At 38.9% G+C, this 72,089-nt stretch overlaps 1 protein-coding gene across 1 annotated transcript; it reads right to left on the bottom strand.

The window, feature by feature from the left end:
- Positions 1–8,897: 8,897 nt before the first annotated feature.
- Positions 8,898–58,273, bottom strand: MLIP (muscular LMNA interacting protein). Its single transcript, XM_086625326.1, is given in 17 exon segments — positions 8,898–8,951; positions 10,971–11,159; positions 16,088–16,213; positions 25,103–25,147; positions 29,343–29,387; positions 31,025–31,084; positions 31,180–31,263; positions 31,346–31,411; positions 40,583–40,654; positions 46,102–47,475; positions 47,478–47,702; positions 47,704–47,733; positions 53,715–53,779; positions 53,782–54,082; positions 56,087–56,124; positions 56,127–56,244; positions 58,208–58,273. Coding segments are annotated over 17 exon segments (2,958 nt in total).
- Positions 58,274–72,089: the final 13,816 nt, after the last annotated feature.

A 72,089-nucleotide genomic window follows, 5' to 3' on the forward strand; every position in this document is an offset into this window, starting at 1 on the left:
TTCTTGAATGCACACCATGCCAGTTCCACAAGCAGGATGGAACTTACTGTCCTAATGCTCTTGCTTTCTGCAGCTTCATGGGTAATGACTGCACTCTTTTGGAAGAGAGAGAAGTTTGAATCTCTGCAGGGTGAGATGAGCACTGTAATCAGGTCTCCCACTGTCTGAGCAAGTACTAAAGAAGGGCATTGGCATCTTCGTGTTATCTTCTCTGTATGGTGGTCAGCCCACGGTGTTCATAGGACACTTAACAGGAGAGAGAGTCTACCTGATTAAACTCAGCCTTGTACCTGAAGCATACAGCCCTAAGCACAGCGGAAAGACCCTCAGAGTACGGTCATCTCTCTGCAAAGACGAGCTGTCAACATCAGAGTACCAGACAGTCAACTTAAAAGTACCAGAATGCAAAGCAGGCAGAATGAGGTGGGATTAACCCTTCCTTACTAGACGTTGTGTGACTATCATCCCTTAGAGTCATATAGGAATGTGTCCATGTCCACAAGATCTGAATGTGAATGCAACTTGAACTATGTACTTTTTATGGGTGTGTTGTCTTAGTGAGACCTCATCAAGTTCTGTCACCGGCAGTCTTTCATCTCCAGGTCAAAGCAGCTGGCAAGAAGCCCTATTTTCTTCTACAAATGTAGAATGATTGTGTTTGTTGATAGTGGAAGACGAAAATACGGCTGTTATAATTTTTATTCATGTTTCTTTTGTCAGCTACAAAATTCCACATTACTCTTACAAGGTTAATTAATAATTTTTAACTTTTCCAGATGTCACTCAGTTTTCTGGTAATGTGACATTTTCTTTATTATTTCTAAGAACAGTGAAAGAGCAAAATTGTCAAAGCTGCATTTGTGACTGCAAAAATTGTACTGAGGAGAGCAGAATATCCTGACAATATATAAGTATTTGCAGCATGTAAGTTCAAAGGGAAGTTATATACCTGGCCAAAATAACTTCATACAGACTCAATCAAGACTTAGAAAACACATAGTTATGTAACATCTTAGTTAGACCTTTGTTCATTTAGCTCTGTACAGTAATCAGCAAGACATATTTGCCTTTAAAAGGTCAGTTTTTCTTCATTGTGCTATGAATCACAGCTGCCTCTGAACTAATGTAAAGCTTTCTGAGGTGTTCTCAATGTGAGACCTTTTTCATAAATCTAAGTCACTCTCTAGAGGGTCTGCAACCTTTGTTAAATGAGACACAAGCTTAAAACACTTTTGAACCAGTGAGAGATGATGTACATAAGAAATAAGAATGTTTCAACTACAGTAACTAGAGAACATTCATGTATATGCTATGCTTTCAAATTACTCCCTTAAGTCTTTAATTCACTTTGAAAATAAATTAGGTACTCTAGATTCTTTTGAAACATAAAGGGATTCCTTCACAATATTCTCAGAGACTAAAAATGTTTATTTATACACGCATAACAAGAAAACTTTTTTAATAAAACAATTTTATAGATAAACACTTTCTGAGTACAATAAGAAATCTAGAGTACCAATAAACGGTAAAACATCCACAGCAGCAGAGCAATGACTACCTTCAACTAAGGGGGGAGAAAATATAAAATGTAAAGGGACAATTTATAACTATGATGTCAATAGTCTCTCTGAAATAACACAGTATAAAATCAATTTCAAAGATTCAGTCAGTTAAGCACCCGATTCTTTTGTACCATTCACCTCTCTACAAAAGAAAATGTAAAGTAGAAATTGTGATCACAACAAAGGTGTATATACGTGCCTTCAGACCCATATGCAACAGAACAGCCTGACTGACTTGTGAATCATCATTATACACTACTGCACCTGTGCATTTTTAACTTGAATATTTCAAAGCTCTCTCCAGGTACTGACAAGTAACTGCACAAGAGGGACAACTCGCACACAGACGTGGTTCTCTAACAGGTCCTCACAGGACACAGAGCTCAAGGGCACCAGATTGGGGAGAGACTGAAAGATTTGTATCTGAACACCAGAGGCTGGAGGAGTTACAGAGCTTTGCAGTAGGGATTCCTTATTTCTAACTGGAGCTGAAGGGAGGGAGAAGCACACAAGCCCAGCAGTGCATTCATTTTCTTTGGGCTGCCGTTTCCCAGGCCAAGGTCAACTTCTCATGCAGGGCTAGTCTACGACAGAATTCGCTAGGGATTTTCTGCCAAAATTATTTTTTAATGAAAAATACTAGCAACAGAAAAACGAAGCTTTCTGCAAAACATTTTGGTCTCTCTTGCAGACGCTAACTAATCATTCAGAAAATTAAAATGAAGTGTTTAATCATAAGAAATCCTGTCCTTAAATGGAATATTTTGTTTTCTGACCTGGATGTTTCATTTTGGATTACTTCCATGAAATATTAAAATGTATTTCACTATCAGTGCGCTTTGTGGCACTCATGGTAAGAGCCTCTATCTTCTGCTGTGGACTAATCAAGCTCTGCAGTTCCTCACAGGGCTAATTTCACTATAGGTTCTTACAGGAGCTGGTGGCCAGCAAGGGTACCAGGCCCCTAATGAAGGCTTGAGGCATGAGAACCACAATCTACACACCTATAAAGTAAGATAGCAGAGGAGACAAACATCTTCTAATCACATGGATTAGAACTATTTGCTTTGAGTTAGTTCATGTAAACCAAATGATGCATATTAGTTTCTGAAGTATTTAAATGTTTTCAAATTTTCATCTGTATTGGAAAGAAAATTTCAGAATTTCCAACAACAGATGTTTTTTTACTTCCCCTCAGCATACTGATTGTGAATTATTTATGGACTCATAGAAATTGAGGCATTGCTTAGAAGAGACGATGCTTCTCTGCCTCAGGAAGGAACTTATTGCTCATTGACCGATAACAGCCGAAGAACTTTAACTGCTTTCCAGGTGAGAGTGTGAAATTAAATGGATTTAATTATCAGAGATGACCTTCCCCCCACATATTTTCTTCCCAGATTAGCTGCAAAACTGAATAAGTCCTATTTTCTGAGTAAGCATCTCATGCAACAGAGGCCTTAACTACTTTAAATCCAAATCACAAACTTCGAATGAATTTTCAAGAGTATACATGTGTAACTGTCACCTACCATATTAAATTTGTGTTAAGATAATATTCAGCCTATCATATAACTGCTAAAATGATAGCCAGAAAAAGAGAAAGCTAGTTCTATAATTTACAGTATATCACACACGACCTCTTTATCAAAGTTCAGAACACCTTGCCAAAAAGGAAAATACCCACTAATGTCTTGAAGTTCATAACATCTCTGTAACATAGGTAAATACTGGCTTCTTCGATTCAAGCTCTAAGTACATACTTGGAATTTCACCAGAACTAATTCTGGTTTATGTATTTTTTAACATAAATGTAAATGAAGTTAATTAAGACCAAATTTCAGAGTACACATTATATCAATACTCGCAATAAAAGTTAAGTGAATTCTAATGGTGCCGGTCTGTGCTTTAAAATGTAGAGTTTGCAAAGGTTCATCAGCTCATGGTTTACTTTTCCTTGATACCTTGGAAGAGTTTTTTACAATCTAAAAAAGCAGCGGGAAATTGTCTAGAAACATCTGTGTTCAGTGAGGTCTAAGATACAAATTTCTCTACAGCTCTGAGTGTTTTGGTATAGTTTCCAATAATTTTTTTTTTCCTTCAGACTTTGATTTCTCACTGCCTTCAATAAAAAGCATGCAAGTATCATTTTTGTTTCTCATACAGGTTACATGCCCACTGAAACTTGTTTGATATTTTTCACTCAATGATATATTTCTGCTTTTGCTGTTAATAACAGCGTTTACCTCTGAGTGGCTTATGTTCTTCGTAATTTTATCTTTTGGTTTTATTACTATATTACAAGCAAAGACAGGTCCCCAGGTTGCAGTTCTCTTTTGCCAAATCATTAAAGAGATTATTTTTTAACATTCTTATTTTCTATGGTTTCAGATTCCCCTAGAAATGGAGTTGCATCCAGTCCAAATCCAGACACGGATCAGTATCCTAGCATCAGAAGCAGCCTCTGAGCTATGACAAGCTTGCCCTCATCACCATGGGGCATGTCATAGTGTCCCCTTCACAAACCAAGAGAGACATAAGAAGCAGATACTAGGAGCGTTGTAGCATTTGGACTGTTATGTTTCCTTTGGTCATTCTCCTATACATGTGTTCACATATTAATCTGAAGACGCAGAAGGCTAAGATGAAGACAGATTAGAAATTAGTTGTTAGCAAGGGACAAAATTTCTATTATATTTGATATTGTTGATCCGCTATGTAGACTAGATGCAATCATCCTAGAAACTCAGGCACAAGACTGAACTCAAGTCTTGTATTATGTAGACACTTCTAAGAATGAATACAAAGCATTTTAAAGCACTTTTTGGTGCTTGCGACTGGTTTAAGCTATCCCAGCAGAGACAGTCTGTATAAATAACAAGGCAGTAAGCAACAGAAGTGGCTGGAAGTATGCTCCAAGAGGAAACCTGAACACTTCTGTGCACAGTGTTCACCTCAAAGTACATTTCAATTTCTAAGTATGGAAAGTGCCTGCTGGAGTTTTGATCCTACGGCGTTCAAGAAAACAACTTTTTGTGTGCATGTTTTCTAAATGAATAGAAGTAGATCAAAGAAATAGTATCATCCTACCATCAGCAGCTTCTCCTAGTGGAAATAAGACAGTGAGGGTCTAAAAGTTGCCTAACTACTCAGGCCAAAAAGAGCCACACAGTAATCAATTCCTTTTTTAGCTTTGGAAGAGCTGCCTCTGCAGGAGTGTGCAGCAGAGCTCTTTCCCGGCAGTGCCAGACTTAATACATTTTGGCATTATGTGAATGCTGCTGTGTCTCCTGTTGAGCCTAAGCTACCTTCATGTTCTGCTGCTAATTTGATAGCTTTGAAGAAGCAATTGATTACCAAGTTATGATCCTTCTAAAGTGTTTTAGGATAAATGCCTTTCTTTAAGGCATTTCATAAGCTCATGAGCTGAGCAAGAAATCTAGAGGCATTTTGTGCAGGCATTATCAAACCAAGTCTAAAGTGATGGAAATGTATTCTAAGTATTATATGATTAAAATAGTTCACTAAGCCCGAGCAATGCCATAAAAGTATATATAAAGGAGACTCTACAATATTAAGTATTAATATTTTCCCAATGAGGATGTCTAATTTGTAGCACAGCACTAATGAACTGGCTTGTTTGCCTCTAATTTCTTTTTTTTACACTAAAGCAATTATTCTGGATCACAGATAGTAGGTTGATCAACCACAATACACCTGCACAAGTACAGCATTTAAATATCAAAGTTCAAAAGAGAGAAAGAAACTCTCTTCTAGAAATAAAAGCAGCTGGGATGATGTCTGGGAGAAAAGTGCTTTTCCATGGCAACCTTGAAAGGCTGCCGCGTTCACAGAATGTCAATTCCCACTATGCTACTATTAGTCAAATACAAATTCCAATGAGTAAGAGATTGGATGGTGAGGTAAACACCACTGATTTAATTTCAAAAATAGTAAAGATTCCCTCTAAATATTCTGCTTACCTATGAGCCTGCAGACCTGCAAGTGATTATAGAAAGCTGACACTTCCAACACAACAACTTTTAGTGATTTCAAGAAAACTCCATTTAGGTTCAGGAAAAAGATTAAATTGGCTTGAGCCCAAAGTTGGACATTAAAGAAAACTTGTATTCTGCAAGCTTGGACCTTTACTCTTATAAGTAATGTCTGATCAGTAACAGAAATGGTAATTTTTTAACATTTCTCATATCTCTTGCAAAAAGCCAGTTCCTTCCAATTCATTTTCAAGGCTGTGTTGCTAAATTTTTAACAGACAGGGAGATTTTCACAGGGATGTACACAGATCATGTGCTCAGCCCTTGCTGACAGAAAGAAAAGGCAGTTTGAAAGTCAATAGGGACCGAGAGGCAGTCCTCAACTGAGGGACCTGCACTCTCATCCCCTGCCTCTTCTCTTGAGCACATTGTTCCTTTCTCCTTCAAAATGACAGCCGGTTTCCCAAAATCTAATGCTCTCTGTCTTGACACATATTAGCATTGATTGTGCCTTCATATGAATCATAGAATCATAAAACAGCCCAGATGGGAAGGGTCCAATCTTTTGCGGGAAAGGGAGCCTAGATTAGATTATCTAGCACCCTGTCCAAACACATCTCGAAAAGCCCTGGTGATGGGGACTCCACCATGTCCCTAAGCAGGTTGTTCCAGTGATTGATTGATCTCACTGTAAAAAAATTCTTTCGTATAACAAGGTAAAACCTCTCCCAGCAAAGGTTGTACTTGTCTTCTCCACATGGCTCCCTCTGAAGAGAGAACCTACATCCTCTTTGTAGCCACCCTTTAAGTACTGGAATACTGTGATGAGGTACCCCTGAGCCTTCTCTTCTCCAGGGAGAAAAGACTTAACTCCTTCAATCTTTCCTAATAGGGCAGGTTCTCCAGCCCTTTGATCATGGCCCTCCTTTGGACTCTCTCCAGTCTGTCTGCATCTTTTTTGAATTGCAGGGACCAGAACTGGACACAGTACTCCAATTGCACAATTGTGCTCTTCCACCCTACACAGTCCTCCATTAAAGACTGTAGGGATTGTCAGCAGAAGCACGCTTTGGAGTTAACCACAGAGCTAAATGTTACCTCAAGCTCTCCAACACTGCTATAGTTGTGCTCAAGTCCACCTTCCTGAGCTGCTTTTTTCTAATCAAAAGGAAAGGAACATTTTTATATTAAAATGTTCAACTCATATTCAAGACCAAGGAGTGTAAAAATAAAAGCAGCAGTGTCTGGTGCCTGGGGAGCAGAGTGGGGAAGGAGAGGACAAGGGAGATGACAAGGCCCATGAGAATATAATCAGCTCATTTGAATGGGTGACATTTTAATTTCAGAAGCAGCCTGTGACAGATGAGCAGAGAGAGCCTTCTCTGCTCTTCAAGCAGAAGGACAGACACAACACCTTGGTTCCCGCTGACTCCTCCCATCAAAGCTAAAACCACATTGTGAAATGATTTGGGGCACAGCTTATGGATTTCATCACTCTGAACAGTTATAATCTACAAAACCTGACAGGTCTATCTTTCAACTTCATCTGTGTAATTCCGTCAGCTATGAGCTTCAAACAATAACAGCCTGGCACTGGGTCCAGTCTGCCTAAGCACCACCACAGTGTCCTTTCAATAAAGCATTTCAGATAGAGAGAGGTCTTACTTTCTTATGCCCTGAGCCAATAAATGAACTGATACTGGTTTTAGAAGCTCACCATATCTAGCCTCTCTAATATAAGACACAGGTGATCATTCTGTTTTTTTCCCCGTATCCCATTTCGCATTTCTGAGGGAACTCTCGTTTAAGGTAATTTTTTAATGAAAGTGCAGGTGATGAGTAGCAATTCCATTCACTGCAAGTCCTGTCCATTCTCAATAGTGTCTTTACAACATATTTTAAAGGATTGTAAGAATTTATGGCAGCGGGTTTTGCCCTCTAGTGGAAGATGAAGCAAAATGCAACATATAGTTAGAAAAGTAAGGCGTATAGATCAACCATGTGAACACTGACCATGTGTTTACTGAATGGCTGGAGAGACAGCAAGCGAGTCACTATGTGTGTTGTCCCTATCCTAAGGATGAGGAGTGGAGGGGGGGAACTCCAGGAAATTTACAGAGATGATAGTCCAGGTTTAGTAGAGAATGGAAAGAAATTCCCATGATGTCAGATATTATTTACGGAATAGGTCTAACAGTTTGAAATTTCAACACCTTATACTGTACCTAGAGTACAATGTTTTCTGTTACTTTAATTATTTATGACAATAAATTAAATCATCTCTTTTTAAAAACTTTAATAGTTCAGACTGCAGTTGGATGGCACAGAAGACAAGGTTATTTCAAGAAATAATAGGCAAATATTGTCAGAGTTTTTATCAACATATATTGACTCAAATGTTAAATATTGATCATGTGAACAAGACCAAAACTAATCTTCCTTTGGTTGCCAAAGAATGTTAATACTATAGATCAAAACAGAAACATTAAAAAAATATTTTAAGTGGTGACTATTTACTTCTTCTGTAAATAAACCTCTGTTTGCATAAAACTAGCCCAGTATTGACATCTGATTATTCTGTTTGCCAAAGTATTGGGTCACACCTACCTAGAGAGTTACATCAGTTCAGAAATACAATAAGTTTTACTAAAGGTATTTACTAGCCTTACCAGTAATGCTTAAAAAAAACTCGTCTACTTCTGACAATTGAATTGTCTCATTTTATATCAATTAGCCTTATCTTCATTGACTGAGACTTTAAAATTATTGCAAATAATTACATAATCAAAATTATTTTAAACACTAGGAAACAATCAATGGTAAATCGAGTTATGCTGAAAATTCTTCAAAGAAGTCTCAAAACCATATTAATTTCAAAAATCTTTCTCATTCTCACCAATCCTGCTTCAGAAGACCTAATTGTTGAGTTTTTTATACTAATCATGGTTAACATCATGGTTAGCATCATAGATTCCAATGGATTTTCACTAAGTTTTTTGGGATGGAAGAAAGAACTTGCTACATTAACCAAACTAAGGAATGCATTTTGAGAAACAGAAGCAATATCATTGCGTGTGCTCTTGACCAAAAATTCAAGGTATTTCACTTACGCGATGAAAGGGATGGCAGTGGGAAGTCAACTAGAAGCCCAAATGTGTGATATTTTTTGCTCAAATTGTCACAGCAGGTCAGTACTAGGGCCTCATCTAAAACACAGCCCTCCCGATTAACTCTCTGATGACATAACCACTCAAAATGCTGCTGCAGAAGTATTTGAAGTAAAATTAAATGATCTGAGATTTTCTTTGACAGAAGAGAGCACTCTTCAGTAACTTCTGGGCTATGGTTGGTGCTGCTCAACCTTGGAAAGCTGCGGACTTAAATAGTCGGAGTTCTAGACGGAAATAAGAGTGTAAAAAACATATAATATATGAAAAACATATAAAATATAAAATTAAAAGAAAAGATGTTTACGGATGTGTGAAGCTTACAGGAAAAGCATGTGAAACACCTTTGCTAACAGCAGGCAGTAAAAAATGACCCAAGAGAGTAAATTTATGTTATGCAGGGAAATGGAAGAAATCAAAGAGATGATGCAGCTCTCTTATTTACATTGTACAGGAAGAACCTGTTAACATCAGAGAGGTGTGGCTGCATTTATCAGTTTGCAAAGCTCACAAAGGTTGCTTGGAATGACAAAAGTTCCTTGAGATAAAAAATTGTGGATGAAGAGATCTCATAATCATCACCATGTGGGTGGAATGCAAATACACAGGCTGAGCTGTCCTTTTGACCTCCGCATTTAAGAGAGGAGTTTCGTTTGCACAGTGCTATGGGAAATCAGAGCAGCTGCAAAATTACCTTATTTCAGCATATCCCTGTTTGAGAAAACAGCTAACGTGATATACCAAAAAATTACACTAGCTTATCTTCAGACTTTTCCCTGCCTTATTTGCCTTCCTTTACAAATTTCTGATTTTCTAGCAGTGTTTTCATTAGTAACAGCAAATACTCATTTTCTTTATGAAAACTAGCTTCAGTGGCCATGTGAACTCTTTGTTTGTTGATGTGAATGTCCTGCAATGAACCAGGAAACTTGTCAAAATATGCTTGATCATAAAATCATTACTGCCTAAATAAACATGTCAACTCAGTTTAATAAAAATTGAAATAGAACAAAACCCAGCCTAGCAGATATGAAAAGACTCTTTTGTTCAGGATTCCTCAAAGACAGAATGGAAGGCTGTTTTTTCTTTTTAGTTTTAGTCCATCCTAATAAGTGGGTAAAATGATAAATTCTGTAAATCCTACAGGATGGAGAGGCCAACTTCAGACGCTATTGACATTGCCTATTAACCTAAATTATGTTTCTAGTCAAAGAGGAGAGAAAGGCATTTCCAGGCATTTCTTCAGAGTCTGATGGTTGACCAACCTACATTGTCTGCAGGGTTGATACTTCTCTCCAAAGCAATCTCGGTTCCCAGCGTGCCTGAAACTAGTAATGTGTATTTTCCCTGGTGCTTCCCCTGATGAGGAAACCATGACACAGACTAAAGAAGCAGCACCTAATGCCTATGTTTTAACCTCTTGCATCCCAAATAAAGCACACTGCACATCTTGGAGCGAGATTATGTCTCCTGGCACCAAGGTTTAAGCATTTGCAGCCAGGTTCTGTGTTAGATAAAGAGGACATGGGAGGGATCAGTCTGAGGGGTCCAAACAGCGTCTTCGATGGACTTCCACCGCTGATGCTTTTCTAACACCAGACAGGGGCTCTCTGGAGGTATTGTAAATACCTTGAGTCGGCTGTTTTTCAAAAAGACTTCAGCTAAGACATAGGGCCCAGTTTTCACCTTACAAAGCTCATTAAGCCACCGCTGTCATCTACACATCTTGGACTAGAGAGATTTTGTCTAACTTCGTCACTGCTATTTCAAAGAAGACACAAATGTCAGCAAGAGTGCGATACCCTTTGCATTAGCAAAGAGACATCTGCTTGTCAGGATGACAGATAAAGCCAGTGGAAAAGCCTGTATTTCTCTCAGGTTAGCCTCCCTTCCCTCAGTCCCCCCCAAAAAAAGAAACAGCCCATTACTTTAGTGTGGGTAACTGTTAAAAGTAATCTGAGCATGAGGCATGATATAGATTATTCCTCCTTTAGAGAACAAATAGCTTGAAAGAAGAGTGGTGGGAGCCCTGTCCTAGCAGATGTGGAGGAAGCAAGCCCCATGATGTGTCGAGGGAAGGAAAAGCAGTAATATCTCCAGGGACGCTGGAGACTCAGGCTTGTCTGAGATGCATCTCCCAGAGCACCTGCCAGCACTGAATCATAATGGCTCAGCTGAATTCTGTCTGGAATTGAAAGGGTAAAAGTCTGACAAAGTTCTCAAATCACACCACACTTGACGCTCACCTTATTGTACAAAGAGTTGTGACTGTAGGGGCTATAAGGATTCTCATGAACATCACACGTGATGGAACACAAGTGGCTGAAAGGTCCAGGGTTTAGACAGTCAGCAAGGGAGACGGATGGAGGACACAAAGGGGATTTAGTTGGAGGGATCAGTTTAGTTGGATACAGAGGGTGTAGGAGAGCAGCCTCCTATGAAAACAAGAAGAGTAAACAGAAACAGATTAATGGATGCAAAAAAGAAGGTTTGGACAGAAAGCAAAGTGCTTGTCTTGCACCTTTTTTACATTTCATAGGGCTTGATGATTAGCTAGGAAAGATACTCTACCTTCATGCCAATACAATTGCTCTACACTAAGCACTTTCATTAGCATGAAAGTACACACAGAAAAACCTGCAGTAGATGTCCCATTAAACCAGTTACGCTTCAGCTGGGGTCTAGTGCACCTCCTTCCAACAGCTCAACTGATGCTCGAGTGACAAAAAAAGGAAAGCCCAGAAGGATCTTGTGCCAAGATAAAATGGCCACGTTTTGGGACATTTTCTGAGAGGGTAAATTGGAAGCAAAACCAATCTGAAAAAGGAGTCTGAGGTACAAAAGAAAGTCTACTTTATCTGTGTACTAGCAGGAGCACTTCAGGCTTTTTAATAAGACTCTGACAAGCCTTTTCGGCCATTTAAGAGTTAAACCATTGAAGGTGCACATACAATATCTTTCACTACTGCAAGTTGTCAGCATTTAATAGTGTTTCTGTTTAAAAAAACCCAATACATATGTGCTTTTGCACCTAAAAGATAAAATCTTTTTAAAAACCTGAGTTTTAAAAGATTTGGGATAGAGTCAAGGCGGCATACTCAGGTTTTGGCTCAAATATTGTGCTTAGGTTTTGTCGAGGCCATGGACACAATACATCCTGAATTCTCACCCGCTTGTCTGGCTGAGTCTAGACAAGAAACTCTCCTGCATGCTGTGCCTTTGAGCTCAAGACCCAGCAAATTTGTGACAAGAGCTGCAATTAGCTCCAGCAGAAGCTGATGTATCGCCTGTTGAAAGAGTGAGCATGAGCAAACGAGCGGATCAGAGCCCAGTGGCGGTGAGAGCAGCTGGAAGGGGACCAGGCAGCAGGAAGGGGACCAGGCAGCAGTTGCTTCACAACGACCTTGTCTCCTGCCGCTCCTCCTCAGAGGCACCAGCCCTGCTTCCATTAATGATAAACCTTGCAAACTGGCCTCATGGCTTCCTGCCAAGTGTAACTAATATCTCTTTAGTTCATCCTTATCTTGCTCTTCCATTGCCCAAAGTGGTTTATTTTTTTTTAATGACAAAGAAGCCTGTGTACCTTCTCGTTAATAAATATTGGCAAGCGTCTGAATTCTCTGACATTGATTATGAGTTGTTTTCATATCACTATGTTACAAAATGCTCTATTTTTTCCTAAAAGAAATTCCGTTTCCCCAGTTTCAAATGAAAATGTTCATGAAACCGTCACATCAACGCTGCTCACAAGTTACTTATAGTTCCGGTACATTTTATGGTGCTTTTTTGAACAAATTGGAGAGTACTTGTAAAATTCCTGAAATATTATTGAAATGTGCTAAGCAAGAGGAAAAAAAAATATTTCTCATGATGGGGAAATTGTCATCTCCAGTGAGGCACCTAAGCTTAATACTGTCAGGTTGGAACCTCAGAAATACAACACTCTGTCTGTAACAAGTGTTTGATGGGGGGATATCCACTGAATAGCCAGTGCTGCAAGTTGTGTACATCCTTGGGGGGGAAGGCAATATCACCTAACATGAGAAAAAGCCGAAATAAAATGGGATTTTTCCCTGGTTTGTAAATTTCACTGAAACACCAGTGTCAATCTATATACTGCTTAGCCAGAACACAGACAAAAAGAGCTATCTGTGAGCTGAGCTACATTCTTTCCAGATGATCCTTACTAATTTAGAAATCTCTTTTTGTCTCCATCCATTACTTTGGATTATCTGCATGAGAACAGCTGCCTGTTAAAGCAAAATTACTATTTTTTTTGTGCAAGGGAAATGACCTTTTCCATATGGGGACATTTTTTAACAAAGTGAAAAGCAAACAAGCTACTTTGTTGTGCAAAAAAAAATGTGTTCCACAGAGAGATGTGAAGATGAAGGTCAGCTGTTATGGCTGGCTGCATCATTATGTCTCAAGCTGAATGTCACCCACATAGTCACCAGTGCTCAGTGTCACACTGGGAGGTTTGGCAGGGAGGGGAGGAACTGCAGAGGCCTAAGAAAAATCAAACCAGAGAAGTTAATAAAGCTGGTGCCATCTGGAACCTCATCTAGTCTGTACCACCCTCGAAGATGCAGCCTGAAAGGGTCTGTCTTTTCAAGATGGGCCAGGTGAAGGAGGGACAGCAACGTCACCCAGAGAGGGTGAATAGAAATGTAAGGGCCAAACATCCCAGCAGGACTGGGAAAATCTCCAAAGAAAACCAGGGAAAATCAGTAAAAATATGAGCAGTTTTGCCCTCAGCCCACAATAGATGCTTGCTCAGTTCTTATTTGAGGACAAGGGGACAAGCACTGACTCTTCAGCAGAAAGCCTAGCTGCTAGTCTCCTAGTTTTAATTCACAGTTCTTATATCCCATGAAAGCAGTCAATTTACTTAATTTTGGGGTAATATTGGTGGGAACACCTCCTACTCTTTGGAAGCCAGCTGCTTTGCAGCCAAAAACGCTAACTACTGAGAGCAGGTGAAGAGCAAGAATGAGTGTCCTTGTAGGCTGATAACCCTGTGGCTAGGGACAACCACTGCAATTTTCAAGCTGTTGCCTGGGCACCGAGCCCAGTCCCAGAGGCAGTACTGCAGCCCTCCTACAGGCACTGAAGCCCTTCAGGAGAGTTTCATAGTTCATCCTCACATCAGAACTCAAGTCTCCTCTACTCACAAGGGACTTACATCAGCACCATGAACCTACTCTGAGAGGCAAGAGCTGAAATCATAAGCATATGCTGTGCTGTTCAGCACTTTAGTGTTTTCCTCAGATCTGGCTGATATGGTACTATTAATTGTTGTATTAGACCACCACTAGAATCACGTAGCCATTTCTCACACAACCAAAACCAGTTCCTGTTAAGTCAGTGAATCTATCTGAATACAGCTCTAAGTACTTCCTTTTCAAAAGAAAGACATCTTAATAGAGATCTCCCAAAATAACAGGTATTTTACAGCAACCTGTGGTATTTCTTAGGTTAGGATAAAAATACTAATTTATCAGTACTTTAAAGCATATGACATTGTTCTTTTAAATAAAGGAAGGAAAACTGAAAATATTCATTGTGAAATTAACTTTTCCATCTATCCAAGTCAGTGCACTGTTTGTTTAGTTCTTTTAATACATAGCTTTCATATAAAAAAATTTTGGCTTTTGTTATGGCAACCACATTTATTCATGGACTTATTATATCCCCAGTACTTCAGTAATATGTACCATATGTAATTTACAAAGTGTAAGTTGATTGGTTTTCACAATTAGCTTCAAATATCAGAAAGCTTCTGACTATGGCAATAACCTCAGGTTTGTATTTGCCTGAAAATATAAAGTTTGGTGATTGCATCATTCCTCCTCAGCAAAACTACAGCCAGCAGAATCAGTGCCCAGCCCTTACAAAAGGGTGATATGAGCTGCCCCTGCCTTTGTAGAGATGCCTCGTTGAGGTGGCCTGGACCAGAAAGTCTCTAGCAGCAGCTTTAGGTCAGCTCTCCTCCTCTTTCATTCCAAGTGAGTGGCAGCACAGTGCCTTGGCATCAGAAGGTTTCCAGTAAGCAAAAGCGTGAAAAATTCACTATGAACTCACCTGTAGTCTCTGAAGTCAAATATTCACTGTCAACCTCAAAAGTTTGGAGACAAATTGTAAAACATTTTTATGCATATTTTCTTGTATTTTACAAAAACTCTACATTCTATAGAAACTTACAGAATGAGACACCTTCTGATGCCACCCATACATGTTGCTGAAACCCACTAATATTATATAAAAGTCTGTCTTTGTTTGTAATGCTGCAGTATGAACTGAGAAGTTGCCAGGATTGTCCTACAGCAAGTCAGAGCTATGGGGAGGGATGGAAAGAACTAAAATGAAAATCTTTTAAAAATTTAGTTATAAAAGGAAGAAGAGAGGACTGCTATTGCTAAAGTCTCTCTCTAATGTGACTAGAGAGGCATAGGAGTAAGAGAAATTCAATTAGTAACGTATTTTATTCACATCATGTCTGGCAAGAGGGCTATTGGCTTCACTTTACTAAATGGAAGATTCCAAACATACTGGATAGGTTAATAATAAGCTCCTACCAAGGACATTCAGATTATGTATCGCAGTTAGGGTTTAATTCACACTAATGCACACAAACGCAAGAGAAAAGGCTGACAGAACCATTTCCCTGGAGTTTCTCTGACATGATGCCTCATACAGGTCAACAAAGTTCAAGATGTGTTTTTGCCAAGTGATGCTGTGGCTTTATGCAGAGGTCTGTGGGAGAAGACAGGATTTTTCTTGCTCCATGGGTTGCCCATTAATGCTCCTCACAGCTGGTAGAAGAGCTGTACCCTCAAGCTGTGGTGGGACATGAATGTGGACCTGGGGAGCTACACACCAGGGAATGACAAGGAAACTCACTGGGGCTCCTCCCATCTCCCTTGGAGAGGGAAGAGTGAACCTTGCCCAGTCCTTTCTGTCCTCATTTCTCTTTAGAGAGGATTCAGGTCTGGAATCCTCCTCAGGTTCCTCCTCCCAAATGGAGGAAGCACTTTCTGGTAGATCTGATCCCAGACACCTGCTAGAGAGGGGAGCACAAGATTTCCGCTTTCTTTTGTACAGTATTTCCCACAGATATCATAAAAAGGTCCTTTCCTCAACATACAGGTTTTTAGATCACCAACAAATAAGTCCCTGTAGAAAGCCCAGCTGCCCATCTCCAGCCTGGAGACTTTGCTCCAGGATCCAGGTGCCCCTTGGCGAATCATCTAACTTTGCAAAAAAAGAAGAGACCAGGACAAGGCACGGATCTAAGAGTACTCCGTCATCTTTAAGGAAACTAGCTGAGGCTACAAAATCCTTCAGAGTGAGAGTTACTCACCTGCTCAATATCTTGATCACTGATTTCTTCAAGGTACTTTTTAAAAGGATTGGGCTGATAGGGCTCCTCCTTTTGCTGTGTACTCTTTCCTTTCACCAGCACGGGACGAATGACGCCAGGTTTTGTCTTGACCCATACCACATCCAGGAGAAAAGAGATGGAAGAAAAATAAAATAAAATGCTTTACAATTTACAGAATATTTTTTAGACAAGGCAACTTCAGTGGGGCTGAACAGACTAGATTTTTTTAAATTTCATTAATAACATATTTCACCATCGAAATCATTCAAGTGTCGTGCTGCCTGGCCTACTTTTAATACAGATTGTGGACAAAAATGGCAAGAGCTGTTTTTATGCCCAGAATCTCATGACTGACATCTGTTGGTTACCAACACAAAGATAGATGCTGGGCTGTCAGATTATGGTTTGTGGGCTTTGTTGGCTAGTTTTGTTAGCTGTTCAGGTGCTTCTTGATAAGGTCATCAAGTCAGACTTTATGCACAACCACACATCTGCTTTCACTCTGGCTCCTCAAAACAGTAACTGTGAAATAAGGAAGGGCAACCTGATGCTGTTAAGCTACACTCAGGCAGCAACATATTAGGGGAAAGTCTTTCTGGAGAATAATACCAGTGACTGCATGCTGGATTTTGACAGCATCTTTAAGAGTTCACTTGGAAAAGTACAATTTTAGAGATTTTAATCAGGGTTGATGTATGATACCCCTCATTTCAGACAAATCAGGTTATTTAATCAAGAAAAAGTCTCTTGGTTAGCTACCAGCCAACCAAAAAATTGACTATTAACTTGTCAATTTAGTACATCTGTGATTTTCAGAATTCTTACAGTAAAGTCTGACATGATGGATTGTGGCATAAACTAAACAGAGGCTAGGGTATAATTTTAAAATAGATAACTTGTTTGGTAAGCAAAGAAAAGGAAGAAAAAAGTGTACATTCTCACTGGAATTTGGTAAGTACTGAAGTCCTGGAGGGGTCTGTGATTGAATTTAAACTTTCAAATAAGTTGATTATATTCTTCTCTGTTATGGATAAACCGTAGAAAATGGCCAGTCTTTGTCACAACTGATATAGGCAACAACAGGACTGCTGCTGAGTAGCTTCTATGGTTGCAGCCCAGAGGGGCAGCTTGTTCATCTGGGACTGAGAAATAGGTACTGTCATAGTTCCCCATCCTCAGTACCCAGTGGGGTATAAAAATGCAGAAAAGAAACTCGATTCACAATTAGATTTATTTATAAGGTTTAGGCTATGTACATTTAACAACTCCATGCTGCCCATTTATAAGAGCAATACACTTAAGCGGTCTGTCTGGAAAAAAAAAGAAACTTAGCGTGGCTACCAGGTCAAGGGAGGTGATTCTGCCCCTCTGCTCTGCTCTCGTGAGACCACCTGCAGTACTGTGTTCAGCTCTGGAGTCCCCAACACAAGAAGGATACAGAGCTATAGGAGCTAGTCCAAGGGAGGGCCACAAAGATGATTCGAAGGCTGGAGCACCTCTGCTATGAAGACAGGCTGAGAGAGTTGGGGCTCTGAGGTGAAGGCAGCAGAGGTAGTAAGGAGCTCAACACACATAAGAAAAGCAAGGCCTAGGCAGCAAAAAAATCTTCCCTTAGCTTTGTGTTTTATCCCCTCCCTCCTTTCCACAGGTTGGGGCCCTTTCATCTGCCTTTTCGAATAAGAAGATACATATTCAACTGAAAGCAAAAAATCAGCCATGAGGTGATACTATTTTTTTTTAAAAGAATGATAACTGCCAAGTTACATTAAAAACTTTTTAATTAAGAAGGTCAACTTAGTGAAAGATGCAGTGCTCATTTAATGGATTATAGTCCATAGATCACGACTATTTCTTTGTAGGATTAACTGTAAAGTACTTATTGTCCTCTCCAAGATTTCTGAGAAGAGTTTGTAAAAGTAAGACTCCTGGCTTTCAACAGAAAGCTAAACATAAAAATAAAAAAAGCAGCTACAGTTGTTATGAAGTCATCATTACACAGACAAAAGACCTGTGGCCTTCTCACACTCCTCCACACCTTGTAACCATGCAAATAAAAGCCCATCGAGGTACCTGAACTCACCAAGGATAAGCTATTCTCCTTAGGTAGGAAACCTCTTCCAAAAGTACGCTATAGAAATGCTTTTAAGGAAGCATTTTCTAAACAACATCATGCACTCAAGTGCTGATTGAGTCATATGTTTATGTCTGACTCTGCTAACAGAGTCACAGATATCAGCCAGCAACCAGAATTTGAAATACTCTATTAGCTCCCAGACAAGTTATATAAAATCTTTGATACAAAACTAAAAATTCGACTTCTTTCTTTGATAGCAGAAGACACAATTGACACTGCTGAGAAACAAGCTAAAACTTAGTCTTGCCATGGAAAGTGTTGGTCTTCCTACAACAGCTCTGAGAAATGGTAAAGGCTGTTATGGCAACAATGAGCTGCCATCATACGGCTACAGCCCAATTAGCGAATTACACAGGACCAAGACACAAGCTCCAGAGCTGACCCATAATCAGTTGTACTGATTCGGTGCCAGGATGCTCCCTGGCATGGTTTTGGCCCAGATCAGCAAACGCAGAGTCAGAAATAGGAGGACAGGCTGGGCCAGGGCACCTGTCGATAGACAGTATGGTCATGGCCACCCTTCTTCAGCAACAAAAGATATTTTGGCTGTACTCAAATGAGCCTTGCATGATATTTAACTCAAAAGTCAGAAGACTGAACTTCTCGTTGGTAGGTGTGTGGGCTTGTTCACCTCTAATTTTTTCCTCTGTTATTATGACACTGGTTGTCCCTGAGATCTTGCTGAAACTGGTAAGGTCCCAGTTGCAATCCTGTTCCTCTCAGCAGAGGCCTAAACTCCTGTGAGCCCCATGTTTCTCCTAGACAAGTCACTGTCACTTCCCCTTATCCAGAGCATACAGACATCCCCAAAGTATATAGGGCCAAACCCTTCTTTGGTAGTTAGCAATGACTGCAGTCACACATTGCAGTGCTCTGTGTCACTACACAGATACGAAGTCTTTCTGGATACCTGAACAGCTTTCCTGTAAACAAGAAAGTTGCTTCTTAAAGTTTAACAAGGAATTGGCTTTTTAAAATGTTTTCGATGCAGGGCTGTTTTGAAGCAGCCAGGCTCTGAGACAACCAGATAAATGATTAATGAAAATATGACATGATCAGATAGAAATGTATAACAAAACAGGAGAGCTAGCCTTGGGATAAAAGAGTTAGCTGCCCTCTCTCTCTCTTCCTTTCTGCACCGAGTCCTTCAGACCTCACTTAACACCTAGCAAGCACCAAGTCTGTTTGTCTGCAGAGCTTTTATATCCAACTTTTCTGTACAAATAGTCACTTGTAGTCTTTGAAGCCTTCTGTTTCAAATGGGATAACCAAAAAGTTCCCTCATGGAGAGGAACCATTCACAGTTCTTTCCAACAAACTTATCGTTTTTGGGGGGAAAGAGACCCTGAGGCAGATGGGGCAAGTATGCAATGCAGCAAACGCAGCAAATACTGTCATCTTCTGTCAGCACTGAGAAGAGTCATCTGAGGAGCCTATAAACTATTGAGAGCACCTGCTTTCAGATGGTGAGGAACTGGCTCCCTTGTCAAGAAGGAGCATTGCCACTTCCACTGTCAACAAAAGGATGCTTTTGTCCTAACAATACAGACACAGACACTTTGTCTAGTTGAACTGTGGAGCACATTAAAATATTCCTCTTCTGTTTCTTTTCTGCCACAGATTAGTCTTCACAAGGGGAAATACATTATTGAACATATTATTTTATTTTTATTTCCCTTCTAAGAGGCCTTACACTTGCAAAAATGCAATAAAACATTCCAGGCATTGTATCAGTCTACAATGAAGTTCTCCTTTAGTATATTTGAAGATGTGAAGTCATATAACTGTGGTTAAAAGGACTTCCTCTTCCTCCTCATTCACATCACTGAAAAGCCTAGAAAGAAAGGATAGTTATTTTCTCCAACTTCATGCTGAAGCAGCAACAGGTCTTGCACCAGACCACAGACAACAAGGACAGTCGCCTGTTTGAAATTCATGTTTTCTTTATTTTTGTTCATACTGAAATATTGCCTTTCAAGAAACAGATGAATTTTCAACAAGATGTCGGATACCATACTGTATTATGATTCCCACTGACTCTGTGCTAAACTAAGCTGAAACTAAAATCAAGAGATTTAGCCCTTTTCCATTCTACTCACAGTACAGGGATGAGTCTTCTCTTCAACAGCTGGAGAAAAGGGATAGACTCACAGTAAGAATTATTTGAAAGAGGCAATAACCTCTGCTACCATTCTGGGACCAGCAGAGGAGCAAGTCTGAGATCAGAAAAGGGAGCAGGTTTGCCCAGGCACTGCTCGCTGCCAAGGCTGGTGGCAGGGAAGAGAATAAGGGCAAGCCCTTAACACTGATGCTGCTCTCTGCTTCCCTCTCTGCTTCCTTCCCTTTCTTCAGGAAACTCTTTTAGCATATTTTCCTTTGATATGTCATGAATCTCTTTTGTTTCCTACTTTGTTATGTGGTGACTCTGTATGGACCACTCCTTAGTATAACTGACACATTTCACTTCAGTGATGCCTGCCATTTGGTGCTTCAGAAAGTATGGATATAGACCCATGTCAAGGACTGCCTTCCAGAAGTCACTCATCAGTGCTCAAAGGTCATTAAATCATTTGTAGCTGGACAGATGCACCCAAAACCCCTGATTTTATGCTACATCTGACAACTATCATAGAATAATAGAATCATAGAATCATAATCACAGAATTGTAAAATGGTTTGGGTTGGAAGGGAAGATCTCCTAGTTCCAACCCTTCTGCCATGGGCAGGGACACCTGCCTCTAGATCAGGTTGCTCAAAGTCTCATCCAACCTGGCCTTGAACAATTCCAGGGATGGGGCATCCACAGCTCCTCTGGGCAACCTATTCCTGTGCTTCACCACCCTCAGATTGAAGAATTTCTGCCTTATATCTAATCTAAAGTTTAAAGCCATTGCCCCTTATCCTGTCACTCCATGCCCTTGCAAAAAGTCCCTCTTCAGCTTTCTTGCAGACCCCCTTTAGGTACTGGAAGGCTGATAGTAGGTCTTCCTGGAGCTTTCTCTTCTATGCTATATTTGATGTAATTTTGAACTGAAATAGGTCTTAAAAGATGTTGAATTTAGTACTGTTTCACTTGAAAGCGATCACACCATAGTTCTTGAGATGTCATATTCTCAACCATGGTTTAATTAATTTCATGAAGCTTTGGGCTCAACAGCTTTAAATGTAGGAAATACAGAAACCTCACTAATACATGTGTTTCGAAATGAATTAAGTAGAGAAAAAATACTTCAAGCTGCCAAATTATATCTAAAATACCTCAGAACAAAAATACACTATAGAAATATGTCTAGATATTAAATGAAACACTCCAGCTTTAACTCCATGACCAGACCATGAGGATTGTTATCCATTTTTCTCTAATGCTCTTCTTCCTTCAAATGCTTGAACTCATCTTCTTCTACTTAGCCTTGAGTCCCTGCAACACTAACCACAATTCTTTTCATGCAAGAAACTGCACTGTGTTTTCTGTTACTATCTTTTAAACCTTCTTACAAAATAGAGAAATACCACTCTGTATTTGCTCTAAATATATATGCCTCCTCTCCTACTATTTTTGTGTATAAATACATTTTGATAAATCCTTCCATTACACACTCAAACATGTGAATGACTGTTGCAGCATTAACATTTCTGAACCAAAAAAATCTAGGAAAATGCTACCAAGGTATGCAAGACTGATCGCACACGAATTTTGTCTTAATTGCTTAATATATAAAGAAAAAAAGTTATAGTTAATGATAACAGTAATATTGTGTGTAGTGTTGGTGTTCTGGGTATGGCTCTGCACTTTGTTATCATGAGTCATTCATAGTCATCTTTTAAAAGAGTAGAAAATCTGTTGATGAGAGTCATAGTGACATGCCCAATGCTTTGTCTGTCCATTGGACAAAAGTCAAATAGTTGAGCAGTATAGATAAGACATTTCTGGTCACCATAAATAATTGGTCTATGGTATAGTCAGTCAGAGACTGAGGAGAAGTAATTACCTGAATCATAAATCTTGCAAAATTTCTAAGTCAAAGTGAGAAGAATCATTCATGAATAGAGATCACAATGTGCTCAGAGACAGCATTACTCTCTGAACAAAAGACACATACAAGAATTCCACTGTAGTGATTTCAATTTAAAACAAGTGAAATAAAATATATAGTTAAATAATTAAACTAGTTATTAAAAAAGAGTAAAAAAAAAATCAAAGGAGCTGTCAAAAGAACGAAATGGTTGTAAGTGACCAGAACACTGTTTAAGAGAGTAATGTTTCAGAGAAGCTGTGCATCAACTTATAAGAAGACTTTAAAAGATCAAAGAGTAGTGTAAAGGAGTGAAAAAGGGAATAAGGAGGAAAAAGCTCCAAAGATAGAAAGTTGTATTCAAATACAGTTTAGAGGAAAAAAGAAAGAAGAGAAAAAAAAAAAAAAAACCAAACCACACTTGCTAAATTTCATTACAACTGAAAGTTTATGGGGCCAGTAGATATAATCAAGACATAAGAAAGAGGTATGAAGAAGAGGATACTAAGGCTGAAAATTAATTCCTCACTTCAGCTCTTCTTACAGAAAAACTTAGGGAGCTTCTCACACTGGCAACTAAACAATTTGGAGGAACTCTCTCAAGTACAATGTCAATAAGACAGATTTGAGAACAAATCAATAAAATGAGCAAATAAAGTGCAAGGAATAAATAAAGTTCTAAAGAAACTCCAGTGTGAAATTGCCATGCTATGAATCATGATATTTAACTTACTCCTTCAGATATAATCAGCTCCAGAAGAATGAGAAGTGACAACTGTGGGGCAGGTTTTCCTACAGGATCCTGAAGGGGACCAGGACCCATGACATTTCAAGCTGTGCAAAGCAGTAGGAACAAACGATACTAAAGAACAGAACTAGTATACATTTGGACAAAAAATAGGGAAAGGCTTTTGAAAGGGCACTCATGCCTGACAAATCTTTTACAGTTATTTTAGAGTCAGTGATGCAAGAAAGCTGGCTAATATGGCAGATGTAGGTTATGTTTAAACTAGCGATACGAGAATTTTTCAGCATCTAGGAACACACATTAGGTGAAATCAAGTGAAAATCAACAGACCATCTTAAGTGAGGCTCAGTGTTTGGATTTTTTCCCACCAGGTCCCTAAATGCATGACTAGGGATAATAAAATGAGGTTGCATCACAGATTATAAAGTTCAGTGGATGTGCAGCCATGCTGCACTTGGATTTCCAAAGGCTTTGGTGAAGGTCTTTCAGCAGGGTCTACTAAAGAAACAAAACTATTATGGAGTAAAAGATAATATTTCCTGTGAACTAGTTAAAAGATAGGACAGAAAAGGTTGGAATAAACTTCAGAGTGGAAGGAAGACAGAAGTAGAGTTCCTCAGAGGCATGCTCTGGAATCCGAGCTTTGAATCGTGGATGTAGATCAGCTAGAAAAGAGTGGCTACTAAGGTGACAAAGTTTACTGGTAATACTGAATCATTCCACGGAGTAAAAACAAAATATCAGTGCAAAGAGTTGCAGATAGATCTTATAATACTGAATGAATGAATGATAAAAAGGCAGGTGAAACTTAACCGAATTCAACACTGATACATTTCACAGGGAAAAACTAAACTACATCCTAAATTTACACATGCAGTGATGAACTGGTTAGCTCAGAAACTAACTCTCACTACTCAGGAAACATAACTTGAATTTATCGCATACAGTTCTATGTAATGCTCAATATAAGTAAGAATAACTAAATAAATTACTGGAATTGATAAGAAAGGAATAGAAATAACAATGAAGAACCTTATCACATCATCATGTAAACAGGAAGTGCTGTGTTCAGAGCTAGACAAGAGCAGTTTATGGTTTTAGTCTCCCAAACTCAAACACAAAAACCTGAAAAAGATATAGAAAAGAGCAACAAGGATCATCAAAGATATGGGACACTATCCATACTTCCTGAAGAGTGATAAAGCAATTTTGACTTTCCTGTATGAAAAAGAGATGACTGATAGGGTATTATGGTTAATATCCAGAAAATCATTAATATTATTTAGAAAGTGAAGAAAGAGCTATTATTTGCCATTTCAGTACAAGAACTGAGGTCAAGCGGTAGGTTTAAAACAGAGAAATAAAGCACTATTTCACATGATGCATAATTAAAAAGTAAACTCTATTGCTACAGAATGTTGTAGAGACCAAAGTACAACAGGATTCAAAAAGTAACTGGAAAAAGTCATGAAAGAGGTGGTCAAAGATTACCAAAAAGAAGAAATTGATTCAGGAAGTCCCTAAAGTTCCATTAGTTGAAATACAATGGAGAAATTCTCTCATTCACATCTCATTTTTTCCCCAAGTATTCATTAGAGGTCACTATCACTTGAACAGGCTCCATGACTACTCTTCTTCAGAAAGTTTGACTCCAACAGCACTAGATTGTGATCTGATGCATCATCTTCCTTTCTTTATTCGATTTTATCCTTGCATTTCACTAGTTAAGCCAGCTTTGATTTAAACCAATATGTAAGAAAAAAATATATGCCAGAATGGTGTTGCATAAAAATAAAATTTTAGAATTGGAATATTAAGAGTACAAGAACAGCAGTAGACTCTATAGTTGTCATAGACCTCAAGATTCAGCAAGGCTCTGTTTTGTCGTTTGGATTTACAAGTGGCACCAGGATTTACAGTTACTTGAAACAGGTGTATATTCAGTACAGAAGAAAGCAATGCAGCTTTGTAGAAGCAATGCAGCTTTGTAGGAGAATGACTGCAGCTTCTTTCAAAGTCTAAGAAAGTAAATAATAATTACTTTAGATTTTGATTACTTCAAATTTTGAAAAAAAGCGTAACAGCTGTGCTTTACATACCAGCTGACTGTCTGTCATCATAGGTGTCGATTTGTAAAGGTTGGCCTGCAAAAAAGGTAAATATATACAGTATCACAGACATTATCATAGTTTTTATTGCAATGACAGAAGAAAAATCCAAAAGGATAAGGTTTTTCACTGATGATGGTTCACTGTTTCACTGTTAGTGGTTCCTGAATAGCAAAGTAATGCGTTAGCATTTGCCATTTCACTTGTATTTTTCTGAGGCCTCTTTTAAGAGGAGGAAATATATATGGACAGCAGTATGCTTAGGTACCGAAGCTTTTACCACTGATGCAGTGATGCACAATTGACAAGAGAAGCTAAAATATTGTCATTTCCATTTTATCTCTAGGTATAATCAAAAAAGAATGCCTGTCGTTAAAATTTTAGGGATACTCTAAGTGCAACAAAATTTCACTTTTTCATCTTGATCTAATCTTGAAAAATATATCTTAATATTTCTGAATCTGCCTTTGTCTGTTAATTTGCAGCATCAATGTTATTAACACTATCAGTTGTGTAGGAAGCTCAGTCTAACCTTCTTATCCTTCTGACTTTGCATTATGAAATCCAGAACAGTCCTACTCGAGCGTTATGTTTTCTATGAATATATATTGAGGAGCAGAAGCCCTGTTTCAAGGATCAAGGGTAAATGTGCTAAATGCAAAGCATCTGTGTTTGTATGTGATATAGTCATGTGCCACGTGCTGCGGCAAGAGTCAGGACTTCTGGTGATCAGCTCCTTCAAACTCTGTAGCAGTTCCTCTGGATAACACCGTGTTTCTGCACAGATAACATGCCTATCCTTGATGTGGGCGTGATTTGCAGGCCTTGAGACTCTAAAATGTGAGAATTCTTCAGTGTAGTGGTAAAAAAGTACTAGATACAATGGTTAGATGTTATGGCTGTAGCATAAGACAAGTCAGTGTCACTACTGCACCTTCTGTAGAATCATAGAATCATAGAAGGATCACTACAGTTGGCTTTTTGTTGACTCAACCACATCTTCTCACCGTTCAAGCAGAAAAGCAATTCTAGCACGTTTGGAGAGAAAAAAAACCATGGTTTTCCTTTGCTCCCCCATGACAAAGACTTTGCAGAGATTTGGCCACAGAACTCTAGCTGTGGTCTCCTAAGTGCTAAACAGAGATGTTGAATCACTCCCTGGACCTGCTGGCTCGGTTCCTTCATTGGTGGTGAGAATAGTGTCACCACGAGTCATGGTGGAAGACTGTGCTCCTCACTGAGAGCGCACTCACGTCTCTGAACACAGCATCTGGCGGAGGAAGCCTTCCCACTCACACAGGGACAGCAGTGATTTAGCACTAAATCTGCAAGTACATCTTCTGCCCTTAACAGAGTAAAATAGAATTTTTACTAGTGGTTACTTACGTACTAAAGATTCATGTTATTAATCAAGTGTGACGACCAACCTCATTGTGAGCTTAAAGACATCAAAACACTTCAGAATGATCTACAGATATAAGTAGCTGGCACTAAATTATCTCACTTTGGTGGTGCAAATTAAGAGCAAACTTCATTTCAAAGGGGTTACTTGAAATGTATATAAGCACAGCAGACCACAGATGAAGAAAAATGCTACTTATTTCTGCACATCTGTGCATTTGTAGCTGCTTTATGTACTCTCATTTTTTCACTTCTCAGTTTGAAGTTTGTAACACTTAAAAAGGAATTTCTGTAGAATAGAACTGTAAAGAAGAACAAAATTGTCAATAATATGCAAAGTAATTATTCCAATTAATCATGAGAAACTATTTTTAAAATACTTGTAAGTGGGGCTAAATGACAAAATCATAAATTTGATAGAATTTGGAATTAAAGTTAAGAAAGCTTTCCTAGGTGACAGTAATTATATGGAAACAAAATAACTAAGTACATGTATTAGAGCACTCAATAGCAATAAAAGTCATTTACTTAGTGAATTATTACGTTTACATTATTAAAAATCAGCAATATCATCCCTAAAGCCAACAGAAATACACTATCATAAAATGGTGAATAGGATCATATAAAATACCACACAGTTTAAAAAGCTATTAAATGACAACTGTAGTGGTTAGTTGGTACAAACTGCTGTAATTTAACTGAAGTCAGACCTTTCTCAGTACTTTTTATACACTCCCTTACTGTTTCTGCAATCATTTACAGCCTTAAAAGGTTCTGAAGTGCATGAGAAGACAAAGAGTAATTGAGGCCAAGACAAACCTATGCCATTTTAATTGTTAAGTGGCAGGATATTTCAACATATTTGTGCAGTCTACTACTGCATATAACCTATTGAATTAATTAGTAATATTATCATGTGTGTATACATATATATGTGCTTGTGTGTTTATAAATAATGCTTTCATATGATGACAGATGTTCCTATCCCTGACTCATAAACAAATTAAAGCTTTTCTTTTAACTGAAAACACCCTCAAAGCAACATTTTGACAAATTTCTCAATATCAGACATCATGCATACAAAAGAATTAAGAAAATTATATTGCTAAATTACCATTTTAATTCTTTCTAGTAAAACTAATTCAATTGCATAAAAGAAGAGCTTACTTCTAAAGGAAAAAAGATTTGCTAAAAGAGATGTTAAAAGAGATTGGCTGAATCATTACTCCAAGATAGCTCACATGAGACACCACAGATCTCCTGAGAGAACTCATAATTTGATATTGTAATAACAAATATCCTTATAACACTTACTTTTCAGTCTCTACCGGAGACACTGTTTGACTGGCTCAAAATAGGCATCTTGTTTCAAAACAGACATCTTGTATTAAGAAATGTTGCCCCCTGGACTACATCTCCTCTAGTCAACGAAATTCAGCACACACACAGGCTCAGGAACAGGTCCTTTGCAGTTAATGGTTAGCACACTCTTTTGCCTGCTTTGGTCCGCACCAACTATCACTCTTCCCGAGAATACTCCATCATGGTCCAGAGGGTAGCACAGAGCGTGCTACTCCCTGTAGGCTGAAGAGATGAGAGCACCTTGGTCCTTGTTCTGGGCTGGGAGGCTTGCTTTGAGAAGGGAGAAGCAAAATGGGAGGAGGAGAAGATAACTCTATGGAAAACCACTTCACTGTGACCTTGCCCCAAGGGGCAGAGAACAAGCTCCTATCTGGTTTATGAGCTGGGACAAAAATATCCTTTGTTTGTCTTACCTAACTGTATCCCTAGGCATATTAGTTGGATGCCTGAGTTTATGGTATATGTCAGCCACAGTTTTGGGACCTGGAAATCTGCACTGAAGAGGTATTAAATATACTCTGTTTTCACAGACTACCTCTGAAACGCACTCTTTTATTTAATTAAAAAGCTCTCTTCCAATATTCTTTCTAATTAGTATGAGCCAGCACAATCTGTCAAGTAAAAATCACAGTATGCAATAAAATATGCATACCACCACATTCAAGAAGTAAAATTGAATTGATCAGTCAAGCATTGTGCTAGCATAAAACTGGAAGGCCTCTATTGCTTTGCCAGCAGTGCTTTGATTTGAGGTTCAATAGAAATGACGAATGATGAATAATAAGCAGAGATTTCTCACCACATGACTAGACGAATTGTAAGTAAAATATGGAACCTGCAGTAACTGTGTGTGCTAGTGAGAATTAAAATGTTAATTGGGTCTAATATTTCAATAATTGTACAGATGACTCAATATAGAGATTTTCTTTCTATGTTGGAACATGTGTATAAGTGTTCATCTAAGGCTAAACTGTGGGTTTTCAGCCAGCTCTATAGCATGGAAGGAAAAGATTGAGTCAACTCCAAATTCTGATGGATAGGCAAGAATCAAAGGACTTCTACCAAAGCAAGTCCCCTACAGTGCAGGTTGAGTTTGAACAAATACATCCTTCAACACCTGTAACAGTTTATTTGCCAAATAGCTGAGCTCTTGCTCCATGCTTGAACCAAACAACAACAAAGAAGTGTGTGAATAAATTAATTTCTACATCATAGTCACACAGGTAAAATTGTCAGTAGACACCACACTGAAGAGATTCCAGCCATGATGGATTTACAGCAGTGGGAAGATATCTCAAGTCTCAATTGCTAGTGCTCTAACATGCTCACTTCTCTGTACTAGAGTCAACACCTCATATTATGAGCAGATGCCTGTGTCTGCTGTGTGCAGACTCACCCAGTATCGCAGCAAAAGTAGATAAACAAGACATTTCTGCAAGTAACATAGAGTAATTATAAAAGTACTTACATATCTGGTTTCACGCCCAGCTGCTCTTTGCAGCGTTGTTGACACCTTGTACAAAACAAACAGATATATTAAGAGCAAAGGGTTACTCAAAGAGATTTTCATCATTGTGACAAGTTGTTAATTGCTCAAATTCAAGACAACTTCAGTTTTCAAGAAAGATTCATGAGATACATGAGAATAAGGTGTATTAAAGTTTTGCTTGAGATGCTTACTGTGGAAAATACTGTATTTCATTTTTACTTCTCAAAAACATTGATCACATTCTATTGAGGATGGTCTTTAAATTATCTCTCAGAACTCTCACAACAAAATGCTTATTAGTAGACAGCCGTAGATGTGGTTGTCCCATGAAATTTAAGTTACATTTGCTCACAAAATAACCTGAAATTGCACCTTTCCATGTTCTCATTTGCTTATAAATTATACTCCTTTTTCATTTTTATCTATGACTCTCTTCCACCCTCAGTTTAAGCACTTTGCTCTCTCATTCTAAAGTTTTCACAATCTTTAGCTTTGTCCCTATGCTGCATCCTGTTAAACTCACCTTTTGCCCCCTTTATTTGGTTTTAGCACTGCTAACTGATGTCTTCCATTTGGTCACGGCTCAATTCTCAATTGCCCAAGGAAGTAAGTTTTGGATGGTATAGATCAAAAGTCCAACTTAACAGTAGCATTTCAGTGCGGGCGCTGGAAAACATTTCCTCAATAACAGTCTCTGTCTGTTTTTTCTGCTACTATCCTGTTCCGTCTTTCAGCTGCCTGAAGCCTGATTCACCACTGCGTGCTGGTTGACAGAAGTAATTTCAAAAAGGAAAATTAAATTTGAAGTGTGTATTGAACATACCCACTCAGGAATGCTGGTTCTGTGCCCTATTTTTGCATGGAGGACTGGACATTGTGCAGGATATTTTGAATGCATTAACTTTTTGATGTGTTCCTCTGCCAAAAATGCCTTTCCCCCTGTTTCCAGTTGGATTTCTGCCATTCTCACTTTCCTATAGCTAGTAACTTAAATTTACCTGGGGCAAACTGAATATAGGATCCTCCTCTCTTGGTTGTTCATCTTTCTGAACCCAGAAGGCACACAAATATAATATAGTGAAACCAGAAGTTTATAAAAAGTTATTCCTGCCTCTCACTAACTGTTTCTGAGTTATCCAGGACAAATGGCTGTAGCAGACATCCCCCTCCTGTGAGGGGCCAGAGTTGAAAGGAAATCAGCGCTTAAGTCTACGTACTAATTTAATTAACCCATTATTTGAAAATTAATAATGAATATAAAAAAATATTTGTTCTGAAAGATGTTTCCAATCACTGGAGCCAGAAACATTGGCTCCTCTCTAGTAAGGACCCATAGATGGGATGAAATCTGGGAGATGGCCAGAGACCCTGAAACATGGAACGCAAGGTATGAAGGATTTCTTTCTTGCAGATCCTAGCCTCTGAAACCTTAATAAACAGTTTCTCTTTCAGAACATAACTCCTTCTTACTTCAGGAAAGCATCCTGCAACGAAAACTGCATTGACTCCAGGGCTACAGTTCTGTCCTTCCATTTCCAGACATTCCAATTACCAGACAATACTACTGGTGTTGGATCTCTTAACTGAAGCTTTCTTTTGCCATAGGCTTTAAAGTTTGCTTTATGTCTACCTGGAAAGAGCATTTGGACTTATTCACCTACCTTGTTGACATCTGCCTCTGTGCTCATCTGCAGGAAACTTGGAGAAGATTCACATCGACGCTGGAAAATGATTTGCAACAGAGAATAGACTTATTAGTGACAAGTGACAAAAGGAAAGGGAGAGAAAAAGTCGATCCCCCATACAGATGGGTTACCATAGTCAATGGGTCCTGCAGGACTTGATCAATGACAGCACACAGCTCTTCTGTTTGTTGTCTGAGCTGGGCAGGAGAGCACATCTGAAAAAGGAGGACGCATCACTCAGTTAACCTTTGCTTTTTGAATTCAAATAGAGATTTGAAAGAGATATAACAGCACTACCTCTGAATGGGTGTCCAAAGCAGTGCCTTCAGCCCCACTAGCCATCTTGGCTGGCTCTTCTAATGCCTGCAATTCAAAAGATTTCGGTGTGATACTGAGTTCAAAATTTTAAAAACCAAGCAAACATACACTTTGCAATACTATGTTTCCAAATGTGGTACTTTTTGTTTCACCGTAGAAAGATGGAAAAAGAAGAAATTACAGGTCTAGTAAGGATCTTTGGGTTGCCAACTTTTGATTCTGAATTGAGAGGGGCGGTTTGCAGAGAGGGAGAGAGCTACGTGAACCGTCTCTTCTTTTAGAGATCAGAAACTACCAATTTGAATTGTCTTCTCCTTCAACAATGCCCCCCTCCTTCACAGTAAATGTAAGGCGGCGAACGTGCACCATGTGCCCCAGAGGTGATGGATGGCTGCCTGCTGTGTGCCATCGGAGGAAAGCCTCCGGCTGTAAGCAGGCAGACAAGGTGGGGGTCTAAGAACACAGGAGGCACTTTCTTTTCCTTCAGTAGATGTTTTCTTTAAAAAGTGCCTCCTGTTTAAATGATTCCACATTGCAACAAAAACAGTGCTCAACGTTTTTGGATTTTAGCTTGAAATCAAAATTGTATAGAGTAAAATATGAGCTATACATATGCGATACCACACTAGAACATAACTGCTCTATGGAGGTATGCAATTTCTCCAAAATGAAACACAAGCTTCTTGGGCTTGGATATACCTCCTGCTTTCCTACACCTGTACTTGGAGCAGGTTTCAGAACAGTGGGAATCAGTTTGCTGATCCCTCTGCTTTATCAAGAAACTCACAAAACACTCTCAAAAGCCAAACTCCAGTGCTCAGTTCCCTTTTCATCTTCATCCAGAGTCTGAGAGGCACATTCTCACCACTATCACCCATTTTTACTTTGAAGCGATTTTCAAACAGACTCCGTGCCGAGACCAGAAATTGCTCTGGAAGCCTGCTGATGTGATGCCGGACTACAGCAGAGGGACCTGCAGGGTTTGTGGACTTTTTTGTTTAACACATTATTTTTTCTGAAGTTTCTTTTTGCTAGTTATTTGCAAAAAATAATTATAATAAGAGAAAAAAAGAGCATTCACGTAAAGAAATTTTTCATGCATGTGGGATTCTGTGGGAACAGACTGATCCCAGTGCAGAGGATATCAGAGCTGACAGTCACAGAAGGCATCCATGGAGCTGAAGGAAAATGGCAGAATATTTAAAAAAAATTAGAAAATAAGAGAAGTAATTATTTCTGAGTTTAATTTTACTGAATATATATTTTTTTCTCTCCTTGCCCAGCTACTGGCAGAATACATCTATCTATGTGTAATTGAAAAGTTAATGACAATTTACTTTTGATGTTATTTTAATACCATCCACAAATGAACTTGCACAGAAGCACATTTATGGAACACTGTGTCTGCTATCAGAGAGTACAGTAAGAAAGAATGAAGAATAGTTTCTTTCCAGACACATTTCTTCCCTCTTTTCCAGCTTTAGACAAACCTGTTGGTCTTAGAGTAGTTAGAGTTCAAATAGAAAAAAGTAAAGGAATTATTATTTTTGACATACAGAAATTAATATAATCTTATCCCAAGACCAAAAATGAAAAGTTAAATAGTCTTTCTCATCTCTGCTGTCTTATCACTGTTTTCCAGCTAAATTCTCAAATCAACAGCCAGTCCTGTAGAAGAGAAAGGCTCAGCTAGAGAGTGCTCAGCACTACACTGCAGTACCATGTCCCCTGTTCAGCTTCACTCAAGATTACATACTCCTGGTAAACATAAAATGAAGTGATAAAATGAAGTAGAAGAGTCATTCCAGTACTTATTAAGGCCAGGATTGACAAAGCAGCCTGTTATAGAGAGACAATGAATCTGAATGTGAGTTAGGAAAAACAACCTGTTTCACTAAAATAAGTTCAGTGCGTTCAGTCACGTATTCAGAATGGAGAAGTTGCTAAGCTTTTCAAAACCCCCAAGAAATAAGTAAAGTAATTAACATAATAAAGTAATTGTTAAGAAAAATATGTTTCTGTTTCAAATTCACTTCACCAGAGCAGTGGGAGACGGTGAACACAAAGGTAAGAAACAACTACCCAGAAGCTACTGAGGAGTCTTTCTAGAGGAACTACAGCTCATTCACAAGTCTGTGTTCAGAACCAAGATTCTGAATAATTTAAGTACCAAACATCCATCAGTTTCAGTAGAAATTGAGAATCCAATATATTTCCATTTTGAAGCCTTCCCTGACTAAAGCACTCAGACGAGTGCAGCACGAAGACCTATGTGGTCCATAGTCCCCCTGAGATATGGCCATCACTTGGGAGCCATGCTAGAGATAGCTGCAGTGTTCTTTTCGCCTTTTGAATCTTTGGAGAAGGAAAAATCAGTCTTCCAAGTGGTCTATCTAGTTTCTTTACCTGTTTTTTTATCTCTCTTTTTTTTTTTCTATTTGGTCAGTCCAAGTCCACGAAACAGAAGAAACCAAAATAACTGGATTTTAGGAATCCCTATCATCTTTGCAAGGAAAAATGTTTCTGTTTAATCTGTTGTTAGCTTTTCAAAACCAACTAAATTCTTTTGCCAGCAGTCTTTTTTTTATATATATATTTCTCCATAGAGAAAACTGTGAGATTAAAAACTACAATGTTTGAGAATTCATTACTGGAGTTATCATGCATTAATGTTATGATTAATTTAAAGCATTAGTGTTATCAACAGTACTGTTGATTAGTGCTATCAACAGTATTCAGGCTTCACTTCCTACTCTGATGGTCTAACAGTATCAAAAGCGGAACATTCCTATTCAGGCATTCAATTTTTTTTATTATATATCAAAAACAACAACGGGACCACAATTTAAAAGAAGAGTGCAATTTAGATAATGTGAATGTATTTGTGGCAGAATTTAAATATTCAGATGAAACAGCCAGTTGCTGAATGGTTATTTTTTTCCTTGCAAAAGGCAACTTTGAGGATATGATGCATATATGTCATTGATGTCAGTGATGACTACAACCCTTCCCTCCTCTTTCTTCCAAGCCAAAAAGCTGTATCAGAGCAGAAAGGATATTGGTAAATGGTCCAAACAGGATCTCCAATATTTTCTTAGAAGAATAGAAGCTCTTGGCAACATATAGAAAATACAGAACATAGTTTCATCCACCAATGAGTCACTTCAATAGTAGGTAAAAAAACGCGAATACCGTAACCTGGATCTGACACAGCTTCCTTCTTACTGTGAAAATCCTGGGCTGAGCAAAACCCAAGAAGTTTCCTCTTCTTTTATTTCTTTTGCATATTTTTCCCATTAGTATCTTTTCTAAGCCTTCGGCATATGCAAAAAAAGAAAAAATCTCTCTATGTAATGGAACTTCACTTACCATGAGTTCTTTTAAATCATTCATTCAAGATCCTGGGAGATGATACTGAAAAGACCTGACTACTTTTCCTCTTATAAAACAATTAATATTAAAAGCTTCAAGGTCTTTGAAAGAAAGAGGGGAGCTCATAGCCTTCTCTTACACTGGCATGCTTGGTTATTACAGATTAACTAAGCCCTTTATCACTCTACGACTGCACAAATTATTTTCTTTCTTTCTTACCAGTAGGTATTGATCTCTAGTCTTGAGAAGCATTTTGACATGAACGTATAATCTGGATGCAAGAAATTCATTTAGTAAGTCCACACCAGAAGTACTTGGGGAAAAAATAGAATCTTTCTTGATCAAGACATTCTCAACAAAGTGTTGTCAGAAACACTTTCCAGAAATGCTATTATTCCAGAAACAATAGCCAATTGTCGAGCAGTTAGATCTACCACCAGGAAAAACTGGCCTCCAACTTCCTGCTGCATGATTTCAAGGAGTGACTTGAATCTGCATTTGCCATGATCAGTTCCTATACCAAAGGATGTTTGATAAACCGCGTCCTGGGCTGCATCAAGAGGAGCATGGCCAGCAGGTCGAGGGAGGTGATTCTCCCCCTCTACTCTGCCCTCGTGAGACCTCACTTGGAGTACTGCGTCCAGTTCTGGAGTCCCCAACATAAGAAGGACATGGACCAGTTGGAGAGGGTCCAGAGGAGGGCCACGAAGATGATAAGAGGGCTGGAGCACCTTTCCTATGAGGACAGGCTGAAAGAGTTGGGGCTGTTCAGCCTGGAGAAGAGGAGGCTCCGGGGTGACCTTATAGCGGTCTTCCAGTACCTCAAGGGGGCCTACAGGAAAGATGGGGAGAGGCTGTTCAGGAGGGCCAGTTATGATAGGACAAGGGGTAATGGTTTTAAAATAGAGGGAGGTAGGTTCAGGTTGGATATTAGGAAAAAATTTTTTACTATGAGAGTGGTAGAACACTGGAACAGGTTGCCCAGAGAGGTGGTGGATGCTCCATCCCTGGAGACGTTCAAGGCCCGGTTGGACAAGGCCCTGAGCAACCTGATCTAGTTGGAGATATCCCTGTTCCTTGCAGGGGGGTTGGACTAGATGACCTTTGAAGGTCCCTTCCAGCCCTAACCATTCTATGATTCTATGATTCTATGATAATACAATAGGTAAGAGTTCCCTCAAGGCAAGAACATATAGCTGGGTCTCTGATGTAGCAGATCACTGCCATATTTGTTAAATTGCATTTCTTTTTTTTTTTTATGAAAAGAAAAAACACCCTCATTTTCCTTCTGCATGAGGAGGAAAATGCCTTTTTTTTTCCCCTTTTTCCTTTTTTTTTCTCTGCAAAGAGAATATACTACACTGCTGGCTGTCTTCTCTGTAGGTGACAAGATGAAATTACCAGGTCTTTGGAGTTTTCCTAAAAGTGTAACATCATCTGGAAAGACTGTTTTAGATTCTGTTGAAGTTAGCCAAATTGCATATCCATAACCTAAAATATTTGTTCTTTAAAATAGAAGATTTTTTCTACATTTCTTTAAAATTGAAATTGTTATTCTTTACTTGTAGTTAGTTGATAAATGCAAGCCAGATAATTCCATAGTGCTTTCATTTGCATCTCTTCCATCCATAGTCAGTTATACTTAGTGCTTTTCAGAAGACTTGGTAAGCATAGGATAAACCTTGACTGTGAAGCAGGTGTGCTTCATGGCATACCTCATCATCCCGGTTTCACCACAGTTCAAACTGGGGGAAGTTTGAGCAGAACATTTGCAGCGCCTCTCCCCTCCCCCAAGTCTATATGCTCAAGTTTCCCTCTCATGAGAATGATGCCCAGATAAGAGGAGTTCACTCTAATCAGCATGCAGAGGGGGTGTATATCTGAACAAATACAGAAAACCTAATTCCACTGCATAGACCTTTCTGTAGATCAAAGACCACTGAATTGTTAAGAGAAGACATTTTTGGTTTGCAGCTCCAAGGTGCCCAACAGTTTTGGGGTTACATCTCAAATTTGACTTAATTCTGAAGATGAAGTAGGATCTGGTTTAAGAGACTGTCTACTTAAAGTTAAGAATTTTGCTGTAGCTCCCTGAAATAAACTCTTTATCACTGTCTATTCTGACTGAAAGCTGTTTTTATAGATATTTGATAAATACAATCTCTAAATAATAGATGCATTACTTTTTAAATACTATCTGATTAGGAATGGAATTTTGAATTAGATGGTGATCACTTCTTCGTAATTGTGGAAGCTATACAAGAGCGAATGTCAGTAGAGGGGTGACTCACTGACTCAACATTAATAAGGCCAGAAGGAATCACAGCAATCACTTCGTCTGACCTTTTCTTTAAACCACAGAACTGCCTGGAATTACTGTATGAAGTGCTAGAAAAGTGTCCTGTCTAGATTTTTCAATTTCTGTGATAAAGAGTCCATTTCAGTCTCCGGAAATTTTTTTCTAATGGTTAATTAATTCTTTCTGCCAAACTTCTGCCTTATGCCTGCATTATACTTGACCAGCTTTCTCTTCTATCCAGTGGATCCTGTCATCTGCTGGGCTGAAGAGTTCATTATCACAATTTGTGGACCTGCCTCATTACTATGAATCTGTGTGGCTATGATGGCACTGCTGACTGACCATGGTTACCGCCACCCGTTATCATGATTCCTGTTCTCCTTGCTCAGGTGCTGTGAAGCTGTGCCCTTGCTGGTGTCCTGCCAGTTTTGTTGTCACCCTGGCTCCTGGTTCAGCATCCCTGGGGAGCAACTCACTCTTGCTGCTCCCAGAGAGAGCCTGATCATGCTGAAGATAAGTCCCTTAAAAGCCAGTTTTAGCTCTTCTGGCTGTGAAGGAAGTTACAGCCCAGTCTTTCCAATCCTGGATTGGGCTTTTTCTGAGCAGTGCATAGGTGATGTGAGGAACATCAGGTTCACACAAACTCAAACAGCTGGAAAGCATGCCAATTACGAGATTTGATGAGATTAAGCCACTTCTAAGGTTGCCAAAGTATACACATATATGGGCATCAAGCCTTTTCTTCCCTGCTAATGAGCACAGATTTGAAAAATTCACTTTCAGTAAGTGTACTGGAGGATAAGAACATGTTCTAGAAAAACCATTAAGAAGATGATAGCCTAATGGCTTCATAAGAAGTTGAAAAATGCTAGCTGATATTAAACATCTACACGCACATGAAATAAAAAAATTACTTGACAAAGAAAGTTAGACACAAGGAGACAATTTAGAGGTAGACAAAACATTGTACCTGACATGATGTATCAATGGCAGTTTTCTATCATGGGATCTAATTAATATGGCACATGAGTTGTCACTAGGATCACATCACAGTTCTGACTAATCTTATTTCTCATGACCACTCAAATTAAGTAATATAATTACTCACGCAGTGGAAAAAGTTGACTTCTGAGAATGTCTATTTCCAGTTCAATCACATAGCAAAACACTTTTTAGCACTCTAGGCAGATGATGTATTCCTAATCATGCATTCAGCTCAGTAATATCTGTGCCTTGCAGTTATTATGTGCCTGCCCTTCCTTGTGGAAAAAAAAAAAAAGCCACTCAAAAACTTCTTCTCCACATAACCATTATATTAATGTTAATAAAACATCACTTATGTAGTTAAAATCTTATAGTCTTGAATCTCTTTTTTTTTATTCAGTGCATAAAATGAGACCAACATAACTACTGTCATTGAGAAACAATGTGACATGAGTTCCTTCATGGTTCCCTTCCCAATACTTCTGAGGACAATACTTGGCTATTAGGGCTTGGTACAATGGGACCTGTGTATGCCATGTGACTCCGTCATGCTTCTTTAAGAGCCAAATGCATGTCAGGTAACGCAACAAGACTAGCTTAGGAGCACTATAATTAGCTGCTGGTATGGGTCAATAGAATATTATTGTCCATAATTCCCAAGATGAGAGAAAGCATGTATTCAGGCCATGCTGAAACATGTAGTTTACAAAGTAAATTAGTCAAGAGCCTCTCCTGAAGGCAAATCCTGCAGCAGAAAATTGATTATTACTAGTTTTACATGACTCTGCTTTCGCTGCTGAAGGATACGAGACTAGCATTTTCAATAAAGCAGTGGATAACCAAAAGTCTCTATCCAAACACAGATACCTTTTGAGTCATTACTTTTTCTACAGATGCTGGCATCAGATTGTACAATTCGGTTTTTATGTATTGAAGATAAGTAACGTGCAGGTTGTGAGTCAATGCCCCGGAGAACATCAGTGAGATGACCAAAATTAATCCCCTTTCTTCCAAAAAAGTGCAGTCAGATGGCTGATGTTAACCCACTAGTTCACATCAGGAGTGTGCTCTTAGAGTGACTATCCTGCTCAAAGTCATCTACCTTGCTTGGTTTGCAGAGTGTGCAGCCTTAGATGCACAAGCTGGTTGCCTTTCAGATGAAGTCAACTATGAAGTGACACATCAAGAGACCAACAAATGCTTCCAGCCACTAACAAGCACTCAGTACAAACAAAACTCTCCCAAAATACACTCCATAGGGGTGTAGGTAGGATCCTCTGCATCAGCTGTTTTCCTCCACAGAGCCATTTCTATTGGATCATATTGTATGCTAAAGTAGACACAGCCTTCATTAGTGCATTCAAGATTTAAGTAAAGGAAGGATCAGGTTTTATGCAAAAGATTAAGAAAATCATTCAAGATTAAAAGAACATTCGAAAGGAAATTGAATGTCCCTTTTTTGGAAAAAAAAAAATCTTGTTTATAGCAGTTAACTGAGAACTACTAGCTCACGAACTAACATTTCAAGGACAAAATTATCATCTTCAACATTTTTACACAGTTAAGTTCACCCTCACCAATATCTTTCTAGTGAAATCAATTGAGCTATGTATGTGAATACCTATTTAAATATGTTATTAGGAATCCTTCTTCTTTCAGAAATTAATCAGAGGCTGAGTTCCTGAACTAAGACCCAAAGAGAAAGATTTTTCTGATAAAGCTATAAACTGGATGTCAGAGTGATTAAGCATGTCTTTAAAAATACAAGACACTTAGCTCATTGCTTATCATAGAATTTTTTTTTAAACTTAATGGATTCTTCTTTTGCATAAATTTAATTTGGGAAAAAAAAAATAGACATTTGTGGATACTTTGAACCCTTCAGGTAAAAATTAAATTTTCAACTGACATCCAAAGTTGCATTATCTAAATAAGGACTATACAACCCAGCCTTTGTTGGCTTTGGTAGTAAATAAAAGACTGCTCTTTGGATCTGTCACCCTACCCTACCTACAGAAAAGAATTGTTACCCTAGACTACATACTGGGAACGAATCTCTGTCCCATGCTAACTGTCGAAGTGCTCAGGGAACTTGTTTGGGAGAACGGTAGTTAACAGAGGCCAGTGCAATGGCCAGGACTGTTCTCACAGTTTAACAACACAGCTGGTCAAATTTACCTATCTGGGGATGTTAAATTTGTGAGTATAAGCACAGCGACTAAATAATCACTAACTGACCCAAGACCTTCTGATTAGTAGGTCCCAGAATAGCAGTGCTCCAGACACTTTCCAGACTTTGAGCTGTTGCCATAAATGGCAACTCCTTTAGGACACTTTTTTTTTACAGTACATTTACTTGCAGAAATTCAGATTAGTTGAAGGCTTTGATCTTCAGCAGAAAGTAATTGACCCTGAAAAATCATTGGAATTATAATCCTGAGCAGTTAATTCCCAGAGTTTACATTCTGCAATATCCCCCCCAGAAATGTCAGCATATGTACATAAAGTTGAATGGTCTCAAATATACAACGCAATTTCCATGTCTTTGAGCAAACACTAACCTTCTGTTCCATAAGTAATGTGTTTGTAGGGATTGCTGCAAATGCCTTGTAGCTTGTCTTGATCTTGTACTGCTAAAAGGGTAAACCGGGAAGCAAGAAGAGAAGTAAAGGAGAGTAGAAGAGGGAGAGGGAGAGAGAGAGGGAAGAGAGGGGAAAGGTACGACAGAATGAAAGATGATTCCCACTGTCTTGCAGACATGTTGAAAAAATACAATGCTTACTTACTACTTAGGAAAGCTATTTCTTAAAAAAAAAAAATCTAATGTTTCTATCAAGATTTAAAGGACTGTAACATACATCTTTTGCTTTTAGGAATGAAACAGGACAAAGTGAATTCCCTGCACCAGCTTATAACTTCTAGAGTGATTTTAACAACTTTCTGCTGACTACTGTCCTTAAATGAATATCAGCAGAAGCTGTGAGTTTTTTCCAAGTTTGCTTGTGATTTGATACGATAACACACAGCTACTTCTGCCAACATTTGCACCTCAACAACTGCTGCTGTGTGATGTGATCCTGGACCACTAAGCCAGAAAGATTTCTATGATTGGCTTTAATGAGACTGATAAGGATCCTTAAATGCTGAATTACTTGTGTGAGTGGATAGATCATTTAAGACATGTCACAGCTTTTCATCTCCTGAATAAGTAACTCTACCACCCAAACAAATATTTCAAAACAAGTGTAGGAACTTTCACACTAACCAAGCATACAAAATGCATGGGTTTGGGTACGAAAATTCTAAGATCAGCCTTAAAAATTATTCTTTTTAAACAATTTATATTTTAGACTATATTAGCTTTCCAAGTTATTTTTAACTCTTTAGAAACCATACTTTCTACATTGTCTTTGAAATTATGGAGGTTGAATTCAGTAATTTTCACATGATTTATGAGATTCTTCTATGATTACATGAGTTCAAGAGCTAGGATTCTTAATCACATGCAAGCTGAAATTTATTTTTTTAACAATTATTCCCTTTTCAGCAATCTTTTAATAAAAAATAATAAATTCACACAAAAACAGAGCTTTAAGTCATTCATTGATTTTTTTTTTCTGTGATAGTCACTCAGAAATAAAGTTACTTGTTAATCAGTTCAGGTTTTTTAAGGTACTGTTGTCTGCAACAGTGAATGCTGGTGACTATGAGATAGCAGGCTGAGTAGCATGCTGTACCTTGGGTAGTTCTTTTGTCACTTTTTTTTTTCTGTACATCTAATAAAAGTCTCAATTACAGCAGAGGAGCCAAAATTTTAATTCAGATAAGAGAAACTTATATGATCCTTGCACCTCTTGAAATATTGTAGGACACCACCTTTTAATTCTTTCTGTACCTAATATTACGTTTGCTTTCAACTTTACTTATATTCTCAGTCAGAAGTTGGAGACTGACAGACATTCAAGAAGTCAACGATCACAACAGTTGTATTGAATTAGTAGTATGAAAAAGCAGATGAATGCAAATGCTGAAACTGCAAAATGCACTTTTTTTCCTTTTTTTTTTAGGGGTCAGGATAGTAATTTATATGAGATTTAGTGATTCTAACTTGGATGTCTACAGTTTAGGTTCTTCATTCAAAACTAATGCCTTTTATAGTCACAGGCATTTCTACAGAACAATCCATCTCATCCCAAAACAGGTACCTAGAAAGGTAAAATAAAATCATCCTGTAAATACACCATATTCTCTCTATTGGCTATAAAAGAATTGCCCAAGTCATGCTTGGATATCTGCCTTTCAACAGTCAAAAGTCACGAGTTGAATCCTGCTCTTTGCAAATTTAGTCAACAACACTCTGCTATAAATATGAGTAGGTTCATATATATATTCTTATATATACAAAATCTATATACAGATAAGACATAAAATACTGCACACTGTATTAAGATGAAAGACCAAAATTCCAAGTATTAACATCAGCACATCCACAAAATGTATCCTTGTTTGCTTGTAATTGACATTCAGTCAAGAAAATTACATAATTGAACATGTAAATGAAATACGACATCTTCACTAGCCCGTGGGCTTTTATATATGATGAGATGGACATCGTATATGATGAGAATACTGTGATCACTTTGAAGTTAGTTGAACTGTTTATGAACTGAACAATAAAATGTAAAGGTTTCTATACTGCTTTAATGTGCTTTATCGCTTCCAGATACTGTAGAGCCTGTGAGTAATGTGCTATTTTCACCGTGTCTGAGATGAGTGGGAAGTCTTTAATTCAGTTTCTTGTCTATATGAATATGTTTCTTGACACGTGAGTCTGGGTTGCTTAAAATTATTCTTCAATGCCTAAATACATTTCATAATCTGGTTCATAGGAATCTGCCATTATTTTTAAAGTCATAGACAGTTAGGTCTGCTGGCCTGCACCATGGTACAGCCAGAAGCAAACCAACTCCAATATCAAAGCTCAGGTAAATATCAGCCTGGGGAGTTTTGGGGAAATTATCCTACTTTTCTTGCTCAAATGATCACCTTGGGGACAAACAGGGCACTGCAAAGTGTGCTAGACATATACCTATAAAGGCTTAAAGTCAGCAACTAACCATGGTAGCATAGAGCTTCTCGTGAGAAATCTTTCCTGATTTGTGGTAAGTTGTGCAGCTGTGCTGCACTCTGTGTTGCTGCAGTTAGTTTATTTCCCAGCTGTTTGGGGTAGATCTACATGTATTCCTGTACTACAGTCAAATAGGAAAAATCAAAGGATATGTAGGAATGATATCCCATGAAATCACTGCAAAGAGTTTTCAAACAACAGCCAGAAGCTTTTATTCTATTCTGTTCCTGCAGAATCCGCAATTTTATCTGGCTCTGTTTCATCCCACTGTTCATTTTGCTGTGTTAGGTCCATGAGGACACTATTGAAGTGTCTGCAAAGTCCAGGGAGAGGATTTTTATTTCCTGTGGTCACCGACCGTTCACACTGATCTGTGGATTTATGTTTATATTCACTTTGTAAACAGTTATATTTTTAAATCTTTGGCAAACATAAAGCATGGGAAATCATGTGCGTTCATATATACAAATGCAAACAGTTAAATAAGTTCAGAGGTTATTCCTTGATTTGTGTGAATTGGTGCATACATCAACATAGACGTATAAAAACTCTCCATTAAAGAATCCTTTTTGCATAATTGCTTTGATATGCTAATGAAATGGTTTGATGTGACTACTGAAAAGTACATCCAATGTCAACATTCTGTTTTAATTGGTATTGGTTTAATACATGTCTTAACCTTGCTTCACCCACTGTTGAAGCAAAACTAAAGTTTCAAAATTACACACGCCAAACTCAAGCACTTCCAGATGCTGTGCTTTTCCCTTGATATTCACTTAGCACATTCATACATGCAAAAATCTTGTCATGCATCAAGAGTCATCAGATGGACTAACCCGCTTTTTGTCTAGTTCTAAAGTTGAGCTGATTGGTCCTAAAGAGATCTAAATGTTGCTTAAGATTCTAACGTTGTCTCTCCTCAATCTTTTCCTTTTTTCCTGTGGAAATATGCTGAGGTTTGAGGTTGGAGCATTATCAGTGAGCCTGGTACCATTAACATATGAGCTAAGTAGAAGTTTGTTGATCTATGCCATAAACTAAGTATAGAAATAAATGAGAGCAGGAGGAAATGTTGTTGAATGCACACTATTATTAACTGTAAATGAAGTCTCAGCCTCACATTTTAAAGCCATAAGAGACCTTTCCTGCACTGTACACCTGGCTGCATTTGATCTAGAGACTTCAGACCTTCCTCATCCCCGGTGGAGCCAGTTTTGTCTGTGTGATTAAAAATTGCACCAGACTAACGGTCCAAGTCCATTAAACTGCTGTACAATCTCCCTGTCTCAATGGGCTGGTGGGGCAGTTTCGAAAGTGCCACCATATCACACGATCAAGCAGAATTAGCAGGAAAAGGGACAGTAGGGAGGACAGAAAGGGTGTAATAACCTCTGCAAATATAAACCCAGCAGTATAAGTTCTCACAGTGCTCATGCACTGACTAGCAGAAACTTCAACTTCTTTGTAGCCTGCAAGCTCAGTCATGCCTTCCAGTTTTGTCTCAGGGGCTTTTTTCTTGGAATTTCTACAATTTCATTTCTCTTTTTGTTTCATTAAGTAATACTGACAGGCTGTAGTGACACTGTACAGCTGTGCTTGGCACAATGGTTTCTCTTGGGTCATTGAGTTTTTAAAAGAACCATTCATGACAATTGCCACTTTGTGCTGATTTAAACCTCTCATTTTCAATTAACATTTTCCAAGCAGTTCAAGTCACCCTTGCCACAGCCAAGTTGTTAGGAATACATCTGACACAACTTGGTCTGGTAGACCAAGCTGAAATTTTGGGCTGTGAACAAATAAATCAATAAACTACAATAGCCTTTTGGTGACAGGCAGAGCTCAGATATCAGCAAGAGGAGGCACAAAGGAAGCACAGAGCACAGAGGTAAGATAAAAGAGGCTGGAAAGCCTTCTGCAGCTCTGATGTCTTCTGCCACCAGCTCTTCCTATTTGTAGATCAGTTCCTTTTGTTCTCACCTACCTGCCGCACGTTTTTTGATCAGCTTCCTTCCCTTCCCTTTCCCGTTCTTGAGATTTATCTTTAGGTTTAAAGTGTGACTGGTTCCCAAGCCCTCCTGCTGCAATAGCCATCGTTGCTTATTCTCACTCTGCTGGGACTCCCCTGCCTTTGGGTGGATGACAAACAGCAGGAGTGTGGCTCATCCGTCGAGTGTGAGACTTTCATATTCACAGTAGCTCATGTTGTAGGAAGCTTGACTGTTTTTTCCCCCTTATCTTCTGTCTAGCAGAGCAAAATCAGAGAAGTACCAAAGAAAAGGAAGAAGCAGGAGATGTCCTCATCTTCCCTTTGTCTCTCTTGGTCCCAAAGTGTCTGCTCAGGCTGAGTTCAGCCGTGCCTCTGGGCTGGTCCCCGAGCAGCTGGGGTGAGTACAGCTGCCCCAGGGAGCGGGGAGGACAGGCGGGATGGGGCACTTGGGAGTCGGTTGTCACTGAAACAGCCAGTTCACATCAATCAGGTTAAGCTGCTTCTAGCTCAGCCCTGCACCTAGGATTACCATACTTTTATTACTTTCAGTGGGAATACATGTGGATTTACATTAGCATAGGGTGTATAGAACACATTTTATAGTTTATTTTTGACACACCAGGTTTTAGGTGGGCTACAAAAGTAAGTGCACCAAATTTGTATCGGAGCCACTGGACACAAATTCATTTTCAGTAGTATCTCCTCCCGCTAATGAATAAAATATTTTATTTTTATACTAAAGGATTCCTACAGCATCTTTCCCCCTAATACAGAACATATTTCTAGCAATTCGATATGGTAGGATTTAGTCTTCACTATCTTCACTATTAAAACAGTTCACTATCAATACAAACAGTTCCTTCTTAAACATTTTTTCCACAGCTCATTTATTGTGCAACGTGAATGTGATCTTTCCTACAGGGACAAAGAACTGTTAGAAAATAAGCATGCACCAAGAGTACCTTGGGTTTGATGTTTTCATGGTCGAGAGGCAGGGAAAAAGACTGTGGTGAAGTCAGCTCTCTGGGTCTTGATGGCAGTGTGCCTGGTGACTTGTCTGAGACAGTAGATCTGCAGCTTAACACTGGTGAGGTGGAAGATTGCTCAGGTCTTGGAGAGGAGGAATTAGACCTATAATTTGTGTGCACCAATGAAGAACTAAACTGCAGTGGATGGGAATTAATACGACCAGTTTGTGGAATCGGTGGAGTAGAATGAGGCCGTGAGAGAGACCACTGCTTTGAGACACTTGAAGGGGTGAGAAAGGAGGCGCTCATCTCCTGAACAGATGTTTGGGGTGAATCTGATTTAGATGTAGAAGCTGAATGCAAAAGACTTGGGGAAGGAGATGAGTGCTTTTCTAGGGTGGGGGAGAAGACGCCACTAAGACTGGTAGAAGAACGCAAAGGATATGACTGGCAGGTAAAGATGGGTGAGTAAGTGTGTACTCGCTGAGACTTCTGAGGTGCCCGGGACCTGGAGACAGGATACCGCAGCCCTTCTGGAGAATGAGAGGGAGGGCGTGCAAGAGAAGTAGGTGCTGGAGCACAAGGAGGAGGCAACATAGACTGCGAAGCTGGAGAGGCAACTGATTTTCTACGGGAGGAGACAGGGGATGACAAAGGACTTTGGGAGTCTGGAGAAAATGTTCCAACTGGAAAGTACTTTTTCGGAGAAAGTGATCTCATTTGAGGGGTGGGATGAGGCTTGGAGGGTAAAGGCAGATGCTGAGCCCATCCTGAAAGCGAATATTCCTCTCTGCTGGGAGAATCTGGCCTTACAGGAGGGCTTGAAACAGATTTCCTGGGGGTTGGGGGAGTTGCTTTGGACTTTTGATCTATTGCGAGTGTTGAGGAACCAAGGGAGCTAGGAGAAAACGTGGGACAAGACGCAGGGGAAAGCGGTCTACGCTGAGAAGAGCCTGATCTCAAAATAGCAGTTAAGAGGGTCAGTCTGGTTGGCAGAGGGGATCTGACTTCTGACTTTGCTAAATTTCCTCTAGATGACATTTGTGTGCAAGGCTCATTTGTACTACATATGGGTGAAGAGGAGCCACAAAGAGAGGGTGGAGACAAAGGTTTAGGACTAGGAGATAATGAATGTGTTACTATATGTACAGGGACAGGAGATAAAGCATTCAATCTTTTCAAAGAACTGGGGGATAAAGGCTGAGCTGAAGATCCTTGAATTTCAGCTGAACGTGGAGGATCAGGGGAAAGACTCAGGCTCTTTGCTGGAACGGAGGATGTGATAAAGTCTCCCATTTTGCAAACACAGCCAGAGGCATGGAGGATTGGTGTTTGTAGGTTATCATACAATCGAGGAGCGGAGTAGAACAACTGCTTGATGCAGAAGAGGATATTTTAGACATGGAGAGGGGTGAACTATGAGAGGCAGACTGAAAGTGGAGAGATGAATCTTGCTTAGAAAACCCAGTTGCTGACTGCCAGTTGTTATGGGAGTCTTCCAGCGAAGAGGCTTGATTCAGGTTAACCATGGCACCACACACAACTTTCTGATTAGTTGGAGAAATTAAGTGGAGAGCAGGTGGTTTAGAGGAAAGGATGATCAGAGGTGGAAAGAGTAGAAATTAACTGGAGAAAAAAGAAAAACAGAATGTTAATCTAAGTGGAACCTGTGGAACTGTTAAGTACCCCACATTCAGTCCTGTGGTCATGCAAATAGTGCTTCCATTAGTCCTGCTCTGTGGGTTAAAAGCATAGGGCTGTCTTAAACTCTTGAGATACAGCCTGATGGATACAGCTTTCATGGGGAGTGACTAAGCACAGACAGACTATGTGTTACTTTACTGTTATGAGACCTCAGTTTTGTTGACGTAAACAAGGTTCAAGGCTACTGTATTTTTCATTTTTGGTAAAACTCAAGACAGTTGTGCCATCAGTGTCCAGAATCATATGTCATTTGCGTTGTGCAAACATAACAGGAAGTGAGAAAATTGCAATGTTGTCCATCTCACTTTACCAGTTCAGTGGAAAGTAGCCTCTCTATAAATGAGATTCAAGTCAAGTACTCATTTTCTCATTCAGTAAACACGTTCTGCAGCATTGTGATATCAGAACAAGAAATTTGCTCAGAACAACTTAAATCAGACATCCAGTTTGTTTTCACTTTTCTTGTCATTCACAGAGCAGTGAGTTTGACAGTTTGCAGAGTCCTTATCCCCTTCTCCACAGTCTTACAATACACTACTAAACAGTAATGAGCTCTTTCATGAGTGCCTTGTTTCTTAGGTCTATTCTAATTAGGATTTGTCAAAATTAATTAGAGCATACAACTATATTATCAACCTTTCTACAGATTCATGCTTCTAAAGAAAGAATTTCTTTCAAAATCTTCCAAGTTACCACAATGCTGAAATTAAAAACTGAGGTACACACAATATGAATAAAACATATCAGTATGAAATAGTGAGCTAAGTCAACTGTAAAACCAAAAGGCTACAAATTATCATCTAACTTTTGACTGAGCAATTTGAAAGGAGCGAAATTGACTCAAATTCTTACAAACTTCATATAAATATAAGAACACCTATTTATCTATTGTCTGACACCCTGAAAATATTATGCAACTCTATAAAAGACAATTATAGCAACCAGTTTCTGCTTACACAATTTGTTGATGGCTTTGGCTCAGATTATCAATTCTATATTTTTAATATATATCTTTCCCATAAGAGATGAAGAATTATTATTATTATTGCTACTATTATTATTCTTATTATTCTATAATACAATATTGATACATCACACAACAAAAAGAAGTACAAACCATATAACTTTCAAGTCAGAGCATGTGCTGGAAGAAGCTGTGACAGGAGAGCAAGACTTACAGGCTTTAAAAGGCTAAACTGTACCTGAAATGGTAAACATGGGCTAAATATGTGCAGCAGAACCCTATTAGCCCGTATAACTTAAAACAAGGTAGTTCTTCTGGTTCGGTCATACCAAACAAATAGCAAGCCTTGTAAACTGAAGATACTTTCTGTGTCAGAAAAGACAAGGCAATACCTTGATTTATAGAAATAAACACCAACCAACAGAATGCTTTTACAACCACACTAACTTCTCCTTATTTTATATGTATGTTAAGGTGTCTCACTTCAAAGTGGAAAGCAATGGAAATATACAGTGCAAATATTAGAATCTAGAAACAAATGTCCATGATACAATTGTACCATGTATTCTATTGGATTAAGAAATTATGACTCTCATTGAAAAAGCTGCTAATTAAGAAGAAGAAAATGTACTGGAAATTGAGACTAATTTACCAAATTTAAACATTAAGAAAAATTGTTTTTAATACATCATGAAAAAGAAATTATTTAACAAGTTAAAAAGTAGCATGATAATATGTCCGATAATGTGGAGCAGCCTGTTTAATTTAATAAGAGTTCTGGAAGTTGATCGACTACTAAAACAAACTAGGGAATTAAATCTCTATATTTCAAATAAAAGAGATAATTTTCCCATACAAAAACACAGATTAAAAGAAAATGAGGAATGAATATGGAACTCCATAATGAAAGAGCAGGATGTGCAATGACTTCTAATTAGTTAAAACTTAATAAGAAAGATTTCTAAGCAACTAGGAAAATGTTCATAGTAGCAGATGATAAACGTGCTCCTGCAAGTATGATAAAGACATTTTGCTGTAGTGTTCTTCCAGTTGGAACACCATTGGACATTTACGTGCTGAGCTAATTGAGCCATTATTCAAGTCTTCTGAAAAGATTTTGCCATTGTAATACAGTGTTAACTACATCTATAAATTATCACCCTCTTATTTACAGGACCAGAGAATCAAATCAAGTTGGTTCAAAGTGACTACTCCAGGTCACCTAGTCCAGACTCCTACTCAAAACAGGGCTCTCATCAGCACCAGGGTGTCAGGTCAGCTGTGTCTGTGTCTCACCAAGTCTCTAAAGCCACTCATCAAGGTGGCTCCAAGCACCCCAGGCAGCCTGTGTCAGTGCTGCACCACCTCCCAGTGAGGAAGCTGCTTTTGATGACCAGCTGGGACCTCCCGTGCTTCAATTTGTGGACATTGCTGTCTCACCTGCCACTGCAGAGAGGAGTTTGGCTCTGTCATCTCTGTAACTGCCCTTCAAGTAGTTGTGGGCTGTTCCTACGTACCTCCTTGGCTGCCTCCTGGTGAGAGTTAACAAAGCCAGCTACTTCAGGCTCAGCTCACATGTGTCCTGGTCATCTTGATAGCTTTGTGCTGGACCTCCATTCTCTTCTTCGCATCTTTCTTGAATTTGGGGGTGAGGGATCACCAAACTGAGCATGGTTTTACAAGCGCAGCCTCACCAGTGCCAGTAGATGAGATATAACAATTTCCACCAATTAATGAGATTTATTTTGCCTTTCTTTTCTCTGTTCAGTTTCTCTACTGGTTTAATAGACTTCTGCAGCTGTACTGGATTAGTGCAGAGGAAATGAGTGACAGAAGTAGGTTTGTGTTACTTTGTCTGTGATTCAACTACAAGCCACCTTCTCTTGTCAGCAGTACCTCAGATATACATTTCCTAAAAACATATAAAGTTGAAATAGGTGGCAAGTTTACCTTGGTATGAAAGGATCAAGGAACTTGAAAAAGATCTTGTTACCTCATAGATGATGATCCCAGAAATATCAAAGAGGTCATAATCTTAATTTTGATCCTTGTTGAAAAGACCTTCAGCACAGTTGAAATGGCAGAGCTGAGCTAGACACAAGGCAATTGATCTTTCTGGTGAGATCATATTGTTTTGGAAAGGCACAAAACGTGTGGTTACTTATACCAGCAAGGCCCCGACAATGTGCTGGTCAAAAAGGAAAAGGGAAAGAGTGTGACAAATGGAGAGCTCAAAAGCAAAAATCATATCTGAGAGAGGATGTGGTTTGATGTAGACCTGGTCCTAGAGCCAGTTAAGCATGCTTTAATCTCAGTAGAATTTGATTATAGATAGGAAAAAAAAAGAAATTTCCTACCATGGCCTGCAACCTGAAGCCAGAAAGAAACACTGGAAAACTTGACAAAATCTCTGGAGACACCACAGTAAATCAGCCTGCGAGCTGGAATCCATTAATACTGATGCCGTTCAGAACAGATCGTTTCTCCCAATAAGAAAGGTGCATTCTTCCTGGTGATGGCAACAGTTTGTAGGGACTCTTGACTGATTTGTCTGGAAAAGCCAAACCAGATGACATACACTGGACAGAGGAATGCCAAGTGACCTTGGCTAGCTAAAAAACCTTCTAGCTATTAATCCTCCACAGTGAGTCAAAAAGTTTCTCCAAGCTGAGTTAATGTCCTGGCATCCCCTCTCACCCCAAAGAGTACACTCCCAAGGGCAGGAGTCAGTCTGCCTCTCTCGCATGACTAGACTCAATTTAAGATTAAAAAAAAAAAAAAGAAAAAAGAAAAAAGAAGACACAGAAAAAAGCACAATGTATAAACAGAACACTATCACCAAAAAGTTCCAAATATGACTAACTGATTTTTTTAATTGATTTTTTTCCCCAGACTTTGAATATGGCATAGAATTTCCAGCATCACTCAGGACTTTACACCTCAAAGAACAACAGAAAACTCCATTTTTCAAAGCTTTTTTTTTTCTTTCTTTCATTTAAACAAAGTCAGAAATTAATTAAGGTACAGGAGCCCTCTGGTTCAGTTAGCGTGATCCCCTACAACACAATATTCCCAATGCTTGGTCTCGTTTTTTCCATCTCTGACAGGAAACACATAGTGTAATTATTCTTTTAAGTGAACACGTATATGTAATAACTCTTAAGTGGGACATGACACTGCTGTTATAATCCTAGAACTGACAAGGTAGTCCCTATATGGAATCCTTTGTACATGGGAAATCTACCAAGAGATAAATAATGCATCTGTTTCATCATTTCATTCATTGACCTTTGAAGGTCCCTTCCAGCCCTCACCATTCTATGATTCTATGATTCTATGATTTCATAATTTTCCTTCATTTCTGAACAGATGACACTTCACTAGATAGCAAGCCAGAAAGAGTGATGCCCAAGGAAACCCAAAGAAGAATTAGAACATCAGTGAAGGCAACTTGGTAAAAAACATCGTCTTCTTATGAAGAGATAGAGACAGCTTGAGATATTTAGAAAATGAAGGCTGAAGAATCACTTACAGTCTTGAAAAACTGTGACTTAAGAATAATGATGAGATATGCACTAACCACACGACATACTATCTCTCTTCACATTCAGGTGAATATCTAGTAAAGTTAGGCTTTAATTCCTTGTTCTGTGCATTCTGTATTTTCTTGTTTTTTACCAGGCAAATCTCTGTTTACTTGTCAAGTCATCAAAAGCTTAGGAAAGCTACAGCATACGAATTTTTCTGCACAGTCTTACAAAAAATCCACCCAATATTCATAATAGCTTTTAAAGAAACCACTCGAGTAAGCCAGGCAGAATCTGCATGCTGGACATTGCTGAAGTAAGTTTGTATTTCCCTAGGACAATTATTCTCTTACAAGCTGCTTCCCCTACATAGATTTATATATGCCTTTACACCTTACTCAGGAAAAATTCTCCCTAACTTCACTGGGAGTTTCTTGGAAGAAATGAGTATTTCATAATGTTGTAAATCACAAATCAGATCAGATTTCTTATTCACAATTTCCTCAATCAAAAATTGGTACTGAATTTGATGAAAAATTGTGTATGACAAGTATTTCAACACAAGATAAGAAATCTTATTCATTTTCAGATACAAAGTAGCCATGCTCAAATGTTTTTTAAATTATCAATAGAATGGCATTTTCAACCTATGGAAACTCTGTTGAGGTCAAAGGAAATGTCTGCATTTATTCCATGTGAGAAGGATATTGCTATTTTACTAAAGGTAGCATTTTCCACTGCATATACATCCTTGAAAATTATCAGTGCACTTTCCAAGATGAGAGATATTAACATTTCATGCAATAAATTGGATTTTGAAAATGAAACATTTCAAAGACTCTTTTTTCAATTCTCCCATTAGCAACTTAAAATATCAATAAATCAATCAATGTGCCCTATAAGATCAACATTAAACGAGCCTTTCAGTTTCATTAGTTCTTTACACCTGTGCAAAGTCGGTGCTAACTAACAATCAGAATAGCAGGGCTTTTACAGCCTCTTTGTCCAGCATAAAGGGCTGTAGCAGGTGCTAAGAAAAAAATAGGCCTGGGAAGTCTGATGCTAATAATTCGAATGATCTACAGGCTCCATTGATTTCAATGACCTTAGCCAATTTAGACTAGCTAAAATCTAACACCTTCTGATTAACTCGCTGTCATGATGAGCCACTCTTAAAGGAAAGAACAATGGATCTGCGTTACTTGCTCCATTTATACACCAGAGCCATAGGGAGAAGCAGTAAGTCAGAAGGGCTGGGACAGCTCCTTGAAGTCCAAACATTACAGGAATGGCCAACGAAAATGCTAATTATAGAACAAATTGTCCAAGTGGCTTTACAAACTGACTAAGTAGTGCACATGTCCTGAAAGCTTTAGAATGCCAAGGTTTCCAGAGTTTAAAGAGCAGATTACCTGATGTTTTTGCAGATCAGCAGTGCTGTGGGAAAGTGCAGCACCTGGAACGTGCCCATTGCCAGAGGTTTCCCTGCCCCAGTGCCAGGGGAAACGTGGGACGTGGCCAGCAGCTGAGCGCTGATGGGACCGTAGCCATTGGAAGGCCGATGGACACTGTTCGAGGCAGCAGCCACCTCATCTTCATCACCGGAGTCCGTAATCAGGATAAACTCAGCCTTAAAAAGGTCATTCTCCTGCATTTCTCCTTTGCTGGAGTTACACCCTGGGGACTGGAAAGCCGTTCGGGTGCTGTCTGTACGGACGGCGGACACACAGTCTTGTCTGGCCCTGCTCTTCAAGACCAGGTCATCAGAGACTGTATCAAACTGCAAAAGATACAAGGAAAAAGATCTCAATTACCTGCATTTTGTTTGTGTTCCTCAAAATGCGAAGTAATTTTGGCTTGCAGCAGTGGCTGGCGTTGCACTACCAAAAGGGCAGAGGGGGAATGAAGAATTTGGGCACGAGGACCTGGCAGAAACCAGCCCCCCAGGGAACTCTCCTGCTTCCAGCCCCCCTGTCAATGCTGCAGGGACTGCCTTCCTGACGACTTGCAGAGAAACAGGGGACTGAGCACAACGATAGCCCGAGCCTGGGGCTGGCACAGGAACAGAAAAGCAGGGTGCAGTCAAGCCGAATGAGCTGTCAGAGACCAGACTACGCCAGACAGGATGGGAAGACTTCCCTACTGTAGGATCCACAGGAGCGGACAATGCTCCTCAGAGGAGTCTGACAGAAAAATCTGGGACAAAACCTATACATATTAATGAAGAAACAAAGGCCTTTAAGCCAGGGGACTCTCTGAAGAGAGCAGACAAAGAATCTGAGGTCAAAGGGCTTTACTGTATATTCAAGTTTCTCAGAACAAACCATAATTGTTCTTTGTATTTTCCACAACTTCCAACTCCAGTATGTAACTTCTCAAGCACACTTTGGACGAGAGCAGGAGTAGTGCAAGCTGGGCATACAACACGCACATCACCAAACCATTCAATATTGAAACTCTTATGGTAAATCATATTTCTTTTGAAGGAAGAATCAAGTAAAAGAACAGAAAGATTATGTACTGCAAGAGGAAGTCTGCAGATGGGGCACATATTTGAATTCTTCTTGAGGAGTACAGTAATGACAAATTTCCACTGGCAGCTCCATGTGTCCCTGGAGCTCAGCTCTTTAAAAAAATGTTGGACTATAAAGGGGGACACCACCAGTCTGAGTTTGAAGGTGTTAATTTCATTATCTGATGTTTTTAAAAATATTGTTCTGGTTCTAGACATTTTAGAAAAGGGACTGACCAGGGATATGAAAGGCTCAGTACTGCATCACCTGCCAGCAAAGTTTTCTCTGCCCACAGAGAAACACAGGCAGGCAGAGGTCAGGAATACCGGATTGTGCCTTACCCAGGACACTACTTACAGCAAAACCAACATTGAGCAGCTGGAAACATAACTCAAGTTAAACAACCTACGGATAATATTCCAGTGCTTGTCTCTTCAAACTTGTCCATTCTCCACCCCGAACAACTCCTTTTGAGTCAGATAGGCCACTAAAAATGCTGGAGCATGTTCAGGTTAGAGGACTCTGAACTCCTTGAAAAGTTTGTTAACACCAAGAACTGCAGCCCCAGTAATGCCCCAGGGAAGGAGCTGTTACACAACAGCCAAATCACCATCAGCATTAATATTAATCTGAGGGTTCCAGTTTCCTCTCAAGCAACATAAAATAAAACAAGAGGTTGTTAAGTGTTGTTAGGCAGGAAAGGAATAACGAACACTGTGGGCTGGCTAAAAGCAGAAGAACCAGGAATATTGTGCTGCTGGCTTCAATGTCACAGGAAATCATGAGACAAGCTTTCAAAAACAAAATCGAGCTTTCACTCTGATGCGTTACTACACAGCTATGAAAGGGATTGGCACCTTTGCTGGAAGCCACAGCACTGGCATTTGCTGAAACCAGGATCTAGTGACCAACTCTTGCTTGATTCCCATGTGGTAACACTCCTCGCACACCATCCTTGCTCCCATGAAGATCAGGAAGGAATGCCTTCTCCTCTGCCAACAATATAGCTCTTGCATGACTGACAGAGGACAGTATTGAGATGAGCAAGGGATTCCTTCCAATATAAACACTGCCAAAGGCAAAACAGGCTTTTGAGCAGAAATCAGCCTTCTCTTGCACAATGATTCTGTATCTCTGGTAGGCTTGGTAATTAAAACGAAGCACAAGCCAAGAAACTGTTCAAGGGGAAGAGCTTCAGTTCAGCGATGCTCAGGATAAAATTTTCTGTATCTTTTGAATGAGTGGAAAGATTAACACAAACAAAAATCTACCTTATTGATAATTTCTTGATTGCTCAGATCCTTGGGTCCTCTGGAATTGTCACAAGGAACTTGGAAACATCTACCACCTCAAAATGAGTTGGAAGTCTTCCAATGGATGGTACGAATGTGAAGGTCAGTGGTTTGGTTCCAGATTCTTGAGAAGTGACCTAAAAAACACACAATAAGTTCAACTTACTCGTCCAAATGAAAATTATTTTTGTCAGAGTTTTAATAACATTAACTACTTCATCTTACACAACTTACAAGTCTATAATTAACTGCACTGGTTACTGCTTTTTTTTGACAGGTCATTGTATATTAAGTTCTTCTTTAACAAACAGAATATTGCCCTGATTATATCTACCATCATCCTATATATTCTAATGGCATGGCACAGCAGACAGGAGAAAATTTGTTCAATAATTTGTTATTCTTTCCATTTTCCATACCAGAAACAGAAAACCAGAGTCAATTAATTTCAAGGTTGTTTTTATCTTTGCTTAACTCCACTTTAGTAGAACAACAATGTAATTATGCCACTGTATCTGGACATAATATAGCCCCTAGAGTATTTAGTTAACAACTTACAACAAATTGGAAGAACCTTTTTGCTGCAAAACAAAAGCAAAATACAGTTACATTTTCTAATGTAAATGCAGCTAATTCTGAACAACATCTGGGATGAATTCTGATTCAAGGAAAGGATTTTTTCCCATTTTCTTTGGGCCATTCAGCTACATACACCAATTAATTCTGTGTCTGTCTTCATTTATCCCTCCCGACCTTGCATTCTCATTAATACAGTGTATGTAGGGCCTGAATGCATGAAAGAGAGAGACTAAGACAATTTCACCTAAATGCTCGATTTTATGACGGTGCTCTCCCATCACTTCCATTCCCTTCACAGGTGATACTGGACAGGTAAAAGAAGTCCACACCATGGCAAAACTCTCTGTTACTTTGTCAGATATCAGGGTGAGGAACTGTAAAGGCCATGGCAAGGTAAATATAAAGAACTGCACCCCAAACCGCTGAACTTGATACAATGAATTTCCCACTATTCCTTGGAGTAGAAAATACTTCTTTCTGATTCAAAATTATGGAACATATAGATATTCCCTTGGTTTATCATCTGATTTAAAGCTTATGGCAGTTAATTGTGTTTTCAATGAATGTTAAGGTGCAGAACCTTGAACTGTATTGAACCATAGAGAAAAACAGGACCATTGCTTTGATTCTTTTTTTTTTTGGGGGGGGGCTTACTTGTTTAAAGTGAAACAAATTGGAGAGCTGTGGCTCTCATTATGCTTCTTTGTAATTTGCATCCATAAATAAATAGCTATTATGGAACAGAGTAGGATTGTGGAATGCATTCACATGACTCAGTCTTCTTGTAGCTGGAACACTAAAACCGAAAGACACTGATTCCCAGTTTTTAAAAAATTCTAAGCAAATATTAGTTACTTCCAATGACAGCTGTCTTCTGGGTGGCCTGAGCAAAACAGGCAGGTTATTTATACAAATACTGCCAGCTGCTGTTTTCTTTACAATTTAGGAGAAGAACTCTTCTCTCTCAGATACACTCAGAATAATTTATGTGTTCACCTCCAATTCTGAAAGAATAAGGTGTTTTGAAATTTGAGCATGAAAAATCTGAATAAATGGCAGCCACCTCAGTTCTGAAATCAGACCTTCACATTCATAAACTCACACAGCAGGTTACATTCACTGCAGGCTTGCTGTCCAGTTAGAGTGTGTGCTGCAAGGGTGCAGTGACAAGGTGGTTTCCTACTTCCCCCCCCTCCACTTCTCACAATAGGCCAAGCAACGGAGCCTGATCAGTAGTGAAAGAGTGGCTGCTGACTGCTCTGCCATGCCAGGAGCTCTGAATCTTATTGTGTGTGAGGGAGAAACAACATAGCTTGCCCATCTCAGCAGCCCAGATACCCGAGTGTGATCATTGCTTTTCACAAGCAACCATTTTAAAATATTAGTAGCTGGCACGTTAAACACTTAGTCCTTGCTCCTGATACCATTCAGCAGAGTGACACCAGTACTCAAGGACATACTCATTAGTGAGCAGCCTTCCGTCCCTACAATGCAGCCAGGGATGTAAACTCCACCCCGCACCTTCTGTACCCGAAGGTGCTCTTCAAGAAGCAGGATCACCTGCATAGAGGCAGGAGCACCCATCATATTGGCACTGGTGATTTCTGTACAGCTGACACCGTTCCTTACAGTCTTACATAGCACCTGAGTTTCCCATGTCAGCTAACGACGCCCTTTCTTTCCCGCAGGTCTATGGCTGGGCTTTCATCTTCTCTCTCTAACCAGGAAACGCAGTCGACTTTACTAACACTTTCATCCTCTACCTCACCCCTCATCATACTCTTGTTTGACACTTGACATAAGAGTTTTTTTGTATCAGTAAGTATTCTTGTGTCAGGGCACAGAATATTCCTTACAAAAGAAAAGGAAGAGAGAAAGAAAAAGTGTGCAAATAACAAACCCTCACACAAACAGACTAAGAGAAAATCCCAATCAAATGTGCTAGCATTGCTAAACTCCCCGTACTTTTCTGCATATTTGTAATGAGGAAATTCAAGCAAAAAGCCAAATTATGAAGCTCCAGATCATTGCATAATAATGGGGAGATCTTGCCAGCATCTAATTCTGTACTGTGTCTTACCCTGCACTGCCAATTTTATGCTTTGGTGGAAAAAAATAAAGAATAGAAAGAAAACCTTGCTGTATTTGGCCTAAACATGTTGTGGAATAACCATCAAAATTCCTTGCAAATTAAAACTAAGATTGGAAACATATAAAAATATGTGCGAGCTAGAATATTTTTTCAAGTGGAAGATGCTATCAAAGCATGGTATGTCATATTCCCCTAGTGTGTTTTATTTTTCCTGCAGTTTAGAAAGTATAACCAGCAAACAGAATTACTGCATTTCAGAAAGTTTTAAGTTGTCAGATACTGCGTGAGCCAGCATGAAGGAATGTGCTCCACTTAGGTTCCCTCATAGTGGGTGGAAAACAGGACCTTCTAGCAAGTAAAACTGGTCATGCAATCTAGGATGCATCACAGAAACCTAGACAACGAGCAAACAATGCTCAACCAGGATTTTTACACCTGTTTCATATACTCATCTCATTTACTGTATCTCTCTGGCTGATGTTTCTATCCTTGAAGAACTGAAAGAAATGAACAAGGTGGACTTTCAGTATTTATTTCAGCATCTATTAAAAGCCACCCTGACATGTAGAGGTAATAATAGAGAAATAACCTTAAAATTCAAAAATATTATAAATATATATATAGCTTTCTTGACGATTATCATCTTTCCTCTAGCCCCGATAGTAACAGCAGAGGAATGCAGTGTCCTACAGTCCCTGCTGCTGTAATTCATTTGAATCAATAGAGTTACAGTGGCAGAAAAATGCCATGTGAGATGTCTATTCAAGTTAATACTACTGAATTCTGGTTTGTATTATGTAATCAACTTTATGCACAACAAAATGATTTATTGTTTTTAATTGCATCCTTTCATGTTACTTAGTTCTTTGAAGAATATAAATTAGAGAGTTTAATATAAATAACCTTTGAATATCCTCTGGGGTCTATAAGCTGCTGAATAATACATTGCCAAATACCTTCAAAAGAAGAAACTTATTCTAGATTATTTCCATGGCTTCCTATGTCATCAATTTACAAACAGGTTTGTTGCATAATTAATATCATCAATTTACAACTGCCCCAGGGATAGTAACTTAAATTATATTAATTATTGTTTTCATTACCAGAGCTTCTACAGTCCTTGTAGAGCACATTTTATTGTCTTGGTTACCTTATGAAGACAAATGAACGCTCTTATTTAATCTCTCACATGCTGTATATGCATTCAGCATACTGCCTATTTTGTAATTTAAATTGAGGTCCCGTTGTCAGTGATTGCTTCCCAGGATTTCCCTCTGGAATACAGATTGCTAAAGTGAAATTGAATATGCGGGTTCACATTACCATTTCTTCCAATGATTTGCTAATGTAAGTCACTTCGCTAATAAAACAACCCCTGAGAAAAACCTCACTCCTGAAATATCAAGTAGTTCCTTTTGAGGCCGTTTATTTATTTGTTTAAAGGACAGAAAAGGCAATATATGCATAAATAATAGCAAAATAACAAGGGTGTGCGTCATACCATAGAAACATGTTGACTGCTGTGCTGTTTTGGTCAGAGCACAAATTCACATGCTTACAATTCCTGCGTGATAATATAGCTCTAACACAGAGAGAAAGCACAGTTAGAGCCGCTCATCCAGCCAGTGATAGGGGCCATCCGAAAACACAGCCCGGGTTGCGTAACCTCTCCTTAAACTCCTTTTCTGTGGGCAGACTGAAGTCAAACCACAGAAGAGACATTGTTCTCTCCTCGAGACAGAGAACAAGGCTAGTCTACGATGGATGAAATGAACTGAATGAGATATAGGGATCTTCAGCATATCTTCATATCCTGATTTATTATAGCTATCACAGTAATCTAATATGGATTAGCTGATTATTGTGCAATATAAGCTCTGTCTTATCTAAAAGCTTTTACAAACAGCAGCAGATCATCATCTGAACACCAACTTTGTGCCTGTGAAACTTCAGGGGAAAAAGTTAAATCCACTCCAAAAGACCAGGATGAAATTACAGCCCAGCTGAAGTTTGTGCCAAGATTCCCACCAACAACTGTACTCCAGGAACTTCCCCAAGCCATTCACTTTCAGCTTCTTTCGATACAGCCACACCATTAAAACACACACACAGACAAATATCTTTTGAAAATTCATGTGTGTAAAACACTAGAAAGAGCAAATGAATAATAGTATAAAGTTGTAATCTATTATTCAAAATGCAAGAGTTCATTCAGCTGAGGTGCTGATTTTCAAAAATAATTTTAATTAGCTCTTCAGCCCAGCAGACTTCATACAACTGCAATTGCTCTTTCAATGCTCTTAGATACATATGTGGTCTACACATATGTATCTAAGTATGCTGAAAGTAAGTAAAGATAACCTTTAATTTCCTCCTTTGCAAAGGGGGAGCAAAATACCTTACCTGTTATGTTTAATTGATTTAATTAAATGCAGTTTGACTAAATGGTCATAAAACATTAGACCCTAAGCTGACCTGGATCTCTCAATCATAATTTAGGACCACTGACACCCTTAAAGTCCTTATTTGCTCCAGTCCCCTAAACCTCCTAGAAAGCAACATCTTCCAAGCTAAAACACCTCTGTTGTAACACCCAAGCTGCTCTAGTCCATCACCCATGCACAAACTAATCACCAATTCCTTCCATCTGTCCTGCATTCGTTTTGCTGTGTGGATCAATCAGAAATGACCTACAAATATTGCTGCAGATTTTGCACAGGGTTTTTTTTGTAGTATGGCCAGGCTTGCCATCTGGTCTTGCATAGAAGGCAGTCAAGGACTGGCAAAAGTAAACTGAAAAAGTTTGAAGGTTGATTGCAAAATTAAATAAATAAATAACATTTGTGATGTCTAGCATGCACATAACTCATCAGACACTTAGTGGTCAGAAGACTCCCTGGGAAATGGGAGACTTCAGACCAAGCCCAATGCCCATAGATACATTAAAATATCTGCACCTAAGCTTAGGTCCTTACAAGGCCATAGGACTTATGAATTTGTATGTAGAGTATCCATACTAGTGTATGCACAGAGACATTCGCACACACTGATAGACTAACACATGGTTACGCAATGTCATAGAATCATAGAATGGTTTGGGTTGGAAGGGACCTCAAAGATCATCTAGCTCCAACCCCCTTGCCATGGGCAGGGAAACCCTCCACTACACCAGGTTGCCCAAAGCCTCATCCAACCTGGCCTTGAACACGTCATGGTACTTCTGCCCAACAAAAAGGCTGCAGACTGCTTAGTCACATGTATAACAGTTTTCCAGTCCTTTTTTGAACAACTCCATCTCAATACTTCAGAGAGAAATTGAAATTTAGGCTGAATTTATTCTTTTTCTTGTAAAAGTTCCTTGCAATTTCAGCCCTGCGAGAGAGTCCTAGAATGCTGCTGTTATCCTCACAACAGCCTTGGAGGACAGTCTCATTAATATGCATAACATAATTCCCCTCATTTTCTTTTCCCAAAGCTGCACCTATCAGAAAGCATGTGTAATTTTCAAATTGAGCTCTGGGAATAGAGATAAATCCCTACTTAGATCTATCAGAGCTGAGAGATCAGTCTTGTGGGATGATACTAGCAAGGAACTTCAATTTTACAGTAGCATATCAGCCACTTGCCCTTTGCTTTCTCGAGATGTCTGGGTGGTTGAGGGCCAGAGGTATTTCAGCCAGACCCTCCCCGCGGAGCTGAGGCTCACAGTATGGTGAGGTTTTCCACCACACCACTGAACACTGCCGTCCTGCCCTCACCACCGCAGGAGGATCAACCCCACATGGTGCTGCCACCATGTATGGGCACTTCAGCAGTTCTCCTTTCAAAGGTGCATTGCAAAACAAGTTTGGTAACACACTAGTGATGCTGTTGCAAGCAATACATTTTGGGAGTGGATGGTGTCCAGCATCACATCTGTGTCTACACATACCCCTGCATATGTCTTCTAATGGACCATTATTTTTGTACAGTGAACTAGCTATTGAGTGACTCCAGAAAAGGATATATACGTGCTAATAAAACATATGTCATGTTATCAGGAAACCATAGCTTGAAGGCTGTTGAAGAAAACCAGGGGATTTTAACCGATGCCTCCGAAAGTACAAGAGCAAGATAACAGCAGAAGCCTTGAAAGTGCAAGTATAGGATAGGGGCCCTAAAACTACAAGTACAAATCATTAATAATCAGTTATTACTCACTACAGGAATGCAACTTTGTGTGCTGGTATTCAGGACAACAGAGAAGGCAAAGAACTAGTATCCAGCATATGTAAAACATACTAAACACCATAGAATTTGAATACAACATAGAATTTGCTGGCCAATCAAGAAAGAACAGGTGAACTGTTAGCAGACATAGAAAAATAACTTTAAGTGGGCTAAAATGCAGGGGAAGTAAGGGCCACTATCAACATCATAAGCCTCCCTGAAAACAAGTGGAGATGCTGGCAGCTTCCATAACAATGCATAGAAAAAAAAAAAAAAAGAAGTGGTAGAAATAAGAAAGTTTGTCTAGGTCAGTTTTAAGTGTATATTTATTGAGAATGAGCTGTAATAATTGGACCATTTGGACTTTAAATGTGAGTATCACTGTAGTCGGACTAGTAATCATCATATAAAGCCCATGCACATGTGAATTTGTGTCCATTTGTGTAAACAGTACAATGAGGAGTCCTAAGAAAAAACAGAAGATTGAAGAGACAGTAAGTATGAGAGGCAGTGAATGAAAATCTTTTCTAAACTGATGAACTCACGAGATTAGTGGTCCTGTTGAATACACAAGAAATGATAAATTCACAATACTAAAGTCAGCCCAATCTGTTCAAGACCACCGGGACACATTGGCATCAGCAGTGAACAAGTTGAACCACATCCAAGAAGGCTGTAGATACTATACGTGGACAAAGACTATAGGATATACATACAAAAAAAGGTAAAAGAGGCCCCTAACATCACTTTATGACCACTCACCTAGAAGCCAAAAGGCATAGCAGTAGAAACTTTTGCTTCTGCACAAAGGGTTGCCCTCCCAGCCGTGACTCCAGCTGGATAGCTATGAGTTAGTGCAGAAAGTACAAGAAACCTGTGCGAGTAAAAAATGCACCGTGTGAATAGTTATCCGCTGTTGATAAGAACAATCTCATTCTATTAATGATAATAGCTTGGCTAATAAAAAGTGTTCTGATAAGTACTGGTTGTTATGAGTGCCTCCTCCAACTTGATCCCGTCAGGGAAAAGGGAATTAACAACATTACAACTCTGTGATTAGACTGCTAATACTTCATTAGATTATCTACAAATTTTTGCATCTCGTGTGTGTTTCTCTAGCTCATAAGTTGCACAAGGCATCCAATCTCTCACTGCACCCTTGAGGCTTGGTAAGGATTTAGATGCAGTAGATGAGATTGAGCATTTCCCACTCGTGCAACTTTTCTGCTCACCTTTGAAGATCTGCCTTCCTGCTTTGTTCACACACAGCTGAAGGAGGACTGGTTCAGCCTCACTTTAGCAGCAGAGTTCTGCTTTAAACAGCTCCAGGTTAACAGTTGTATGTATGTGAAACCCCTCATGGACTGTGTCGAGGATGTGCTGGATGTCGAGGCTCTCAGCGTTTCACTGCGAACCTGCTGTTAGCAAAAGTGCTTCAGCAGTATTTCGGTGTGCACAACAGCACTGGTAGTCTCTCTGTGTTTCCCCAGGTATAACCCTATCCAAAACACTTCAAACTAGAGTGTGAACACCCCTATCGTCCAAGTCTGACAACAAGAAATGAACACCATGGTCCTTTATACCACAGTCACCTGGTATTGTAGCACTTACTCTAAAAAATTTCTCTTCAAATCTGAAAGACCACAGGTTCAGGCTCAAATTAATTCTCACTTCCAGCACTTTTCAGCAAAGAAAACCACCACTTTCCAGGAAGGATTCAAACACTGGGAGGTCTCTCCCCACCCAGAGACTTCAGCTGCCTCTGGGTGATTTGAATGTGCCGCTTCTCTCTGCCCCAGATTAGTAGCTCCTGTCATTACCTGCTGCCCGCAGATACAACCAACCAGCTCCACCTGCTCTCACTGAGACATCACAAAGCAGAGAGATGCTGTTAGTCACGCGCGTCCTCTGGGTACCATACGTATATGGTCTCTGTTGACAGCTGTTTCCTCATTCACTTTGACTGTTTCTGGTTGCTGAAAAGTTTCCTTTTCCTCTTGTTTCCCTCTTTTATTATGTTTGCCTGTTTTCAGCTAAACAATGTTAAAAGTAGTTTAATTTTTGATAGCTTTTTTAGGTTAGTTTTTTAAAAATCTTTCAATTTTTTGAAAACTCTAAGAAGTAAGGGGTTTTGAGTGTTAAAACATTTTGGCTGAGTTTGGCTTAACTGCAAAGTAACTGACCTGACGGGGGCAAGAAAAGGTTGATGTGATTTGCTCTTGGCAGCACAGATTCTATCAAGTCGTCTCCTGTGTTCAAACTCTTCCATTATTATTATAAAACATTTCGGTTTTATTTCATTTAAATTTCTAAAGCATGACATTTTCAATAGATATCTCCTTCCCAAACTGCTAATCTTATGTCCGGGCATTTGTCTCTGAGGAGTTATATTTTTGGAGCAAGGATCCAAGCAATATAAAGAAACACACGCTGTACAGCTTAAATTTTCAAAGGCTATGCACTGGCACCCAGATATCAATGACACATAATAGCACATCTTTCATGTATTAGTTGTCTCAATAATTGATCGTGACATACCCTTGAATACGATTTTCAAGATCCAAAAGCCATCTGGCATTTGGATTTATCAGGTTTTTGAGCAAAAAAAAAAAAAAAAAAAAAAAAAAAAAAAAAATCAGAAAAAGATTTTTTTTAAAAAAAAAAAAAAAAGTGTTTTCATGGATTTCATGAAGTGCAAATTAAAGCCTTAGCCTTATCCATTCCTATATGACCGGACTGAGAACTTCTAGTTTATCTGCTGTCATTTTTCTCTGCTGCCATTACAGCAGACAGCAGTGAAAGTCTTTAAATATCAGCTAGCCCAGATCCCTCAGCTTCGTCCCATAAGGAAGAGAACAGAGTTCTCATTGATGGTACATTACGGATACACAAAGTATCTTGGAAATATCAGACACTAAATTTTCAGCTTTTTAACCAACCATAGGAGGATAGTTGGTATTTTAATCATTAAGACATAGATTCTTTCATCCTGTATAATCAGCAATAGGCTTCCCATGAGAAGTCACACTACCCTTTACAGTCATCTGCAGAGGGATTTAACAAATAATCAATACAAGCCTGTTTACAAGCGTTCTTACCTGTCCTCTGCTAATAAAACTCAGTGGGCTGATAATTCAGATGCCTCTTTCCCCAGGCTGCTGTCTGTAGTATGTAGAGCACAGTTGGGAGATAAATGAAAAATGAACATAAAAAAGCGGTGAAGAAATGTGTGTGATAAAACTGAAGAAGAGGTCATATTTTCCCCTTCTCAGCAAGGATTTTCAGAGGTCCTTTTAATGAGCTATTTTCTGAGTAGGTCTGTGTGGGCCCAGAAGAATGCTGGCTACAAAGAGTAATTATTCTGGCACTCAGCTACTAACAAACAAAAAGGTGAAGCAGAATGGCTGTTGACTTCTTCTGCACATTCACAGGAGGGTAGCGTGATAAACTTAGGATCTCGTTTTCTTCTCTGTGCTAATCATTAAAAAGCAGCTGTCTTAAAACATTTAACTTGAGCTTTCCCAGGCGTCAAGAATACTGCATGTTTACAGTGCCAGGGTCATTTTCATACAACTTTATCTATTTGGAAGAATAGCTACACTTGTTCCAATTAAGTATTTTTATTTTTATTTTTTCAAAAAAAAAATGTTTATGTGAAGAATTGTCATTTTACAAACTTGACTTTGTCTCATAAAAAAAAAAAAATGCATTTTGCACTCTGGCACAATTGCTCAGCTAAATACAGTCATGTACCATTCCTCAGATATTTTAGAGTGTAGGAGAAAGAATAGGAGTAGATTTTCCACAGCAGACTGTACATTTTTTACCAAGAATAAGCATCATTTCTTTAGCCAACTAATCTCAGCAGCCTGCAAACTGAAATCTTTATGTTGCCTCAGGCTTTCAGTGCAGTCCTGAGTGTCTATGACCTTGTCTATACTAAAACATTCTGACAGTCCATGGGTAACTGCAACATCTTTGCCACATATGCCCAGAGATCCTACATCTACATGGCATTATTTGACTAGTTTCAGTGAAGGTAACATGAGTAGTTAACACATGCCAGCCTTAACTTAGGACAACTCTCACCTCTCTGGTTTCTGTATCTAGAAATGACACATGGCATCTATCAAAGCTCCCATCTGAGTCCAGCCAAGCAGCTCTTCCTAACTAGGACTATCCCATTCAGATGGCAATCTTTACCTAAGTGAAGCTCTGGTTTTGTCTTGCAAGTAATATTCCTGTCAGAATAGAGATACAAATGACGTTTGCTTTCAGAATCAGGGTTTCCTTCTGTATAGCCTCATGCTCTTGATCTTATACTTCAGCATCAACTAACACATCTACTGACCAGTGATTCTTTCCTTCCTCTTTTTATGTTATCCTTACTAATCTCTCATGTCCTGGGTTTCTCTCGGTCACTCTTCTCTCCACTTCCAGTTTGCAATCTGCCTTTAAGTTATGGCAAATAGAGTTCACAACATCTGAAGCAGCCTTCTAGAAAAGCAAGAAAAGACAGTGTATTTAGGCTTGGTTTCATGACCAAGTATGCTGCTAATGCCAGGCTTCTAAAGATGAGTCTTCTACATTTGATGAAAATCCTGGCAGTGTTATAAAGTATGCTTTAGACTTTCAGGTGAATAACACTGTCTCTGTACATACTACGAGCTAATCAAAAGAATCACAGTATTATAAAAAAAGGGCGAGTTAATTTTAATGAATAAAATCTGTACATTTTCATTTACTTCCTACCAAGATTTTCTTCAGAAGTTTTCAGTACAAGAATACAGGTGACAAAGCAACAAAAAACACTTTTGCATGTAGTAACAAAGAATGTAGATTCAGTACTTGATTCCCACATATTTGTACTTTCCTGTTGCATCTTCATTCTAAGCCATTGGAGGAAGGCATGGAAGTAATAATCATAGCTTTAGATTAAAGCAGCAATAAAGTTAGTTTATTGCCAGAACTGCAATTTCAGACATTTTATAAACATTTTTATCACCTTAAAATATTTTAAAGTCCATATTTCCTCTAATACCCCAAAATAAGCTCAGTACAATCAAGGCTGACCCTGACAGTAATTCCAGTATATTCTGCATAGGTCCTTAAGCTACCTTCATCGCCAGGGAGAACTGGTTACCCTCTAGCTGTGCAATAAGTGACATAACTAAAAATACGCAACATGAGATGTATTCTTTCTCTCCTTCTGCCCAGCGATTTAGCATTATGATTATGTTACGAGTTTTCTTAAGTCAAGGTTATCTTATGCTATGTTTTTGTATCAGCTAGAGACACATACCTTCTGCTTCAAATTGTATGGTTTGTATTCCAAAATTCTGTAGCCTCTCAAAGGGACCTTTGCTCCTTTTGCCTTAGTGGCAGATGACTCTGCAGTCCCCTAAGAGCAGAGATGCCAGATTCAGGGAGAACACTTCTTGCTTACTGCAATGTTCTAAAATATCTGGATTGAGAAGAGTCCTGCGAGACTTCAGAAAAAATGCTGACCTTTTTTATCACTTCAGACCGTTATTTCCTGAGAGTTACTTGTAATACGTCAAATTTTGGAAACTGAGTGAAAATGAATGTGATTTCTGAACTTCATCTCAGCTTTGAAAATAGAAGAAATATCTTGGATGTCAATTAAACATTATTTCTATTATTAGTACTAATAGAACAGTACCGTTTATCAGCATACTCCCAATTATAACAACGTACAATATTTCAAAAAGAGACTCAAATTTGAGTTACAGTCAACTTCAAAACTCTGGAAAATAATATTATATATGCAAAATTTGCTGCCAACAGAGATTGCTTTCTATTTTTCATCCATCTCCTGAAAAACATGTTTCAGGTGGAAACGAAGATTGCGATTCAAATTCTATAATTTAGGAGGTTAATATAAAAGTTAAAAAACTTAAAGTGTTTCAGTTATCAGTTTGTTGTTTTGAGACATTAGTCAAAGTTTTAATTTCCACTAGCAGAGATCATTAAACCAGACATCAAATATTAGCCTTCATTCAAATTCAACAGGAAAGACCCTATAACTCATGTATTACTCTTTTGCCCAGTGTTTTGACAAGTTAGAAGATTTGCATATAATAAACAGATTTGAACCTAGTAAAACTCATTCTTTTGTTTCATCAAATAACTCTTGTTAGGATTCTTTACCCAGAGATTATGTAAATCCTCTGAATGATATTAAGAAATCACAAGCATTTTTAAAAAGGTCTCACATTTATATGCACAAGGCATCGTGTAATCTGAAAGCTTCATAATCAATGTCTTCTGAACAACTTCACAGGTTTACATAATACAGAAGCATATCTAGTCTCAAACTAAAAAATAAAAATAAAAAAAATTAAAACCCTGAAACTGTAAGTCATGCATTAAAGAACATCTTAACAGTAATGGATTGGCAATTCAATGTAGTTATATTTATGCACTCTTCGTGCTAAAGCTTCAGGTTATTTTAAAATTGTCTTAACATAGTTTTTAAGAAAAGGGAATTGCTGTACTACTTCTGTCAAATTCAGTCTTTTTCATAGTGTTAGATTTTATGTTCCTATTGACTACAGCTGTTTCTTCAGGTAAAAAAGTGATTAGGATCTCAGTCTTGCAAACATTATCCAGCTGAGGTTTTGATTACAGCAGAGACGACAGGTCAACAGGAGAGCTCAGGCACTCAAGAAAAGCACAAGGCAAGTGTGCCCACAGGATCAGTCCTCTTCTCTGAAATGCTCCTTCTCTGACTTTTAAAGGAATGACATGCATTTTACCAAAAAAGTAGTTACCTCATGCGGTACATTTCTTACTGCTCCAGTCTCTGATTTTGCATCTGCTCTGCCTACTAGGTCTTGTTTGTTAACTAGCCAGAAATTGGCACAAAGAGTTTGAAAGTTAAGGAAATGAAACAAGCTATTTTTGGATGTGACTCAAAAGCCCTCTTGTACCAAATACTTATTTTTCCTCTGCTTCCCAGAAAAGATCCTTGTAGGAAATTACCAAATATACTAGTAGCTGGTAAAATTTCATTTATTTAAAAGGTTGCCTTTCATTTTAGTAGAAGTCAAATGCTGTGTTGGTTGCATGTAGTATTGCCATTATGCATAGGAAGTCTCATCTCCTTTGCAGTTCTGAAGTGGACCAAGAATTTTTCATTTAAGTATTTTCTTCCACATAAAAAAGTCAGTTTGTTTGAACAAAATCTTTTAACAGAACATATGTGCTTTTGCTCACTTTTCATCTGGAAGGTTCCTCGAACCCAGGATGGACCAACTAGTGGAAACACCAGGACAGAGGGACAGAACTGCTTTTGAATATACTTCTCTCTGAAGGACTTACCCCAAGTTTCCTATAGTGCTGATGATTGCCCCAGCTCCCAGGCTATTTTCAGATCTCTCTTTCTCAGATGTGTTTTTCAGCATAAACTTTGTAAAATGTCTTCCTCTATTAGCATCAGAAAACAAATTGCCAAAGGTTGAAACTTCCCTTTTCCTAGCCAGAAATGTCAAACCCATTCATTGAAGGTGATATGACCTTCCAGGGTCAGAGAAGCAATCAACACAAAAATCCTGAAGTTAAGACCTTGAGTGGAGGATCTGAGGAGCAAGCAAGGAGCTTTAGGCAATTTTGAGAGGAAGAACTTTTTGTTCCGAAGCACTTGCTGGCACCTGCCTCTCATCAGAGAGCAGCTGAGACCCACTGCAGCACCTCAAGTTCACAGACAAGTCAGAATGCTGCAGATGAAGAGTCTGGGCTGAGGAGGTGTCATCAGCCTTTCTTCTTCCAAAACAATGCATTTGAGGAACTCATACGGTCACATACAGATGGGAAGTAATTGGCAGGCATTTTTGTTTGGCTTCTTACTAATAATAAATAAATACAAGATTTAAGGCTGCATTGGCCCACAGCTTTTCTGGCAGAATTTGACAGCAAAAAAGGCTTACGCAGAGGATTTCTGCAAGAAAAACAATCATGTCTGCCTCAGAGCTCCTTGTCTGCTACATAGGGCACAAAATATTTCTTATTCATTACACGTTCCCTCTGGTTTACTAGAACCTCAAACATTCATTAAAGCATTCAAGATTAAGAGGCTTTTGGCATGGTTTCTGTAAAAAGTGCGTGTATGTGCGTGCGTGTCTGTGTGTATGTAAAATGAAAGACAGCAGAATGCTACGTGGGTGGAGGTGAAGTGTCAGGAATTTGGGATTTGCTTTTGCAAATAGATATGTCAGCAGACCATGTACTTGTCGTATTAAAACAAATCAGGTCTTGCTCACATAAGACTTTTTAATAGTTATCTGGGAAAAATTCCAATTTTGAGCCAGTTTTTATTAAGTTTTCGAGATCACATGAAAACAAAAATAAAATGTGCTGTGATACGTTTGCACCTGCCTACTTAAAAATACACTTAATTCCATGAAGGCTAATTACGGGCTAATGGTCCCACAAGAATTATGTCGTTTCGCATCAAAAGATCAAAGTCTAAATGAGCAGCTTGTTTCAGCCATCATAATTACCTAAGTGGAACACTTCAGAAGTTGCTTTTCTCATCCAATCTCAGCTTATCTCTCTTGGAGCATGTGCACATAATTGTGAGTCTATTTTAAACGGTTATTATCTATCAGCTGAGATACAGACAGTAAACTGACCATCTATGGATGGGCTTTTGGACACATGCAATTGCAAAATAAAAAAAATGACTGTGAAGAAAATGTGTTTATTTAGATAATCTACTATTACTTCTTCCCTGGACAGCGTAAGAAGGTGTGTCTGCTAACTAGGCAATACATGTTTGAATTAATTGAGCACTTGCAGTCATGTGACCTCTCATATCTGGTGAAACAAGCCTGAAACATGACAAAAAACTCTTTTGCAAGATTTCTTAGGCAGAATTCTGACTTGAATTCTGTATCACTTCTAATATATTTAGCGCTTTTTTTGCTGTTTGTCACCACTTTAAAACAACCAGTATACAAATACACTCTTAGAAGTTATAGTCTAGGTAAGAATTTTTATACACTGTATTCCTCATAGCAACTGGTTGGTAAGACAAGCCCCCTGGTAAGGCTTCATGTTTATTCTCTATTCACATTGAGT

The sequence above is a fragment of the Tauraco erythrolophus genome, chromosome 2 (genome assembly GCF_009769465.1).
Source record: "Tauraco erythrolophus isolate bTauEry1 chromosome 2, bTauEry1.pri, whole genome shotgun sequence".
NCBI classification, from domain to species: Eukaryota; Metazoa; Chordata; class Aves; order Musophagiformes; family Musophagidae; genus Tauraco; species Tauraco erythrolophus.